Source organism: Papilio xuthus, unplaced genomic scaffold (genome assembly GCF_000836235.2).
Source record: "Papilio xuthus unplaced genomic scaffold, Pxut_1.1 DF825946.1, whole genome shotgun sequence".
NCBI lineage: Eukaryota > Metazoa > Arthropoda > Insecta > Lepidoptera > Papilionidae > Papilio > Papilio xuthus.
The window spans coordinates 11288034-11358872 of record NW_013532703.1 but is presented as its reverse complement, the minus strand read 5'-3'; the positions used below and the strand labels follow the sequence as shown (position 1 = coordinate 11358872).

The following is a 70839-nucleotide window of genomic DNA, read 5'->3' as shown; positions in this document are numbered from 1 at the left end:
GTTGAAATCTTAAAATTAATAAAAAAAGTAAATTGAAATATGTAACGCACATGTAATATTTTAAAACTTTCTTTTTTGATTATAAAGTTTTCCAATTTATTAAACTTTCAAGCCGAAATTGTAATTGGAATGTTGTAAGAGAGCGCGGCATGTAGCACTTGACGGCTATCTGACCAAACAGTCGTTACGCGCGCACCACGTTTTTCAAACGGCTACCAACATTCCACAGATCCCCTCAAACTTCAACAAAGCCCCGCTACAATATTGTTTGGCAAAATTAAGATAATGTGTTCCGCGGAGGATACAGCTTGTTGCTAAAAACAAAACTCGTACGTCGTCGCTCGCTGCAACATTAATTATTCTCCCCCTACCTCTACGTCGGTCCGTGACTACCGTCGTGATTTTGCATATAATTTTCTACTCAATAAAAGCTACGTGCCGTGTTGATACGAAAAAAGGGTCGTTCTCTTTTTATGACTGACAAATTGTGGTTAATTTCCATTGAAAATATCGCACGAATAAATGATACGCTTAAAATTGTTTTATATCGTTTTGCATTTACATTAAATATGTTTATTTTTGTAGTCTCGTACTTTAAATTGTAGCTATTTCACATGATTGTTAAAGGGCCAAGTAAATATTTTTTGATATACAGGCATAAAATCACATTACCCTGTTACTTTTAATCTTTTAAATCGCAAAATTTTATTAAAACAAATTATGAATCGACTATGTATATTCCATATAGCAGTTATATAATATAGATACATTTATATCCCTGTATTATTTAATTATTTAGTTTGTGAAATAAATGTCACATGCTCACATGATTTTTAGTAGACATATTTTAGTGCGAAATTCTAGAATTCTACAATGAAATATCAAATGTAGCGGAGACAAATCGTCTGGAGCGACATCGGATAGCGCCCCCTATCGGAGGGCGGCAATAAACCGCGCATTTTACTTGCAAGTCACGGACTAGATTACCGCGGCGGCTGCCACGGCCTTTCGCTCGAGACACCGGACATATGTTTGATTACCCGTTCCTACCCAATGCCCGATATTAATTGTGTTTTTGTTACTGAAATTTCACATTTTTTATAATTCTGTATACGTTTTATTAATATCAATAACAATATGTAAATTAAGTTGAGATGTCGTGATAAGACCAAAGGATTTATACAAGCAAGTTGGTGACAACTTTTAAGTTAAAACGTAAAAAATAGTATAACCTAATCATTGAAATTTATAAAAATATCTTATGTAACTCGAAGACAGAACATTCTACACAACATATTGTATGTAGCTAGTTTTATAAATAAATTATTACGAAAGCATACCTCTTTATTCAAAAGATTTCCGAATTGAATAGGCCCAAACAACTAAACCTTCATAACGATTCATTTTTATTTCATTGCTATGTTAATGTTTGCAACCCTCCTACCCATAGGAATATCAATTAAACGAACACACAACCTGTAACAACCAACAATAAACACACACATTTGTGAGTGTTCCTTTATATTCGAAAGATTACTTGAACGCAAACAATCGAGATGATAAATTAAATAATATGAAATCTGACCTATAAGGTTTTTTTTTAAAATAAATATCACGAATTCCAATTCTCATACCTAGAGGCGCGTGTCTAATATTGTTAACCCATAAATTAATTGACCATTCTAATTCTAAACTATACGTCCGTGTTATTCTGTACAAAAAATTTACTTTATTTGGGTTACTCTTGTAACTACCAGTGTAAAAATAATGCTACAATATGCTTTAATTGTCCCGGTTTACAATGAGCCTATTTGTGTTAATGAACTAAAAGTAGGATGTCCTATCAATAAGCAGCAATAAAGTTGGTAAATTGAATTGAATAAAACACACAAGTCCGCTAACGAGCCGGTGTTTACCCAAGTGGACACTAATTGGCTTAGCCAGCGGTCGCCGTCGCCGGAACTTCGCCCACAAAAACTGAAACTAACAAATGGAGCTGGCAATTCTAATTTTTAATATCATTATTTACTAAACAAATTTATTTAGCTCATAATAAATAAATCGATTGTTGTTGTTAGACGGATGGATGGATATAAATAAAAATTGCTTCTCTAATTATAAAAATTCAATGGTAAATCGTGATTGCATTGTAACGCAAACTTAACTTTTCCTTCGGGTTAAATGAATTTTATTTATCGGTTTGTGTAACATTATTTTAAAATTCGTAGTTATTTTATGCCGCATCCATTGACAATCCTAATCAAATGAACTACATCGAAAAGCATTTGGTCAAAGCGACTTCAGAATGAAAATGCAATCACTGTAACTAGACGCGTGTCTTATGTAACCGTTCTTTTGTTTCATCATTGTTAATAAACTAAATTAGCCAAAATATCACTTATATTCTTCTGCATTACATAAGTAATTACATAAACCACCAATATTTAAAAAAAATGGTAGCATTAAATATATTGTTACATCAAACAACCTTCTAACAAAATATTTAATTTATAAAAAAAGTAATACATACTTCAATTCGTGGCAAGTAATTTTGAAAACGCCGCAAGGTAAAAGCTAACACAGTCATACTTCTATTATTTACCCTCCGCAGCGAAGAACGCAAAGGAAAAATTTAAATAAACAGCAGGTGGTTTACAGTTTTGCAATTGCCTGTAAAATAAAGATGTTAGCTATTTTACAAAGACATACTCTGTGTTGTTATTAACATTTAATATATCTATATGAGGAGAGTTTATGCGTTTTTAATATATTTTTTTTATAAATTCATCATCCAAGTCAAATCCTCAAATTAGGGACATATTCAAAATATATACTCTACAGCAAAGAACTTTGTGTATTTGAAAAGAACAAAAGAATGTAATATTGTGTTACGCCAATTTATTTCACGTCAACTAGATCAAGAGATATTCCACATTTAGCTCGGCGTCGTCACGTTGAAGTCAAAGAAACAACGACAAACAATATGTACGGTATTCAGTGTGCGAAAGTAATTTTAGAAGTGTTAATACAAACAGGGTGCGTCGCTCTCCGGCGGCAACGGCGGCGGTATCATTGGCTTGTATCTTGTGTTCAATTTGCATATAAATTGTGTCTTCCGGACAAGCCGTCAAGACACGCGTCGCCGATGTGTCCACCGACTCTCCATTATTGCATACTTTGACTTGGGTTGCTTCAAAGGTGCTTTATTATTTTGTTTATCATATTGTGTCATGTTTATCATATGTTCATTTTTTGCAAAACAAATAAAATAAGGAAGTGAATTTTGAAATAAAGTCCTTGGTTTAGATTTTTTCGAAAGGCTCACTACATCCAGACTAATGGTGACTGGTACTTTAAACTCTAAATTGAAATTAAGATAACTTATACGTACTATTTTGGGTTCACTTGACCGTATGAAAACGTAACAGCTGCATGTAGGTCAATTATGACATATTTACTCCGTCGTACCAAAATAACACTCCAATATTATGTTTTAATTGATCACAAAATTTAATAGCCGTAATAAATCTATCCTTTTATCGTCACAAAGTATAATTAACGTAAATATTAGTCTTCATCAGGAGCGCTTCCACTGCGTACGTCACGGAGCAATAAAATGATGAAAAGAAGCTAATTTTTTAGCGAATCATCTCCGGCCCCCATAAAGTCATCAATATTCATTTTGCGGCGCGCCTCCGAAACAAACACCTTTCCGAAGTAGCAGCTCGGGGCCTTTGAAGGGAACTATGAAGCGGCTGACGGTGCCCACCGCCACTCGCTAACTCAATTTGTTTGGATAATTGCTTTGTTTCACGAACGTGCTCCATGCCAATAAATTGTTTCGCTTTAACGAATAAATTACCAAAATATCATAACTAGTTTACTACTTTGTTTTATCATAGAAATGAAGATTTACCGATGAACGTATTATTTCTGTTTTGGCCTTTGATATTTTTTTTAAATTACTTACTTGTGTTTTATTTATTTAATCTTCCTTTCTGCTACACGAAACAAAAATCAAAACTTTCTAATGTCGTTTTTTCTAAACATTTTACTTAAACTAGTAAACTGTAGGCAATTACATTTAGAAGTTATCGTCAATAAGGTTGCTGGTGCCGTATAATTTGCGGAAGGTCCGGTCGCCGCGCGGTCCGCACTCCGCCTCTCTACAAGCTACGAGTACTTTCCGTAGCACTTCATAGTGCCGTCGTAGCAACTCTTGTATTTACATATAAATTGTGTACCACATATTGAAAGTTACTGTATATTCATATAAATTTAGAAAGACAGATAACATTATTACTTTATGATGTAAAACGTTATAATATTTATACACCTGTATGTACATACCTGTCGACACGAAACTTTTTTAAAGTGAACCAAAGAAATCGTTCGAAAAGTAACTATTTGTGATTGTTAGTAATTATGATGGTGTACAGATTCCTAGGATGGAAAATATTAACTCGTAGCCTTGTAATCTGACATATAATCAGATTTTAAATTTTGGAGTTATTGCTAGATGATACATCTTGTCTGTTTCTTTACCTTTAGTATGAATTCACAACTATAAATATTCATGAGCTAGTTTAATTATTACACAAGTTTTTATTCTTTAACGACAAGTTTGATATTAAGAAAAAGTAACAAAATGACATAGTAATATTGAACACATTTTTAATTAAAAAAAGAGTTCGGCAGATGAGGGTGGTCGTCGCCAATGCACGTACGCGCTGTCCAGCCGCCACCGCCGCGACCCACCGTCGACGTCATTACTGCGGCTTGGCGCCAAATTGCGACATCCGCAGCGAGTTTTCAGACTACTTCCTACCTTGTTAAATTAAGCCAATTTCATTTATCTTTTACTTGTTGTATTTAAATAACATTGCCGAGTAATTTGTCACCGCAATGTTGGTACCCACGTTAAAATACGTTTTTAAACTTTTCTGAGAATGTATTTTGATAACCAGCAAATTTGTATAATTATTATTATACAAATTTGCTGGTTGGTGATTCGTTTCACACGATTACGCAGGCTCAGCTGCGTCTCGTCGGTCCCGGCGCGCTCGCTGTCCACAGTAACAAGCTACTCCTGTTTACTTTACCGCAATGAATTCCTTGCAATATTTTCTTCGTTTATTTTTCTTTAAAAATTTTTTGAATACATCGAGTACAATTCTCGGTGGCGGTTGCGCGCCCCTGGCAATCTCCAAATTGCCTCTTTATGTGCAGATGTTCCGACCCTCGGTTTTTCCGTCTTTTGAATGTCATTTTGTTGTTAAATAACGTGCTCTCCTATTGTAATTTGAATTTTAAAGTTCATATCCTGTCAACATCAGATTTTATACTTTTTTAATAAGTAAAATATTTAGTGTTAAAATTAAACTTTGTTTGACTTACGACTTAAGTTATAAATATATTCGAGCCTCTGAAATTGAAAATACTTAAAACCTCACCAAGTACGTTATTGTAGTAGCTATATCAAAAATTTAATATTCTCAAAGAAAGACAATAAGAATTAGGACAATATTAAAATTGCTATTAAATTAGTAAACCCTTAGAAAAAACCATTATGACTCGGAAACGTACCTGAAATAATGTATATTAATTTCATACTTCAATATTGTAGCTCTCCTAAGTACCCACTCAAGTTACAAAAGCAAACAAAAACGGGATTTTTAAAATTACTTCTCGTAGAACGATTTTCTTTGAATTTCATTTCACTAAAAGATCACAATTACACGTTTTACAACATTCGAACTCATTTATTTTTCCCAAAGAAATTATTTTCGTCAAGAAAATTAATTCCTTAGTATTTTGCTTCTTTCAAAATCTGTATAAACTCGAGAAAGATTTCATAAAAAATTAGAAGAGCCCAAGGCCCGCGGCTACCGCCAAATTACGTTTTTATTTACAAGTACTTAATGTTTTTAAAGTAACCTACGCAAAGTGATTTCTTGATTTAGCACTGTAAAAACACTTAGGTAAATAAAATGTAACTTAAACATTAAAAAAAACATTATTGTTTTACTTTTTAATGTACTAACTGACGAAAATATGAAGATTCTATTAATCCTAATCCTCCTCACGTCGGTTCGGCTACAACATTTTATAAACTTTAATTTTTTGTCTTATTTTTACGCCTTTCGGCAACTTTACATAACATGAAATTGTTAATAAATTATTAATTCAAATAATCCTTTAATTGTACATTATTATCGACAGACGCCGTATCAACGTCTGGTGAACTATCACCTCACCATAGAATATTGCTACCAGACCATAATCGTCATCTTTCATTGACTTTCTACGATATTGACTATGTACTTAATTAAATAAAAAGAACTCATACTAAAATAACACACAAATACTTTATTAAAAATATTACTTATCTCCCCCCGTCAGCAAATTTCCAGTCTCAAAATAAGAAATAAAACTGAAACAAGATTATACAAAATATAAAAAGTACTTTAGGCACAATAAATTGCAATAAGCAATTAAAACGTAAAAAGTTATTTAAATTATAATTTTCTATCGTTCCTATAAACATTCTTGTCAAATGTAATTTTTGTGTTGTTTTAATATTTTAACAACTATTTGTCACAAGTATTTTAATTTTTTCTCGTCGTGTTTGGTTCAGTCACAAGATAAAAAGAATACTTACATTGGGATCCTTTTCATATGAACATTTATGAACGTCAAAAACCCTTTGATACTTGTCCTTGTCGGGTGTGTCTAAGAAATAAAATTTATTATAAAAAAAAATATATATGAAATATAAAAATAAATAATTGGTTTATTTACCCAAATGTTTACAGGAAAATATCATTTTATGAACTCGGTCGTAATACTGTTCAGGTATGAGACTAACCATCATGTCATAATCAACGTTGCCTTCGTCATCTATCTAATGAAACATTAAAGTTATTACATATACAAATTATAATAAGATAATCAAATCATATCAAATAATAAAGACTTACTAGGCTAGCTTCCTCTAACAAACAGTACATATATCTCTTCAATTTCGTGTCCTCCTTAAATATGCCGTTTTCGCAATTCGTTATATCCTCTGGGGGCAAGTAGAATAAAGACTCTTTAATGTACGCAAATATGAGACATGTTTTCACAAGTAAAGGTTATATAAAATATGTAGAGGTGACATAATTCTTATTTTATCAAACGTAACATGAAATGTATGACGTGATATATTTAATAAAAATATATTCATATAAAATGTGAGACAGCTAAATTATAAAATAAGTTAACATGTAGATTTTCTTTCTCAATCGACAATATTTATTATTAAATTTAGATCTAAAAAGATATAAAAATATGTGTAGCAATACAAGTTATAGATCTTTTAGTTAAATAGTTGTAGTATTTAAGGACATCAAAACTCAAAATTATATAAAAATGGGCTTTCTAAGACAATTGTAGCACTATAACGCGCAGCTTAGCCGCGGCGAATGTTTCACGTCATTCGCATGCGAGCGCAAAACAAAGGTAAACGGAAATAAAATTTTCTTTAGTGAACTCACCCTCGGCGACCCCGGTCTTAGCGACGCACTCGTTGTGAACATGCTGGATTATTTCTTTGATTTCATCACTTAGCTCCTGCAAATATATTTGAATAATACATCTGTATATCCATTACATATAATATTTAAAGTATCTTTATTTATTGTGATACGAACCTAGATCGAGTAAACAGCTATTTTTGTGATATAAGGTACATTTAAAAGTTTTTATTTTAATTAACTAAATCAATTTAATTTTAAAATAAATAAATTAACCAAATATTCAATCTCAATATGTATTTTCCAGTCATTTTATATTAGTAATTCAAAGCCTGCTTCTAAACTAGACTTTAGCAATATATTTCCGACTAATTAATACACTCCATAATTCACTTGAATATTTAAAGTTTGTGATTCAAATATGGCGGCTGATAGAAATATATGGAAGAGTATTACACATATTAAAAATCTCTACCTTGTTACTAAAAATTTAAAAAGAATGAAGCACCGAGATTAATCCCGCTTAGAACCCCCAAAAATGATTCATACACGTATTCAATGTAGTTTCATTATTCAGTGCCATAGTGAGCCTAACCGTGATCTACATATTCGTACGTTACCTTTGTGAGGAGCGCGAGGGAAAGCAGTCGCTTCAATATTAAAAATGAGATAACATTCTCAAAGAAAAATTATTAAGTCGAGATTCCATGGGGACCAACCCAATGCGCATCAACTTGTATCATAACGTTAAATATTAATTTAAACGTCGCGAGCATGTTTCCATTGTAGTTTCGGTATATTTCTTCCACATTTGCAGACATATTAAAGTTGCTAGAGTATTAAGCATAATAATACGAGTATTAAGATTAACACATTTTTAAAAGTATATTAAGCGAAAAGATACATATAAGATACGTAACAAATCAATTTTTATACATAATTATCATTTCTCTGACATCACCAAGTAACCATGGCAATGGACAAGAGATCCAACATTGGAACTAATGTAGACTTACTTATGTGAGTTTACTGGATTACAACTTTTTAATACTTGACTTCATCATGTTCCTGTTTTTATACAAAGATCTGCAGATGAAGTTAACGAGTCGTGTTTAAAGTCCTATTGTGTCATTGGGACCGCATATCAATGTCAACGGGCCCGCCGGCGAAGGCCGCGCCCTCTACATTTAGTATTCGGAGACGACGTTGAGCAATAATGTCTCGCTTGTATTCCCATACTGTCACTCATCCATCATACCACATCCATCCGACGCGACACACTAAAATGTTTCATAGACTACGCGGCACGTTTGCTTCACGTGAAAAATTGACTTTGTTACAATCGCGCCTCTAAACGCCTTTGGAGGTTTCCTTCGTGCTGTCAAAACGAATTTTTACTCTCGCTCTTTACTTTAACATATAGCGTGATTTGACAAAAGGAAAACGATGAAATAATTCAGCAATAGGAGATAAAATATATTAGGAAGAGGACGGAACATGTGATAATTTACTTGTAGAGAGAAGCTATTAAGTATCGCTATTCGCTAACTATTGCAATAACACTTCCCTCTTCTATTTTTCTGGCGTCCAAAACTAAGAACATTTAAATTATAACACAAGCTAGTGTAGGATTACTATTAGCATATTACAGTTACAGTAGAAATAAATATAAAGGAACATCTTACAGGTTTTTCCTTCTCGGTACGGCCAAAGACAATCAAAGTGAAGAAGACCGGCAGCGATGCCGTCCACATGGCGACAAGCTGCCAAAACAATGATAAGCAGCGTGTTGCTAAGCTTATATTACCTGACGCAACTCGATACGGGCTGTTAATTGGTGTAGTTGGCGGTAGGTGACAATTAACACATTAACAAGACGCAGCGGTTTAGTCGCAACACAAGCTGTAATCACGGCCTGGCGAAGCGGCGACTGGCAAGTTTCCGGCGCATGAATTACCACGAAGCTGAACACCAGACTGCAATTAGTCGTCACGCCTTACAGACAATAACTTACTCAAATTGCCTCCTAGTATTCTTGACATTATTATATTAATTACATAACTGTGCACCTTAGACATATATGTAACATCTGTAAACTAAATGTAATCGGTTAACACTCAGGCAACTTATTCTGTATCGACACCGACTAGTTTCGAGCCTATCGGGGGCTGGTGTTATTCCGCGGTCGAGGCTTGTCTTCTACTAAGAGTGAATGTTAGCCATTTATATTTAGACTATTATAATAGAGCGTCGGTGGCTCAGTGGTCAAGCACTTGACTTGAAATCTGCAGGTCCTGGGTTCGAATCCCGCCATGTACCATGTGTTTTTCGATTTCCGATTTACATTTGTACGATGTACATTTATCAGACGTTCTTACGGCGAAGGAAAACATTGTGATGCAAACTGCACATATCTGAGAAGAAATTCAAAAAATATGTGTGAAGTCAACCAACCCGCACTTGGTCAGCTTGGTTGATTATGGCCTAATCACCCTTAACTTAGGGTAGGCTCTCGTATAATATAATAATAACTCCCCTCGGTGGGGACGGATAGTGAGGTTATGATGATTATTATAACGTCTTACGAAAATTTAAAAAAATTAATAAAACATCTGTGTTTTAAGAACATATTAGTGACAGTTAGAACATAAATATGTAGTTCTAGAAACTTGAAGTAAACTACGTAGCTGACTTTTCCGATTCCGTTATTGTCTGACTGAAAATAATAAAGTAAGTTCAATAAATTTAAACATTCGTAGATTTTACTAATATATTTTACTAAGTTGTAAAAATCTCGCTGCTAAGGGCTTGAGATCAAACTCGAAAAGCTTAACTTAGTTTATTATACTACTTACTAAACGGTATTCAAATATAGCACTAGATCATTTTATTACAATGTTTTTGTAATTTAACATGACCATTTAATTTTGTAACAATACTATTGTTACCTAAAATATCATAAGTTATTTCATTTATGTCAAAATTTTACGTACGCGCCCTAATGGTTTACAATACGTCAGGAACCCACATCAGCTTTAACGATAATTAATAGGTAGTTAACTGACAGCTTACAAAATAATTCACCCTTTTAGCAATTTCATACCATCAGACATTCAACATCGATATGTTAAAATATAAGTATTCAGTTTGTTAACCTACAAAAATTAATCTATTTCCTGAAAAAAAGTATAGAACCGTTTGTACAAACTGATGATAACGACCGGATTGGGATTTATATTGATGAAATATGTATTAAACGTTTTAGTAATCTCGCACGCATATACCTATGCCGTGTTCAATCGACATGAAAAATCCATTAGGGTGTTTTGCGTCGGCGATCGGTTCGCTACGGCGGCGCACTGACCGTGCTAAGCGGATTGCCCGCTCACTCTGATGCAGCGCAGTCCCGGCTCCCGGCCGACAGTCATGTCTGCATGTTGTTGTTTTATACGCTAAAGATACGATACAAAAACATTGTTTTTTTTTCAGTTATTTTGAGGGTGGCCAGCTCACAAATACGGCAACATCGAATCGATAGTTGTGCCTATTTTTAGGTTTACTATTTTTTAAGACCGAGTTTTCGAATTCGCTTTAGGTAATAAAATGGAGGATGTATGGAGGAGTAGTACATACTGTGCCCACCCTCGATAAGGATAAGGGCAGGTTGATGATAATGTAATAAAACGTCGACACTTATTTGTGTCAAAGTGTCTATAGCTCTATAGCTTATCAAATCACTTAAATGCTGCTTTTGGCAGGTATAAGTACCTAATTAGTTTTAAATAAAATTTGATTTAACTAGTATAACTTGGGTGTTGAAAAATGTTAAGTGCAACAAAGTTGCAAGATTCTGGCTCCACGTTGAGTTTGAATTAGAAAGCTAGCTTTAACTAGTTTCACGTGACGAGTGTCTTATAAAAAGCGGGACATGAAGTCGAGTAATTAAAAAGATACGCATTAATTTGTAAAGAAATAATTATTCGAAGATACCGAGTAGGAACGAGTGGAGAGACGTCATTACCGCAATCAAAGTACCCAAAGCCGCAGCGGTCGCACCCCGCTCTCCTCGCGCCGCACACCGCGCCCCACAACCCGCAGCGCCCGCTAACGACGAGTGCTCTCGATAAAAATTAAAAACACGTGCAAGCCCAGCCTGAGGAAAGTTTTAATGAGAGTACACGGCCCGTGCTACACCGACAGACAGTCTACCTACTTGTATATACAGTCGAACCTGAATAAGCGCGAGACCAAGGGACTGCGATATTCTCCCTGGCACGAATTTCTCGCTTATGGAGATCACCCATCAGGATCGTACAATAACTGTCGCTTACAGAGGTTTCTCTCTTATTCAAGTTTGACTGTAGTGTTGTATGCAAACACTTTTGCCAAACTATATATATCAAAGCTATTATCCTTCTTTACCCTTACATCGATTATTATCTTTGTGGCTGCAGACGTAACATGAGGAAAGACAACATAATTAATATACCTATTAAAGAATTCCATATAATATGACGTAGTAAGGTTGACAAAAGAATGTTGCTAAAATAGAAACCATATCTTACTTTATTGAGATAAAGCGATCAAAGCTAAAACGTTTGTTAAAAATATTATTATAATATAAAATTTTGTTTATGATTGAAGGAAAGAAAACCAAAATTAAATGAATAGCTATGCTGTCGCTAGTATATATTATGAGATATATATCTCATAATGTGACGCAAGCTTTATGCTCTCGGAGAGTAAAGGACGAAACAAGTGTGATACTGTAGGTGAGGACTCTCCTCTATAGAAAAAACTTGCTTAACGACCATCAGCCACATTTGATTTTATGTAATCCTCGTAACATGTTTTATATAAAGGTAAAAATTAAATATACTGAAGAAACTGACTACATAAATATATTTATTTATTGTAGTTAATACGAGAAATCTGGAAAAAATATGTTAATAAATCTTTATTTATATATAGTATATGTTTTATCAGTGTTAAAGATATTTATGTTACATTTCTTACTCGTATTATGATTACACACAATTAATCCTGCATAAGAGGATTTATTTTATTTGATTATCATAAAATATTATGTTATAAATAACTGCAAAATTTTAATTACTAAAATTATATACCATACACAGACAGACACAATTTTACTTGGTGGACATTTCAATTATGTTCATCTAATGTTGATTTTTTTCGAGTAAATTGTCATCTTTTATTTATTAAGCGTTGCAAAAGCAATCAGAAAATATAACACAGTCGGTGTGTAAAATTACCTATTGTAAATTAATAAAATCTTTGTAACGTTTCATAAATTGTTCTTTGTGTAATAATTACCTTCAGGAGCTATTTAAATGTCGGAAGTAATAACTGTTACGCAAGCCAAATTATGGTGAAATTTTGTAATAACAGTGAACAAACACCCCAATTCTTCTGCCTCAGAATTCTAAAGAACACAAAAGCCTTTCATTTCGTCGTAACCAAAAAAGCAGATGTTTTATTATTCTCAATAACCTTCCCGGCGAGATGCAGTCGAGTAAAAATAGGAATAAATTGTGAGGATCTTTGCAAAACAATAGTTGGAAATGGTATGCGCGAGAAAAAGCCGGATGCAAATGCCATTCATATTAATTAGCAAAGCGAGAGCTTTTACGAAATTAGACCGTGATTTCAGTGAAGATTTATTGCTGTGTTTGAAACGGTTTTTAGAGCAAAGGTAGCCATTTAGGCGGGAGTAAATTGGTGTTGTCAAACTGGGCAACAAATTGAATTGACTGAAGTCTCGTGTTTACTTTGTCCCATTGCGCTGGAAAGAGACAGGTGCTAATTTCGGTTCTTATTTACGACGCGTAGATTGGGGGGCGATGGTCGTGGTGATTAATGTGCCACTTAGCGAGCGCAATCGCCTAATAATAATATGTTACGGGAATATTCTAAGTAATGATGTCAAATGTTTGTATACTATTGAATTAGTTTTTTTTTACTTACTTTGTATAATCAACCCATCACGATTTAACAAGATTTATCAATCAAAGTTTAAGAAGATAAACAAAACGTTAAGTAAGATTATCCTTGTAAGCTACTAATTATAAACGAAGGCGAATCACTACCGACAGCGCCGGACGGACGGTTGCTCAAAACTAAAATTAATACAAATTAATTTTATATTTTTTTACTACTTTAGAATCCACAAAGGGCCTCATAAGCTTAGTATTACCTCCCATAATAATAAATTGACAAACTATTAAGGTAATTCTTGACGTCAAATAAAAAAATATTTAAAAAAAACACGTATTGTCAAGTGCCGTCATACTGAATTAAATGTTTAAATTCTAAAGGAAACGATATAAAATAAGTAATATTGTTCATAAATACATTTATTTATATTTGTAAAAATGACATGTCATTCGTGTTTAACTTTCTGAAGTAGATAACTCCAACTAAACATTAAAATAATGTGGCAAGATATGCAAAAGGCATTACTTTTGTGTCAAGTATGTATCATGCATATTTCATACAATTGTGAGTTCGTTAGAAACACCATGATATAATAACATGTTTAATGTTAATGTTTAAACTATACAAACTCAAATACAATATTATCCATACCGACCTGTATGAAATTTTACAATCACTTAAAAAAGCCTTGTTTTAATTTAATAGTAATTTCTAATAGGATTGTTAAATGTCTTATCTTACTTTTCAACAAGGAACTGTTTTTTTTTAATAAACAGAAAAACATTTTAAAAAAATTGTTTTTTAATTTAATTTAATTAATGGACAATCATAGAACTTTTGCAACTAGTTTCAGTTTTACATCATCATTTAAAATTTTACTTCTTATTTATAGTATCACACAAGTTTTTCTCTACAAATAATTATTTTAATTATAAATGCAGCACAAAAAAAGTTAAAAATGTATTAAGACAATTGCTTATAAAATAATCACAACAAAGCACAACATTAGTGAAATAAGTAGACAATAAACTATGAAGTTAGTTTAAAGCAATCTCTTTAAAATCTCAAAAAATCTTTAAAAAATAATAAAAAATCAATGACTTAAAAATTACACTTAAAAAAACAATGCAATAAAATGCATATGCGGCTATTACCTCTGTTTTACATTACAGTATAAGTACAGATTTAAATAAAAAGTTATTTAATTTAAGGCCCAGCTCTCACTTGCGTCTTGTCGCTACATAAGCACAAATGAGCGATGGCCTTAAGTAACATATCCAAAACTCATAAATTTTATTAGAAAATCAGTCTCTACTTAATAGGAAGACTTCTTGACTTGAAATCAATACTGTATACATTTGAAAAAAAAATATTCTATGAAAACATTAGGTTTTTGTCAAAATGTCTAAGACAAACATTAATAAAAAACAATCATGGAAATGCTAATAAGGATATGTATTTCATTTATGTACTAGGGCGCCATAGAATATTTTTATTATTATTATTAAAAATATGTATAACATGCACAGAATAATGTGACAAGAGTACTCTGCATTTTTAAACATCAAATCCAAAGTACAAAGTTATTTTGTGACTAATTTTAGAATTTTAATCAATAAATATATAACAAAAATTTACTAATACTCAAAAATAGCCCCATAAGTTACAAGCAGACTATACAAATAAACGCAAATATTATTTTTTAAAGTTATATAATTTATGACACATTTTATTTACAGTTCGTAACACAGTCATCACTCATGATAACTATGTTAACCTTCATGATAAGATAACAAAATCATGCGAAGGGAATTTAGGCATATATTTGAGCATCTCTTAAAATGAATAAATGCCAAAAGAACTTGTATATTAATTACTATTAATAAATATAAAAATCATCGGCCCTCACATGGACCTTTATTATGCTAAATTTAAGTATCAACATTCGCAATTCACACAAGTTAAAGTTCATCGTTATAGACAAGGTGGAGGCAAGGGCATATCAATTAATTTACACACTTCTAAAAGGAAGTTCTTTAAAATTGCACCTTGATTACCTCTTGAACCATTTAATGTAATAGTAGGTATAAATGTTGGTTTAATTATGTCCGTGTCATCACCATGTTTCTTAAGTAAAGCCGCACCATGTTCACTTGAGGCACATTTAATTATTGGTTCAGGATCAATATTCATTTGTTGAGAACACTGAAACAAAGATTAAATATTTAAAAACAAAATCCTTATATTTACATTCCATAACAAGGATTGTTCTTAAAAGAGAATTATTTTAAACTATAAAGAAAATGGAATTATGTTATATAAAATTTCAGTTGAGTATGCATGAATAACATTCTGCAAGGATTTTATAAATACGTATTATATAAAAACCATTATTAAGTGCAAATAACATTCTATTAGAACAAATACTCTAGATAGATATTTCCCTTACCCTTTCAAGAGCCTTATCTGCATCCATATTATCTGTGATCATGCATTCAGTGAACCTAACAGACAAGGTCATGTTGGCCAGAATATCAATTGAACAAGAATGGATTGTATTTGCATAGCATTCTTCTTCCCCATGTTGACACATAAAGTAATATTTACCATTTTCTTCTTTGGTCTGTAAAATCAGAAGTACACTAAGAGAGTATAATCAATTATTAGATTATTACTTACTTTTCTTATGACTACCCTAAATGCGAAAAAAAGAGGGAAACCTTTCTAAAAGGCAGTATTATTTGGGAGATAAAATCCTTGCGACAAGAACTCATAATTGAATGATTTTTAAAACCATAATTAACTTGTATTAGTACATTTTAGTGTTATGCTTTTCAAAAGTATGCACTAAGACTTACACTCGCTTTTCCATAAGGAACTAATGCCACATCCAAAAAATCTGATAATTTATCTGTTACTGGCCACAAATGTTTGATAAAGAAATGTTTAGAATCTGGACATAATGCTTCATAATACACACGAACTTTGACTTTGTCTTGCTTGTGCTTATTAAAGTTACCATCTTCCAATGCCACTATATCAGACTGTAAAAAATAATGTTTTATTAATATTTATCACAATGCATTGACTATCAAATGAAGATTTAAAGTAATATTCTGTACTTTACCCCGGTCAGTTGCGGTGTTGGTTTTTCAGTAGGTATTAACCTCATAATTTGCCACATAATTAAAATAAGCATTAACAATACAACTAATCTGTATCTAGTACAAGGATAAAAAACCATTTTTAGTGTTGTAATAAAAGCCAATTTTTTACAAAACGTTAAAAGCCAATGAGATCGACTAGATCATAGTGATCCAAAACTTATATTTAAATAATTCTAATTTAAAAAACAACTAAAATGAAATCCGAACACTGATAATGACATTATTTGATGTCTAAAAATGTCATTATTCATAATCATTACAATCTGTCATTATTATATCGATGTGACAGATGTCATATTAAAACTTGTTACCAGTTAAATCTAAAAGTTTTTAATATCTGATTCAGTGATCTCTTACATAGTTTGTTTTTTCCTGCTATATTACTATTTACATTGTATTGAAAAATGTAATAACTTAAAAATATATACATAAACTTATTATTGAATTACTAAACTCTATATTAATTATTAAGTCACTAATTAAATTAAAATTAATCTACCAAAATAATACTATAAACTAAAACTAAAACAAACTAAATAATATAAAAAATCGATCCCAAATCGCTGCGGTCGCACGGTAGGGTTCCCAAGAGGCTGGCGGCATTTCCCCGTTGGATGGCCAGGCTCAATCTTTGCCCGAAATGCGCGCCAGCCCTTGGATCCCCTGAGGCGTCGATGAGGCGTGCGGAAATCTCCTTAAACAGGCCACGGCCTTCCGCACCCCAAGGCCCCAAGGTCTCCACGGCAAAAGGCGCAAATATATACGGATCTGCCAACGCCGCATATTTTCGCCTTTTATTTGATTGATCTGAAAGTTAAATGTATGCCCCCGATGGAATAAATGTTTTTTGAAATGTCCATGCCGAAATTGATGACACTGATAATATCAGTGTTATAACAAATCTATTTTTTTAATGCCAATTATTTTAAGATGAATTTTTATGAGGAACGGTATAAGGTAACATACATTTTGGGTCAATTTTCAGAAATTTCATGACGTGATATAGCATTGGAATAAAAGGTCGAAATTAAATATAAAATTAAAGATCAAAGTTTTTTTATAACTTATATTTAGTTATGTTACATCTTAGTTATTCAGTAAGCAGTAAAGCACTGAACTTCTCCATGTCATAGAATCCCGCTTTGACTTGTCTTCCACCGAAGAATCGTCCGTTTAGGTCTACTACTGCTTTAATAGCGCTCTCGATTCTTTTAAATTCAACAAATATTCTCACTGCCTCATCATTAGGTGCGTTGGGCATTTCGAAAATAACCACTTTTATGACATCACCATACTTTGTGTTGCATTCATCTTTTACTTCCGGTTCAAGTTCTTCGTCGACATCACCAGGTCCAACCATATTCTGAAAAAATATAAGTATAGTTGCAGAACATCATTAACACCATAATCTGCAAAACCCTTAATAAAATAAACTAAGCCACTTACTCTTAATAGTACAACTTTACTTGGTGACTTCATTATTTCTGTAATTGATGGCTCTGATTTTAACATTTGAGGTGAATTTGATGATGCATTAGGTGAATCTGTAAATATTTGTTTTTATTTAGTAGTAACAACAATAAAATTCCCAACGGAGCATATTTTAAATTTCATAGTATTCAAACCTGGGCCTGGTGGTGGCGGCATAGTAAAGCCAGGCGGAGGCATAGTATTTCCATCTTTCTCATGGATAATACGCCCACCTCTTTTAGAAGTCTTCTCAACTTGCAAAGCAACAGACATTCCCTGTTCCTTCTTTCCTAAACCTTGACCCTCCTGTAATTTATAGACTCAAAGTATAATAAAGTGTATAGCATAATTGAGGAATCTTGCAGGAAAAATGAATATTTTTCAACAACTCCTAAAACTATGAATAACGATGTACTCCTAGAAGGCTAAAAATACACCAACAATTTTTTTGTAGTTATTCATCAATACTGCTGATTTCTATTCCCTTGTTGTTCGAGGAATACTTACCTTAAACCCATATTTAGCCATTATTTTGGCAGCAACAGAGCTGGCACCATAGCCACCAATAGAGAAGCCACCTGCAGGAGCATTGGTGGGTGCAGAGGGAGAGGGTGGAGAGAGTGCTGCAGCTTCTACTGTCAGCGATGGCGGGGGCGCTATTGCTGCACCCACTGCCCTTTTAGTTTTCTCCACAGCCTCCTCTTCTTCAGGTTGCTGAAAATATAGATATTTTGTTGCATTTTTACTATCCAAACATAACTATATTCAACATATTTAAATATGTTAACCATATACATACCATGGGAATTAAAGTCTTCTCTGGAATTGTGTCTTCATCATCCCCAAATCTTGATTTACGTTTTCTATCTGTTCTGTCGATTCTGTCACTTCCATCAAGTTGTAGTCTTTTGTTCTGCATCTCTATTAACAAAAACATTTAGAAAATATTTTTCACTGTTACAACTATTAGTACCTACCACTAGAAATCATTAAGTAATTATTAATCATTTCTAGTGGTGGTGCTGGAATAAAAGAATAGGTAAAATTTATTCAATATTCATAAGTAGTAGAAAAAACATCTTACCCTTTGCCACTTTTTCGTAATCATTCGGCCACATGGGATCATACTCATTTGCAACATTCCAATCAAAATCAGTGACATTTAAAGAAGGTGTGTAAGTCTTTGGTTGCAAATTTGGATTGTTTGATATAGAATCATCTTGACTGGACTCATCTTTTTGTTTACTTTTTAAGTCAATTACTGGAGTTAGAACCTAATCACATTAAGTAACAAAATTTAATAGAAAAAAATAGGTGATTACGCAAATATAAAAATTTAATTTAAATACTTGAGTGGAACGCCGTAAAGCTTCTCTTTTCGGCTGAGTAACGGCAGCTTTTTTCAATTGTAATTGTGATTGCAACAATTTAATACCAGATGACCATCCCGCTACTTTTTCTGTAGTTCGGGTTTTTATAGTATCTAAGTCATCGTATAAAGACATCTTGACTGAAACAAGAAATTTATTAAGTTAATAGAAACTATATCGATGCTGTTCGACTCAGATTGATGATTTAACTTTTGTACTATTTACTTAATTTATTTTATGATGATTTGGAAAACATATCTTCTAAGAAATTTGTAATTACTAAATTATTTTGTAATATTCACAAAATAAACGCAAATTTCAAATCACAAATGAAAAATCAATCGATTGATAATGAGTGACATATATATGACATTGACACTGACATCTTAGATTGATGAAAGACGTGTGGTCAAAGAGCTTCAGGTGACTTGACAAATGAACTGGACGATGATTTTTTTGGAAAATGAAAAAATGATGAATGACCGATGATCGATATTTTTTAATTTCGCTAACGGTAAATTAAAACGGTATAAAATGACCTAAACTTGGTTACTTATAAATATAATTTCCAACAACGATGAGAAAAAAATGAAGTAAACATTTGACACTGACAAATAAATGAATAACTTTAAATTATAAATGTTTTCGTAAATTTCAATAATTATCTTCCCTTTAATAAAATAATGGGTATTTTGATAACTAAAGATACAAGAAGAATAAGTTTCGTCAATACTATTGAAATTAATCCCGCAATATTAGTTGAAAAATCAATTGAAGACCAAAATACTTTTGTACAGAATAATTTAGAAGCTGTAAGTTTAAGGCTTTCCAGTAATTTCATCTTTCTATAGGAAGCCTTAAAACCAGACAATATTATAACTACGCAAAGGTATCGGGTCGACAGAGCTGTACTCTTGTCGTTCTCTCATTAAACAAATTTCAATTACAAACTGTGTACTATTAATATTATTGTCACAATTTACTTAGCAATTAATTATTCTATTATATTAAATGTGTATTTTATGTAATTGTTTTATAGGAATGCGCTGATGAACTTATATTTGATGAAACCATTCCATTTAAAGAAATTCAAGATGAAGAACAAAAATATTGGTCAGGAAGAATTGAAAGCTTAAAGAATGAACACCAAGTGATTACTAAAATCATAGAGACCGAATATGAAAAGACAATTGAAAATACGAACAAGTTATACGAAGAACCTATTATAACAGAAGAGAAAATAGAAAAGGTTAAACCATGCTATAATTGGCGCACAAAGGTATTAGACTTTTTGAATGCTACCTTATTCAAATATAAGTTGAAAACAATTATTATTATATTGTAATTGCTATTATAACGGTTTGAAGGTGTACTAAGCATATTTTAATTGTTTAGATGTTGCAATGCTACGAAAGCAACCCTCATCAACCCCTGGTATGTTCTCCGGTTGTGAAAGCTTTTAACGATTATATAGAGACATGCAGAATATCAGAATGAATTGTTATGTTTTAAAAACAATAAAATAATTTAAAAATCACATTTTTGTCTGAAGGTTATTTGGCTAATTAAACTAATAATGTTATATTTGAGAACAATAAAGCATTTTCTTTCGTTGTTGGTGCGAAAACCAGTCTCTTTTTGACAATAAGATGTTGTCAAAATATGTGGCAGTTTGCTTTTTACTTATCATCTCCCTGGTCTACTCACAAGTGTTTGGAGCGCAAGGTTTTACAACCCTTTATGTTTATGTCCGTCCGCCTGCCTCTCGCCAACTCAGCTTGTTATTTGTTTTTTTTTAATCTTAAAACTAAGAAAAGTATTCTTTGACAGCAAAATGTCAGTGTCAAGTTCTTGACAGCATTCAGAATCCGACAGGCAAACTGTCAAATCGATTTGTATTGTAACTGCCAAGTGCTTTTAAAATCTTTTGTAGTTTCAAAAATATATTTTAAATGCTCCTTTTAAAATTTTAAGATAAAGTTTCGATTATGACTTCAAACGATTCCAAAGATAATGATTCTTTTCGACACACAATTTTAGAAAAGATTAATGCAAATAGTGAAGATGTAAATACAAACAAGGTAATTTCTCGTAATAAAAACGTGATTAAATCATATTATTATGGGTCTTAAAAATCACCTCTTAATAAATTATATTGCCTTTTTCCGACTACGCCAAGTTACAAGACTACACACAGAAAGGAGTTGAATGATGAACATATTCGCTCAAAATAATATAAACTAACTTTTGTCCGCGACGTCTTCCTCCAGGAATTAAAAATGAAGACGGGATAAATGCATCATATGGTCGTCTCCTGGTTCTAAGTTACCTCCACCCGCCAATTTTTAGCTAATTTTGCCGTTCTTGAGTTACAAGTAGTTTAACCTACTGTTTTCTTTTTATATATAGATTAAAATTACATTCCTACCTATACAATCTTTTCAAAGGCATTCAATCTACAACAGTCTTATTTTTTTATCTTATGTATTGACAGAGTATGTTGGAATTTATAGTTTTGTTTATTTATGTAGGCACCTGATATAAATGACTTCACTATAATTAAACCAATTAGTCGTGGGGCATTTGGAAAAGTGTTTCTTGCACACAAGAAGAATAATGCTGAACAAATGTTTGCAATAAAAGTAATGAAGAAATCGGACATGATAAATAAAAATATGGTCACACAAGTTGTTACTGAGAGAAATGCTTTAGCTTTATCTAGGAGTCCATTTTGTGTCCATTTATTTTATTCATTACAATCAGCATCATCTGTTTATTTGGTAAGTATTATAGTATATCTAGTACTTTGAAATTACCTTTTTCAAATTAAAACTTTTTTACAATTGCTATTAATGAATATTTGAACTTTATTTGTGTAATTATTTCAATAAATCTTCCGTCATTTATAAATAAGAATGTTTTTAAGATATTGTTTTAGTTAAATTCACAATGTTTAATTAAAAACTTAATATGTAATTTTTTTAAGGTGATGGAATATATGATTGGAGGTGATTTGAAATCACTTTTAGGTGTTTATGGCTTTCTAGAGGAATCAATGGCAGTCTTTTATATAGCTGAAGTAACATTAGCACTGGACTATTTACATAAACATAACATAGTCCATAGAGATTTAAAACCAGATAATATGTTGATATCCAAGTCGGGTCATGTGAAGTTGACAGACTTTGGTTTATCCAAGATTGAAATACACAGAGGTATTTAAATACACTACATATTTATAAAGTTATTACTATGAATTTCCACTGCTGAAACACAAGTACAAAAATTGCTTTGAAAGAGGAAAAATTTTGAAGTATGTTTGGGTAATGGAAACTAACAGATTATAATATTAAAATCCAATAATTTCTTGTAATGTGCTTTTAGATTTGGAGATATCTGATTTTGTTAATCATACACCAAGTTTGAACATGAGAACTCCCGGACAACTGCTCTCACTAACATCTCATCTCTCATTTGGTTCCGGAGGTGGAGATAGCACCCACAACTCTGTAGCAGACGCTTGTGAGAACCTTCTTGATGCACTTAAAGAGACTAGTATGAATTAATTTTGTTTGATTATGTAACAAAACTATGTGAAAATTATATGCTTTATTTATCTCTTCTTTCATAGGTAAATTAAAGGATATATGTGAAGTGAATGGATTGGATAATTCACCATTAGTTGATAATTCACAGTTGTCAGGAATCCATCCATTTATGAGTGCTGAGAGTATTCATTTGGATGAAATAGCTGTAAGTTTTTATTACTGTAGTTTGGATGGATGTATATTCCACATAACTCCACAAGTGCTAAATAGTGAAATTTAAGACATAGATTACAGTACTGAATACCGTGGAGGCTACATAAACTATACTAGAGCTAATTCTATACAAACAAAGTTATGGGCGACAGTTAGTTTGATATCTGTTTACAGATATTTGTACTTATATTTATAATGTTGTTCTTCAGTTTCCAGATTCAGGTTCAGAGTCTGTAAGTTCTTATCACACTTGTGAAAGTTCTAGAAACAGCACCAACTCTAGAAGTAACAAGTCAACAGATATAAGTAGTAACAATGCCTCTTCAGTGACTGACTCACAACATGATGAATCTACTTCCCCACTTTGCAGAGGACAATCGTTGAAGAGGATACCAAGGTATATACATCCCGATTGCATAACTATGTCTTTTTGTTTTGATAAAAACTACTATAAATTTTTAAGAAAACATAATGAAAATGTTTGAATTATCTAGTGAGAGACAAAGTATTACAGGCAGTTTGGAAAATAATTAAAAAAACTTTCTTGCTTTTATTATATTCTTTGGGATGTGCAATAATTTTTTACTTATTTTTAAGTTTCCGTGCAAAGAAGAGAAAGAGGATACTAGACTGCGATGGCGACACACCAACTGGTGTGACAAGTCTTTTGGAATGTAAAGAGAACTGCAGCGGGCTTACTCAAGAGATTATGGCACTAGAACTCAGCCAAAATACGCCGAAACGGATGGCAATACATCCTACACCAGAAAGACGGAAAAATCCTATTAAAGGTGTTTTAAAGAAAAGGTCAGTGTCTAAAAAAGTAGCTTAAGTTTACTCGTTTTATTATTTTAAATTAATTAAAAAAAATGTTACAGATGGGTGTCACAAGATGATTGTCATCATTATAACGTAGGCGTGATATTTTCGACGCCAGTATCAAACAGTAAGATGGCCGACCGTAAAAAGATGCAAAAGGCGACTCGGTTCAATTTACCCACAGATGAACCTATGTCCAGTACAAAGGACAAATCTTTTACATTTAGCAAACATGTATCGACAAGTCTGGAGATATTTCCTTTAAGAAGATTGAGTAAGGTAAATTATGTATTTGTTAATACCAAATATGAACTAAAATCTTCAAAGATTTTTGAATAACTTATTAATCGAAATAATATAACATTGCAGGAGGATGGAGACAGATCGCCGACAGATTTATGCAAGACCCCCATAGCGACAGCGCACACGCCGTACCGGACCCCGAAGAGCGTGCGGCGCGGCAACCAGTCCGACCAAGTCATATTGGGCACACCCGATTATTTGGCACCTGAATTACTTCTAAGGTAATTCAAATCATTTCCTGTCTTTAGAAATTGCTTATTTTACCTTCATTTTCTGTATGTTATATAATACTAGTGTTTGCCGGCAACTTCATCCGTGTGGAATTTAAAGAAACTTAGTACTTAGCTTATGTGATCTTCCATCTGTGCCAAATTTCATCGAAATTCGTAATGTCATTTTGGAGATACACAGTAACAACCTATCTATCTATTCAAACTTTCGTATTTAAAATATTAGAATGATTTGGTATCTCCAGGGAAATATAGCCAAATCCATGAAAATTTGTTAATTATAAATTTATATTGAATTAGTTTTTCTCGTTGATGAGATTTTTCCATTTTTTATACTATTATCGTAAAATCAGATGTTTATGTTTCAGACAGGGTCACGGATGTCCTGTAGACTGGTGGGCTCTCGGTGTGTGTCTCTATGAATTCATGACGGGCGTGCCGCCATTTAACGATGAAACCCCTCAAGCAGTATTTAACAACATATTATCTAGAAGTAAGTTATATAATACACACACTGATTTGCCGTTATTTCGCCATTATTTTTGCTAAACCAGAGATGACAATATGTTAAAAAACGGGGATTTTGATCCTAGAAACGCACAGGTACTGACATGTGCCTACCGTTTTCTAATAGTTTCTCTATAGTTTCAAGTATCTTCTAACTTGTTTCATATTGATAATACACTGTATTGAAAATAAACATAGTATTTTAAAGTGTTTAACTTTTATTACTACAGACATAGAATGGCCTGAAGCAGACGAGGCGCTGTCTACTGAAGCGGTGGGGGCTATAGAAGCGCTCCTCACTATGGAGCCATCGGAACGACCGGCGGCCAAAGAAGTGCGTGCCATGCCACTCTTTAGGCACGTCGATTGGGACCACCAGCTCGAGACGCAGCCACCGTTCGTACCCAACCCTGATGATATACAGGATACAGGATATTTCCAAGGTACATGTGATGCTTTGTTAAATCGAAGTCTGATTGCTTTGAAGATCTCTATTCTGAAGCACTCCATAACCAAAAATGGTTGACAAATTTGTTTGTTTACGTATCAAATGTGAACAAAGGCTCTAAACAAAGGCATATACTATCAATGTAAACGTGTATAATTTTTTTTTCGATTTTCAGCGCGCAACATTTTGCAACAGCTGCAAGTATCCAATTTCGATATGTGAGGATATTGTGGCGGATCTCAAAAACATTTTTATATTAAATGTGATAATTATTACTAGATAAGTTTTGTTTTCAACTGTAATATCACAGCATATTTCCTATAATTTATAACAACTAGAAATAATATGTATTGCGCCTTTAATCGTTGTCATATAAATGAATTGAGGCTATTATATTTTGAATTGTAAATAAAATGCAGTATTTGTGTTAATTATTTATTTATAAATCTTATGTACTATTTGGCACATATTCAGGAATTTCGATTGGCATGCCTGAGTACAGATCGAGACCAATTTATTGAGAAAGACAAGATACCAGTATTGTTTTTCTCAAAGTAATTGATAATTGAAAAGTATACATATAATGGAATATGGAAGATATGCTTTATATGCTTACGATTCTGTTTTAATTTTTCGAATTCTTTTGTATCCACGGTAGGAAAGCAGTGACGCGAGTGTACACTCCGGGATATTGTCCCTTCCCGCAGCCGATACCCCACGATACCACCCCCACTTGAGTCCAACGACCGCCTTCGTTTACCATCAGGGGGCCGCCACTGTCACCCTGAAATTCAACGTTAATCAAATAACATGAGATGTAGACTTGACAGTTTTAGGGCCAACCAGAACACTTGGCCATATAAGCGAAATGACCATTTGAGGCCACAAACCCTACAGCTCCTTTTCCTGACGAACTTTTTACTAATTTAAATCAATGGCTTTAAAAGTGGATAAATCTAGTGTATCTAGCCGATATATATATGCAATAAGCAAGAATCTCGACTGTATTATATAAAATTCTCATGAACTAAAAAATACACCAAAAATACTAACGCTACAAGAGTCCATGCTAGCCTTGCCGGCGCAGATCATGTGGTCAACGATACCGCCAGGTGCCGCAGAGCCGTACTTGAGGCGACACTCCCCGTTTTGCCATATCGGAATAGAAACTTCTTGTAGCACCGATGGCTGTGGTCCACCTGGAAAACAATTTTTTTTTATTTCGACCAATATTTGCTAAACAGCAGTCTCGCTTGTCAGACTCGTGAAGTCTTTCCTTTTAAAGATATTCAAAATTAAATTCTATTTTAGGTTATTATTGCGACTATATTACTTGCGTATGTACTTACTTTCCCGCAAGCTGCCCCAGCCAATAACGGTGGCAACTTGACCCGCGTACGCCCTGTTGCCGCTCGGCAGACATATCGGCCGGATAGTCTTTGAGAACTTTACCGGTTTGTCCAAAGTCAGGATTGCTACATCGTTGTACTGGAAACAACAGATTTTTGACTGACAAAATCACTTAAGGAATACTATGTTTTATACAAAACATCACGTCTTCATAAGATTACCAGGGTCTGCATGTTGAAGCCGCGATGTCTCACCACTCTCTTGATTTTCCTCTCCTCGTGCTGGGTTTCGGTGTTTGTGCGGATGTTATGGTCGCCGAGACGGGCAGTCAGTCTAGCTACGTCCCATGACGTCATGCTGGAAATCAGAAAAAGTTAAAGATGTGTATTTATATCTTAAATACGCGATTTAACTTTTAATCTAATTCAAGATGATGCGAGATAGGATATTAGACGATATACAAATGAAATTGTGTTCACTCTACTATGTTCACTTACTGTGCAACACAATGTGCCGCTGAAAGAATGTGAATGTCATCGATTAGAGAGCCTCCGCAGAACTGCCGGCCGCCGTTGAAAAGCGCCGCAATCCAGGGCCACTCATTCAGGTCCGCGTTGTGACCGCCCACGATTCTTTCTTCATCTTGTAACTCGTATGCGGTTCCGTAAGTCTAAATGTAATTGAAAATTTTAATTGAACACTAAAACCATACTACACTTTAACGGTTAAAATGTTAACAGGAAAAGGTTAAATAGTTGAGAGATCAAGGTAATAAAATAAAAAATATTTACCTGTGGTCCATTCTTGATGCCACAAGAACTGTCCACAGCAGGCTGGCCTGTAGGCTTAGTCGGCTGAGTTGGGTATGCAGGCGGCCATGTCTAAAAGAAATAGCAACATAGAAAAATCTTTTGCAGGTAAAGAAATTTGAACAAATACTAACATCCTACGTAATATTTAACTTAATAATAAGCTAATTATTTTAGTGAAATTTTACGCTATGTCATTCACCAGAATTTTTGCCTACCTGTTTTGTAGTACTCGGAGGCTTCGTACCCCAGGTTGTGGAAGCAGTGCTCGGAGGCCTACTGGTCGTAGGTCGAGTTGGCTCCACATTACCTGCGACTGTAAAGTGATCATTTACCTAAATATAGGGGGCAAGACTAACAACGGATTTGCTTTACTCATTCTTCAACAGATGTTACCTATGGAGGGCGGATGCGTAGGCGCGGTGTGGTCCGGCGGGTGCGTAGGCAGAGGCGGGATAGTGGGAGGCCAGTTGGCGGGGATTTGTCGCTCTCGGTTCGCTTCTCCAAATGTCCACTGCTGTGTCAGTGAAGACGCGATTCGCCCCGGAAAGCTAATAGCAACATTTTAGATACTATTATTTGTTATTTATGTTACAAGTTTTGACATCACAATATTGTTGATGAAAAGGTATGTATGTACAAAAGCAGTAAATCAAAATCACCGTAAATTACATTTAGTTTGTATTGCATTTTATTGTTACCTGAGAAATTGAGTAGGGGGCGCCTGAGCGGGCAGGACGGGCGGCAACGCGCCGAGCCGCTGCACGTCGGGCTCCTGCTGGGGCGGCGTGCCCACCGGTGCCGTGCAGCACACGCCGAACACCTGTATAATTTACTATGTTAGTATTGTATCTTGCCTATGTACTTACAGTCCCAATTATATTTACGTAAAGTATTTTCTGTAAAATTTACCATAACATAAATAAAATCTAAAATATTTGCAAACAGGAATTATCCGTCCGTATTGCGACTCTATTTTATTTCACAATTTCTACAAAACATTTTATATTTTCACTGTAAATATTTTAAAATACTGAACTGCCCCACTTATAGTAATCAACGTTTGTTTGTTTACAAAATATAGTTTTTTTAGAACAGTGTATACAATATTATTGGTTTGTATTAATGCGTTGCGTGCGTCGGACAGATTGTTGTTTTAATTTTAAGATGTCCACACAAGGCTAGCGACTTGTCATGTAAGCTCGCAAGTACATTATTTATCATTTAGAGGTTTATTTGTAAGTACAGATTAATTTTGCAAAATCTTACTTTTCCAATGTTGATGCAAATGTTAAAAGTCAAAGAAGTGAATCATAAAATGGCATCGTAAATTGAAAAAAGTATAAAAACACTTTCATTCTTGTATGGTCTCTCCAGAACGGCTGTATGGATTTGGATGAAATTTATATACTACCACAGACTACTATAGGTTACTTAAAAGGTTTTTTTAATTACGCGCGGTTAAGTCGCGGGCAAAAAGTAGTGTAGAAATAATTCCGTAACTAAATATATATTCATATTTTTAATTTACTTATAATTAAGTTACAGGTATAAAAGTTATTGGTAAATATTTTTTTATTTTATATATCGACTACTTACCTCCATATTGTTAGAGTTGATAAAACTGCAGGTATCATAGTGTCCCATCACCCACCCGTCCCAACCAGACAAATCCACAACCTTGAAAAGTGGGTAACAATCGCGAAAACTCTTACATGTTCCCTTTTTTCCCAAAGTCGTTTCACAATCCGTCCCGAAAGCTCCATCATCCGTTGTTTGCGCCTGACGTTTTAATTGGGTTAAGTAATTAACAATTGCAAAAAAAAAAAAATAATATCGAAAGTATATGTGACAAGGACAATGATAATCTTGACAATAAGACCTTCAAAGATTACAAAACAGAAAAATTAAGTTTGTCTTCCTGCATCAATAAATCTAGGTATTACCTTGTCAAGAAATGAATAGCATCGTACATAACTACATAAGTAGTACTTTTATAAAGAGGCCTGCTTTGCAAATTTAATTAAAATTTAAATTGATAAAAGTAAATTCGAAATTCTGATGAACAAACACTCATCTTATTAATTATGCGATGCCAAGGAGTAGACTTGAAAAAGTACTACATATATTAATCACAATGTGGTAGAGATGAAGCACGATCGAAATTAAAGATCATTTGTATAGTGTAGTGTAAACGCACAAAGACGACGTCTATGCCCAGCTAAAGCTTGTTAAGTTTATTTTATTTTGAAAATTAATATATGTTTCATAATATTTATTCCATAACGAGGACAATTTCTTTTGATTTTTGTCTAGATGACAGCAATTAATCATATCTCCAGTTAATTATAGCATTAATTGATTATTTTTTTTTAAATTGTCAAATCTTAATGCAAAGTGAGTATAACATGCCTTTTGGGAAAATAAATAAAAATATTTGTAGTATAAAGCATTAGAGATTATAAAATACAAGTATTGGAACTTACCATTCGTGGGCCCATCAGGAAAAGTTGCCTTACAGTTCTTGTATTGTTAACAACCTCACGTCGTACGCGCGGTACTGGTGCTGAAATTGAATGTTAAATTCATATTTAATCCTCACAAGGATCGGAACCGTCTCATCTTGGATTCATAAATAAAGTATTAAGAAGTATTATAATAGCTGTACTATTTATTTTTATTTAATTACATTATACTTTCGATATTGAATGACATTAAGCACAATTCAACAGTTCATACCTACAACATGAATCATCACATACAATACAAAATTAAGTCTATAGCGATATTTAAGGATGTACCTTGTTTTTAATTTAGGGTGTCAGTGACCCATCGAATTTGGGTGATTGTTATTCACGATACGATTGTCCGTTTATCTTTTATCATTAAAATCGAAGACGCATAATAATAGCTTTGTTAGAAAACATTTAGACGAATACAATATTTCAAGAGTTCACAGCTATACAGCAGCCTAACTTGTTTGCATTTGCGAGGAATTCCTGCATGCATTTACTTTGCTTTTTCTAAACGGGCGTATCTGATACAAGGGACAGTGTGAAGTATTTACACATATAGACGTAATCTTATTGTATATTCAAAAGGCGTCCAAAAAGCAATGGTCCCAACGCGTTTAAGTTATTTTGATCGCTGGGTAACGGTTACCGTTTTGTACAATATCAACGCATCGGCATGATGCCGATTTAAATTGTTATTACGGTCTATGTTAATGTCACATACAATTGACATAAATTACTCAGCTATAAACGCCGAGCTTGTAAGGCGCTGGGGACGTTAACATCGCCTGTGGGTGTTAAAGCACCACTTATTATTATTTCTTAAAACAATTTCATATTGAATAATTTCTTTGAAATTATTTAAATTTGAGTGCGTTTTGGTACCTGCACGTTGTGATTTCATGTGGGACACTTCAAATTTATACTTTACTAATAATCATTTTAATTTTAGCTTAAGTGCAGAGTTATCCTGTCAGTCTAAATTATAATATATCAAGGATTATCTACGATTTAATGGTCATTAAAATTCCGCTCTTCGATAAAAAAGACACTTATTTTGTTCTACTAAAAGAAGAGGAATGTTCGATATTAGGACGGCGACTACCTTTATTGCATTTATCTTGCGCATTAATGTTTTCTTATGATGTTTTCCTCCACCTACAAGCAAAAAAAAACTCCGAGGTATCCAAGTCAGCTCCGATGAGATCGTAGCTCTCGGACACTGACCTACCCTGATTACTTACTATTCATAGTGTTGCTTTTGTTTACAATATATTATTTTTTCTATTTATATATTTATTTACATTTTTTAATTTTAATAGGAGTAGTATATTTTAATATGCGTGGAGAAGAAATAGTTGCAAGATGATTTTTTTATCGAATTCGAAATGGTACACACTTTCTTGTAGAATTTATACCACTATTTGGTAATCATCGAACGTACGAATTAGTTACGTACATATGGATATCGTAGTTTAATAACACAAATTATGCCTGATTATGATGTTAAGAAAAATAAATTATCCACGCGCCTTATATCTAGAATGAGCAATAAATAAAAATAACATTATATTCAAATAGGCATTCATGCCATCAGAAAATTGCTCTACAAAAATAACTCAGAAAATAAAAAAAAGTTATTAAGTGTAAATAACCGGCCTTGGAGATGAAGCTCATTGTAAACGAGTTGCGACCGAAACTTCTTAGATATTGAATCCTATTTCCGACGACACTAAAGAAAATGCACAGCTTATAAACATTACTAAGAGCAATATTTATAAAAAAAAATCTAAATATCAATGGGTGGGACACTGTTGAAAAATTCAGAGGAATATGATCTTAAACTCTAGACTTTACAGTGCGTTATTGTATAACATAGAAATATTCAAAATGTGTCGAAGAAAATGCCATGCCAGTGATAAGTAGGCAGGACTAGTTTTTGCAAATATGAAGCTCGATACTATCTTGTATTGGAGCTTATCTAGTAAAAAATAAATTATTCATGTATTCTGTCACATTGTACTGTTTGGTAAATAAGAGATGTCAATTAAAATGCTATACTTTGTTGCTTGTGAATACATTAAAATTAATACCGTGTACCCAACATTGATTGATTTGAGGGTAGGCTCCGAGCCCCTCGGTGGGCACGTATAGTGAGCTGATGATGATGACCCAACATTGTTACCAAATCCCATCTATCATTAGAAAAGTATGTTTATCTCATATGGGAAACGCCATTCGTAAAGTCTTTGATTAAATCTTGACATTAGGTAGAATCGTGGTGCTAGATTATTGGAAGAAAAAAATACGGATTCGACTATCATCTACACCTAGGTCCTGGACCTAGGTGTAGATGATAGTCGAATAAGTGTTTCACTATCTTTTAGATTAGCTAGCATTTTTAGGTTCAAAGTATCATCCTTGATAATCGATACTAGGCAAGTGGTTTAAGTTGAAGGTGTAATCTGTGTTTAAAATGAATAACAATAAAATATTCGTGGACACTGAACAGTTATACAAAATATAAAAATAGTCATATAAAACATAGTTTTCAAACATAACTTTATTCGAAGGAACGTAAACATTGTAAATAAAGCGTCACTAAAAGGCGACAATTACGCATTTCCGCAGATATTTTACAAGTAAAATTGTATACGAATAATTATAATTTTTATATCATAGATCTCCACTTGGCGCAACGTATTTTATGGATGTTTTCATAAGCAATTTGTTTTTATATTAAACTACTGCTATAATTTACATTAGACTAGCTGTCGCACGCTGCTCTGTCCGCACGGTATAAAAAAAATCTTAATTAATAGCCTATGTGTTCTTCCAGACTCTGTTCTTGTTGTTTACAATCGACGAAAAATTTAGAGAAATTTAAATATACATTTAATTAGTCTAGTTTCTTAACCCATAACCTAGATAAGACAGCTAGCATTTATTCTGTCGGTCGTAAACAAGTCAGATATATATACACAATTATATATGTTCTGGATTCCGGGTTCAGACTTCAATGCAAGGAAATGTCATCGCAGTCGAGTGCTCCTTCGCTTCGATCTAATTAATGCCTTCACTGCGGGCCACAAAAAATATAACAAGTGTATACTGTTAGAAACATGTCGGTGCCTAAAGGACAATGCTTGATTGATTTGGTTTGCGGTGGCGCGTGGGCGTTTGGACATTTGCATTGAATCAATCTTGTCGACATCATCCGAAAAACACGGGCCGGGTTGACGACCACTATTGCCGAAAATATATTATTATGGATCGAATTCTTTTGAGTGGAAAATGTTTAAATATTCATAAAAGTGAATCTGTTTTCAACGCAGACTTAATAGATAACAATAAAATGTATTTCGGATATTTGTCATTCCTTTTTCGGACATCTTAATGCAAAATTGTTACTTTCTCTAGCCTCAAAACCTCATATTCACATGTCACGCATTGTTTTGAGACAGCGCTGTGGGAATACTTGATGTTTATATACTATGTTTGTTTAGACTAAACATTTTAACGAATGTTATGAAAAAGAAATTAAGAAATGAAATTTTAAAATGATTGTAAAAAGTGCTACTTATATTCTAAGTTAATAAAATGATACGATGAACGTTAGTTATTTAATATTTAGATAAGCACCAAATAAAATTATCAAAATGACTGCCCAAATATTATATAATATAACTGTATAAAAATTATCAGTTATTACTACCAAAAACAATTGCAAAAAGCTTATTATTGCCTTAATCTTTAATGGGAAGAACTCGTACGTCTACAGTTCCACAAAGTTAACTTTTAATCTCTTACCGTGGACAATGACCGCATCTTCAGTATATCGCGCACCATTTCCTTCGGAAAATTCATTTACATTTTTAAAATCACTGCCGCAAACCATGGCCGTAAACGCCAACCAGATTAAAATTAATTTATCCTTTGTTAACATTGTCGCTTTAAAAAAAGAGAATCATTCACAGTTAAAAAACGAGTATGAAATTAAAAATAAAGAAACGAGAAGCGACAGCGCGCGGCGCAAGGATGTACGTCCTGCAAGGAGTCTCTTCGCAAAATGCTTCGGAAACTTGATTTCGCGCCTTTATAATATTTTTACAGAGACGCTCTACATAAGGTTTAAAAGATAACAGAGCTTTTTCTTCTTTTGTATGAACCTGACATTTGCTGTCCATTATAATCGAGACTGTAAAATATTAGATTCGGCTTAGAGTCTGGCCCCAAAAAAAGTTGATCACGGATTGATAGCATTTAGTTGTACTCACGAGACCAACGTTCACACGAGAACCATTGTCGAAAAGCAACGACATTACTCATTTTAGAGATCAATGAACGAAATTATGTAAAACAAAAATTGCCTCCCGATGCAATTAATAATCTGAATATAGCCCTAAATAATATATGTTGCGAACCTTTATCAAATGAAGCGCAACATAACCAGTCTCTCGAACCCGTAGGCTATTATTGAAAACATCAAAACATCAAGATTTATATCAATTAATTTTAAGACGTAAAGGACAAAAAAGTCGTTCCTAAAAGCGATTTTATTCAGGATTTTCACCTTACACGAATAACTGCTTATTATATAATACACGCCCTAACGTAAAAATTGTATTTAAGGTTATATAAAGCATTATAACGTATGTAATATGGTTTTAAAATAAAGTCAAAAGCTTTCATTGACATTTATTTGTACATAAACTAGCGATCGTTCGCGGCTTGGTTAGTGCGTACTTAAAAAATAGCTTATAATATTCCCGCATACATTACCTACCTTCTTTAAAGGCCTGTCAAAATCGGCCAGCCGTTTCGGAGATTCCAGGAACACGGCCTTGCGGACAGACGTCCAAAAGTTATAAAAATTGGTTATAAGCTTATAAGCAACGCAAATACATCATGTTTGTATCATACAAAACACTTTTTTATTCGATATTACCTATAGACAGTCTCTTTTATTAATTGTATAGATAGTCGAATGTTACCGTGAAATTAAACTGCCAAAAAACAACTAGTTAAAATGTAAGCAGTAATATTTTTTCATACAAATGTTTTCACACTAGAAAGCAACAGTTTAGATCAAGAAGATATAATTTAATTGTGGTCGTGACTTTCGCCTATGTTCACCCTTAACTTTGCTTAGGTTTAAATAATTGTCATACTCATAATCGACCTAAATGTGTCGTCAAATGCCTTACTTTATTTTGAAAGATTTTTAAGAATTAAAGTAAATAATAAATGTATATTTTTAAACTGATATGTATTCAAGACCTTTAATTCGACCCTTCATTATAATTTTATTACCTAAATTCGGTAAGATACACATGCACATATTGGGCACTACTCCCACAGTCATAAAAAAGGGACGAAAAGATTAAACTTGCAAATGTTAAGATTACATTTTTACGATATATTAAAATTACAGACTTTGATTTTTAATTTATCTATGTTATGTGGTATATATTCAAAAATGCATTACTCAATAAAAATTTAAAGTTGTGCAATGATTTTGACATTTACGTTTGATGTACCTTTAATCCTTATAAAAAATGTAGAATGAATAATAAGATTGTCGACTTATAAATATAATACATTGTAGTAAGTATACCCATACTTAATTTCCAATCACGAAACTTTTATAAAGCTATATAAAATTATAATCAAATTCCTTTCTTTTGCGGGACAATTAAATAATAAACGTTTACTTCTTATTTTTAGTATGTCCATTTACAAAAATCAACATTTTCGTTTTATATACGAAATCTATAGAGACTCATCTATTCTTACTATTACGACAGATATAATATAGAATCTTGGTCCATAAATTTATTCGTGTCTTAAGGAACCCTAAATTAATTGTTTGGCGTGAAGAATAAATATAATTTGGGTTTTTCACAGTGTGCAATTAAAATATTAAGGCCTCGAGATAATATGGTACAAAAATTAGAAATCGATTAGGAAGCGTTTCCACTCAGTTAAAGTAAATAAAAATATAAACGTATTGCAAATGCTTAAGATTAAATTAACATGCGTTCAAACATACGTAACAATATTGATGACTTACTACTACACTCCGAATCTTTACTTGGTACTGGTTTAAGGCCCTAGTAATAAACAATGTAAATTTCTTATCATAAATTCCTTCCCAAATATTTAAATACATGCTGTCGCCTGAGACACCGTCCGCGCGAAATAAAAAAAATCTTAATTTGTAGCCTCTGTGCTCTTCCAAACTATGTTCTACATCTATGCAAAATTTTAGGGAGATCAAGGTAGCCGTTCTGGAGATACCTTCTAACAAACATTCGCTATTCAGATTTCAGTCTAAATCTTCTTATCGACGCTGGTAATCACTTTACATTAATATTGAAAGTGTTGCATAAGTGAATGGATATGAACATATTAAATGAATGTCACTAATGTAATTAAAAAGCTAAAGCCAAATATTTGATCGGCGTTGAATTACTCGTCAAACTTGATATTTGTTAATGTGACTAGAACCATAACTGTTAACATTACTTGTACTAATTCGGAAATTAAATTCGTACGTAAATTATTATTTTTAAATGTATTATTACTAATGTTACTTGTCAATTGCATTCGACATTTGACTGTTAATAATCCATAGTATATCCTACCTTTATGAAATGATTGAATGAGATTCCCATTAGCTCGTGTGACAGAATGACAACTCAATAATAAATTAAGAATATAATAGACAGTTCATATATTTAAAAAATAAGAAGAATGTTTATATTAACTCTATCCGAGTAACGCACTTGCGAAAAGTTAAAAGTTTGGTATAAAGGTCTTAAATAACTGCAGTAGTGAGGGTGTGCGTCGCAGGAAACCTGCTGTTGTCGTCAGACTTAATAACAGAATCCAATATAACAAGTTAAGTATAAAAACTTCCAAGCATGCTACGCCTTAATGCCAGTGAGGCAAATAAAAAATGTCACGCACTCAATGTTTTTTTTTTATAAAAGTTAATGGCTTCTAAGAATGATTTAGATTTGCCTGATATTTATTCCCGACATATCGATGAACATGATTATAAATCAGCTATGTAATTTTGCCGAACCTTTGCGATAAGTTCAGCAGGAAGCTAAGTTGAAAGGCATTAAAACTTATAAATCTCATATACTGTTGTGCAAGAGAAATCTAAAATGTTTTAATTAACATTTAGAATTTAAAATCTTATTATTACGTACTTCTTCTTCTTCTGCTAGCTCTACAGCCCTTTGTGGGCCTTGGCTTGGTCCAGCAACTTTTTCCACCTCGGTCTTTATACGTACTTCACTTTTACAAATTTTAAATTTTTGACAAGAATTATCCGTAACCTCTTATCATAATATAACATGTAATTATCGATTTGACAAACATCACGCTTGTCACTTCGAAATGGATGCCTACAAGGGCTTGTACACCAAACTGCGAATGAGCGCAGAACTAACTCCCAACGCAAAAAATAACTCTGAAATGCTTTGATTCGATCCTGAAAGATTTTAAGCTAGAGCTCCCTTACCTGGTTTAAAAGATCATTCCTTTGACGATTATTAACCATACCAAACATAGTAGTACCATGTGTTTGTTTATATATAAAATCGATACGTTTTACTAAGAATCTTGTGATAAAACAAAATAAAGGGTATTATTTCCTTTGAGCAAATTATTGTAGCTTATCAGTTGTTTTTTCCTTAAACTCAATATTTCCAGTCATCCCTTTAGTTTGCATGTTTTAGTTTTATTGGGTAGTTGCGGTCGCAGGAGATACGAATGCGTTTGATAGAGTACCGTAATCACAGTCAAACTGAATACGAAACCGCAGAGCGAAGTCCATTGACCTTACGAAGTAAATACACTCATTAATCTTAATAGTTAACGCAGCTTATAATACGACGCTATGATTAATGGAACTGGAAGAAAATCATTCCAAATCAAAGTTGAAGTATTAGGTTAAAATCGTACAAAGCCTCTTAGTTCTATACTACCAATAAATAGCTTAAGTGTAAATGTTAAATAGAATATAAAGAATTTGATAGACACAACTTTTAAAATTTTGGTTCAAATTTATGTTTGTTTTCTCAATTCTCAAATATCTATTCTTTCATTACACACATTATTAATCGAACATAATTTTGGTTAACAATAATTATGTATATTGACAGGTTGATAACTTGTCAATAATTAAATTAATTATTTAAATTCATAAATGATATTGATTTAATTATGTCTCTCATCTCTGTCTCTCATGTCTGTCATCACTCTAATTATAAATTGGTATGTTAATAGCGATCAATCTAAAGCATTTTAATTATAAACTTTGAGATAAGATGTCAAATGTTTTTACCAAATTATTAAGCGATAATTTTCATCAGCCAATTTTTTGTACAATTATTATTATGAAAATTAATTAATAGCCAAAAAGAACGCCATTCAAGACTCCTAAGACGGATAGAGTTGTAATGTCTTTCCGCTTTTCTTTATGACTATACGATACAGATTATCTACCATCGATCAAACTGTAAGTCTATATTGTCTATAGGTCCAGATAAAGGCATAGTCAGATAGTTTGTGCTTAATATCAAGACCATACAAAGCTATTGTATGATGCTATTCTGAGATGACAAATGAATACCATCTTCGTGACCCAATAAATTACAATTGTCTTATTTGTCTATTTTTATTAAATTAATGTTCATAAAAAGTCCACTACGAGTCACGACTTGCATCCCCCGCGAATACCCATATATTAGATTTCAACGCGCGTTATGATAATTAATCTTCATCTTCCAACGTCCCGTTATGTCGAACTAATGATCATTTGAACCGCTTCAATAGAAAATACAAGTTTTACTTGTACTATAGAGAGTAATAACCGAATTGCTTTAATATGTATCTACATAGTGAAACAAAAAGCAATGTTTCTAAGTTTGTCTACGCCTTCTTAACCAGTTTTTGTGACTTGAAACTATGGTAACATATTGTTTCATTAGTTGCACCTTTTTATCTACCATTGTTATTAATATCATCATAACTGTTCCACAGATTGAATATTTTTACCAAATCTACTTCAACAACATGTAAGATAAAAAATAAATAAAAGTTTAACTAAGTTAAAAACGCTGGTCAAATGTAGAAGTGCGTGATCTTGAAGTGGGTTAAGTTGAAGTTGCAACATTCCATTATATACATAGACAAATATGATATATCAGCATATATTTAAATGTTTCAAGTTGATAAGCATATCTTAATTTGTAAATTGTTGTCATTTTATTTGAGTGTGCGCTCCGCGACTTATATGGCTAAGTTAATTGTTTCAACTAATCTTGCAGAGAGCGCTGCTTACGGTAAAATAATAGTCATAGTTAGTTTCAATTTAGTATATTTAGCAAACGTTTGAGAATTTCTACTGCGTTTTATATTTTTCTCTTAATAAAATAAATAGGATGTTGGCATAATAATTAACTGTAAACAACAATTCCTTAAAAAAGTTTATCGTTCGAAAAAAGTTTCATTTTTAAATGCGATAATAATAAAATGAATAGTTACCGCCATGTGGCGTATGAAATCGACTACCATTATTCCGATAGTCGTATCGGTAAATGGACTGATAGCGAAGAGCTTCGACCAACATCTCAAGAAGCTCTCGCTAAACAGTTGGATTAAGGGCTCGATACAAAAGGCAGTTATCCTAGAAACCGCGCGCATCGTGAGAAGGTTCCTGTCTCTGCAGCCCTGACCACTGGTTGTTTGAGTCATGGGATTCCGCAGCCGGTGGTGTTCTCTTTTTAATATAATACATTTCTATTATGAATTCTATTCTATTTCATTATGAATATATATATATATGAAATGTATTATATTAGAAATGTGATAAATAAATGTATATGGATTATAAAAATGAATAGTTAAAAAGTAAGTATTAAATATTCTTAATTGGTAAACTTTTAGTTCTTTGAACTTAAAAAGTATTAAGACTATGCTAACAACGCCATCTATTAGTTAAAGTAAAGTTTAAATATTTCTTAAATATTTCTTCATTAAACTGTATAATTTATGTAGATGTGTGTAATAATTTATGAAATAATTTGTAAAACTTTGATAAAGTAATAATTTCTCTTGTACGAATTTGACGCCTATCATTTCTTTTATTTCTCTTTCTTGTTTTTAAAATAAGTATTTTTTCACAGGCGTTTTTATTAAATAAAAGAAAAAAAGAAGTTATAGGAATTTTATTTTAAGATTAAAACATATGCGAATTATAATTAAAAAATGTATAATATTAAAAAATAAAAAATCAAAATGAAATAAGGTTTTCTTATACGCATTTAATAAGAATATATATTATACAACGTGCTCTATCACTGAGTATTCTTAACAATAACAATTTAGTATAATTTTAGTACGCGTCCTTACATTATTGTAACATATTAAAAATTTTAATGTCTTATAAATATAAGAATAGATATTAAATATTTTGACTAATGAGCAGATATTTAAAGAAAATTGATACTGCAGTACATATAAAGTCATGTCTTTAATTCTTTTTATTAATACTTTAAATAAGTAATAGTGTTTGGATTTTACCTTCCTGACATAATTGATAATAGATAATAGATACGTAATGAGCGACAGAATTATTTTATAAATCTTATTGGTAGAAATGTTGTATAATTGGTGTGGTACTTGAACCAATGTCTGATTGACTGATTTGACCAAAGCACTATAGAAGCTGATGCAGCATTAAACCGATTCAACCGGAGTAATCATACTTCTTTGAATAAAGGGGTGAATGTAAATTGGATTTATAACTTGACATAACAAGCATTACCTCAATCCAACCAGCAAACTTAAAAATAGCTATAAATTATGTAAAAAAAGACTCTTTTTAGTTACATCGTAGATAAATTATTTTTACTTTTTTTTATTTAAAATACAGTAAAAACCAAGGCTTCTACATTATGATGGACGTAACAAAAACGTTAAATTAGTTAACGCTTATAAAGAAAATGTGTTTTTAAGTGTTCTGTAGAAAATTAAGACAATACTAAATGTGAGGTCAAAAAAAAGATTGTTTACATATTTAAAATAATAAAGATAATGGGCCTGAGTATTCCATATAACCAGTGGATGACATTGAGAGCGAGGTGTTTGTGCAATATCAGCTACGTCGCTCCCACACCTCCGCAGACCGAGCGCCTCTTGCAATATATCCAAAGACATTGCGACGCACCGGTCGCTTCTACATATATTTTAAATTGTACCAATCTCGTAAAAATGTTGAACTTATTTGTAGTTTGTTTATTCGTAGTTTTAGGAAATTGTTTTGCAGCTATTGATATCGGTGAGTACATTTTTTCTGATTTAATTGGTTTATTATTATTATTTTAATTATAATTGAATTAATAAAGAATTGAATTTTCAAATTAATTACGAAAGTATAAAAAATTACATGGACAATATTCTATTTTTTATTCATTTGTCTGTATTTTTTGCGCATAAAAAATAACTTGTCCCAGCCAACTGTACATAATGGTAAGGATAATATGTATTTTATATTCTCTTTGAAGAAAAGTTCTTGGATAATATAAAAATCATGTTAACCTTAACCTACTTTTCCTTATTTCCGTTTAATTGGACTTGACACTAGATTAAACTTGACCTGCTAGGATTAGCTACAACAAGCAATAATAATTCCTTGACTTTGTTTTAATGGTTGTCCAGTTTGCCATTTTTAGTCAATAGTTTATAGCCAAAATGTACTCTTTCCTTCTTGTTGTGTTCTAATTATATCCTATTCATTGAAAAGTTTAACAAAGCGCTTGACAACCCATCTTTTGTTTGGTTTAAAATTAAATTGTCTATTTCAATTTTTATCACAACTCCACATAGATTACTAAATTATTGTATTTAAGAGTCATAGTATAGATGAGTAGATACTACTGTAATATGTCGAAAGGAACAAACTAGTTATATAAATAAAATATACCTAGCTAGATTAGCCAATATGAATTGTTTTGGTGCTAAAAAGCAAGGTGAGAAAAATGTGTGAAAATAAATTAATCTTGAAGAAGTTTGTAGTTACCATTGAAAACAATGATTGATTTTCTATTCAATATTCCTATTGATGTGAACAAATACATTATTAGGTATATTATTATAACCTATTGGTTAAATATTGAATGTATTTTTTACGATGCAATAACTATTCAATTCTTATAAATAATCATAAAATAACTTCACATTTATTACTATTATGTCTGGAAACTATAATTGAAACTATAAATTTTATTATACCGTTTATTATCTTAAATTATACGTTTTCTGTTCCGAGTCATAGAACAATTATTAAAACTTAAAGTTTGTAAAGTTTTAATTTCCGTACTCGATGGGATTGTGTTGTATTTAGTCAACCAATCCCTAACTGTTTAACTAAGCCCTAGTCTTCCTTAACTTAGGGTACGCTTAAGCCACTCGTTAGAGACATATATGAATTAACAACGATAAAGTAACATTCCATTTTTTCTTCTTTTCAGCGCAATATGTGCCAGTTTGCGATAGAACTTCACCCGATGTCAACGATTGTCTAATAGATGCCGTTAAAAAGGGTATTGTAGCTATGAAGAGTGGAATCAAGGATTTAGGTGTGCCAGCTATTGATCCATATCATCAAAAAGAATTGAAAATGGAATACACTAATAATCAGGCAAGTGATAATTCCACTAAAATAACTCGCTTTTGCACGATTTTAAAAAAGTTATTGTAGTTAATATAGATATTTGTAAACAGATATGCTATACAAATAAATTTCTTAACGCTATTGTCTTTTCTAGAAAGTTATTGGAAACATTTGATATTTTATTTACAAAAATCTTTGTTGTGTATAATTATAAACATTTTTTCATTTGTACAGAACAATGATAACCATTGATCATTATGACATTACCCGTATTTGGTACATAAATATTGATGTATTAAAAATATTGAAGAATTTCTGAAGACCGTATTGTGGCAGAGCTTCAGACTTGAGATGATTTTAAAGAACGATTTCGTAAGACTTAAACACATACTTTATTTGTGTTTTTTAAAGTTACCAGTATAAACCACAATAAAATTAAAATTGATAATTGCTGAAGCAATTTTCTAAGCTATTATTTGTCAAGGCTAATGTTTTGATGAAAGGATGGCAAGTTATAATTAAATTGTTAGATGAACATATACGTGCGCATGCGCAGTTAGGGTCATTACTTTTATCATAATCTATAATCTAACCAGGTAATGCATCGTCATCCTTAATACAAGATGTTGGAACGTGAAGGAAAAATGTAGATTTTTTCGCATACCAATTAAGTTAATGTTAATATAAATATAATTGTACATTGTTAATTTAAATAATAACACTTTTTTGTACTGATTGCGTATAAAGATAAAAAGTTAGAGTATAAAACATTAATACCAAACCAGAAAACAAAGCAGACCTTTTTAGAGGTCATAATTTTGCATATCTTTTTATTGTATGATAAAGCAATTTAAATATTTATGAGTAAAATAGTAAAACTCTTTTATTTTACTATTATTATACATACTCTTAAATCGTACTAATATTATAAATGCAAACGTGGATGGTTGGATGTTTGTAACAAGGTATCTCTAGAACGGGATCACGCTGAATTTTGCATAGATGTAGACCATATCCTGGAAGAACACATAGGCTTATTAAAGCCCGCACGGCCAAAGTCGCGGGTAACAGCTAGTTGAATATAAATAAAGCAACTATGATATGATGAGATCACATCAAGTCTCGTATCATCGAATTGCGTTGTGTTACGTCTTTCATGTAGGAAAAGGCCTTTTAATTACAAAAAGTCAAGGCTTCTCAACATGTATCACGCTTCTGAAATTATACAAGAATAAAACAATTAAACTAGGAACACGTTTATATTACATTGATTATTTTAATTTAGAAAGGTCAAAATGACCACTTTTGTTGTATTTTATTCAATACACTCTAACTTTATTAATATGTATAGATTGATAATTTATGATAATTTCCTTGCCGATATTATTCTTAATTGAATCAATTTTATCAGTGGTATAACTTTATGTATTATAATTTTCATAATCAACAGATCTCGGGTAAGGTTTTAGTGTCCGACACATACGTTGAAGGCGTCACAGAATCCACGGTCAAAGATGTGAGGTTCGTATTAATTGATTATAATACCTTTATAGCAATAATGCAAGTGTATAGCTACATTTGCTTCGAATAACCAGATCGATCTCTATTGAAGTGAATAAAGTTTTGAAAGACCAATCGTAGACGATTATAAAGTCTATAGAGGCGATAGCCAGTATGACAGAATCGAGTGTTTGTGATGATCTGTGCCCAGCGACAAGAGTTTGTTCTATTTATAAAGTTTCATTACTCATATATTTTTTTAGAAGTAATCAGGAAATATTTAGCTAAAATTATTTAGTTAAAAATTACGTAGTTATTTTTTTATTTATTTAATTAATTAATTAAATAGTTTTTTATTGTTTTCATAAGTAACAGCTAAGTTAAGGTGACATTGTTTCTTTACTTACAGGCTGCGCGCCGAAGATGACAGTTTTCATATGGAAATCGATATGTTTAGCCCTCAAATATTTTGCAAGGGCCGTTTTAGTGGTAGCGGAAGCTACAACGTTCTACGTGTCAACGCTTCCGGCGATTTCAACACAACGATGAGTTAGTAATCTCTATATTTTTTTAGTTACACATAAGCGAACCATATACTTATAAAGCTTTTATGACCTAAGTACTAATAGCTCTAGCCTTTAATATGATAATTTTAATTAAGAGAAAGTATTAATAAAATTCTCCTAATCTTAATTTATTTTAAATTAAAGATATGTAGTTATTTTCTTATGAATAAAGATTGTAAAATAATTTCTGACTTTCTTAAATTACACACAATACATTTTGAGCAATGTTTTTGATCTATTGTATCAGGTGACTTGACTTACACGTGGAAATTGGATGGCACCCCTGAACAAATTGACGGAGAAACTTATGTTAGAATAACATCATTCTACATGCGACCCGATGTTGGCAACATGGTAACGCATATGACCAACGAAAATCCCGATAGCAAGGAATTGAGTAAGTCATATTAAAGTTATCGTAATAAAATTCGCAGTTATTCCTAAAAAAATTATAAAAGCTATAGTGCAACCGACACAGACAACCAGGTTTACGCAAAATATCAATAAACGTTTCTCATTAATTTCTTGATTTCAGCTGATCTCGCCATACGCATTACAAATGAAAATTGGAGACTGCTCTACCGCGAAATGCTACCTTTTGCACAGAGCAACTGGAACAAAATCGGCACACGTATAGCCAATAAGATCTTCCTAAAAGTACCATACAACCAGTTATTTCCCGTTAAATCTTAAATTGAGAAATTAGAACTTAAAAATAATTTATAATTGTGAAAGGTTACCAATTGTGATAATATTTTAATGGTTTTAGGGTATGATTTATATCTCCATAAATTTTTAATTCTTTTTTAAATTTAACAATAAAAGATCAAAGGACTATTCTGTAGTGTGATTATTATGCATTAAATGAAGAATTGTAATTCAGACATCACGACATATTATATCAAAATGTTTTTAAATATTGTACAACAACTACCTACAGCTTATTTTATTTTTGTAATTAAGTTAATTTTAGCGGATAAGTATTTATAAGTTAAAAATGAATTACGGTATTCACATAATAAAAGATGGAGGTTTGTTTTATTTTAGTTTATTACTCATTCCTTGCCTATTATAAGTGATTAGATTCCAACAGTTCGTTTGTTCCTTCTTTGACTTCTACTCTTAACTCGCCACTATGCTCGATAAAACTTTATACTGTTCGATGAAAAAAGTCTAAAATGTTCGATTTTATTGTAATACGCAATTCAAGATAGCCTTTACAAATTCTCTAATACACCTGAAAACAGAGCAATCGGAGTTAAAGAGATACGAAAATTGAACACACTGATTTGAAAAGAAATAGAATATTACTATAATTATAATTTGCGGTGGTAAATTTTAAAGTTTTAAAAGGCCAATAAACTTTTTATATTATTTTATTTGAAATATTTTAAGACGAATCGATTTTAGTTTTATCAAATATCGAATAAGTTATGTGTAGTTTATCTGTGTTTCTAAAGTTTGGATTTGACATTTGGTTGGTGTTGATTTGATTTTGATTGGATTGGATTGGATTGGGAAAATAATTTTGAATTTTAATATGCTTTTGTGATGTGATTTGTGTGAACCTCAAAAGTATTTAGTATTAATAATGGGTCTAATGCTAAAATATGTTATTGCCGGCTTAGCAAGATACTGGCTAATTCACATGGATTATTGGCAGATAATAGCTAATAGGGTAGAAATTGCTACACCTTTAAACTCCTGGAAGAGGTTAATCGAGGGTGTTTATCTTTATGATAATAATATAAATCCATATGAAGGCGACTCGTTCCACGAATCTCCATTGATGCTGATTTTCTTTCATTTTTTCATGAAGAAATTTCCTTACATTTTGCCCCTTCTGTTTACAATTTTTGACCTGATCACAGCTCATCTTTTATACAAGACTTCAAAATCATTCGCAGCGTTGTTTAAGAATGCACAGGACAAAATGAAAGATGAAGTTAACGAAGATTCGAAAACAATGCTTTTAAGTAATTCGCGATTAGATGAAGCTCCTGACTATGTTTTGTCAGTTTACCTTTTTAACCCTTACTCTGTTCTGAACTGTGCTGGAATGACGACCACGGTTATTCAGAATTTGTTGGTAGCGGCATCACTATGGAGTGCTACAAGTGGGCATAGAATCTTGGCTTGTACTTTCATCGCTCTTGCCACTCATCAAGCATTGTACCCTGTTCTGCTGATAGTTCCTATAGCCATACTATTGGCGGATATCAACAAAGGATGTAATAAATGCTCATACATTAGAACCTTGTTGGTGTTTGTACTTTGTTGGGGCTTTTTAATCTTCATATCTGCATTCATAATGGATGGATCCTATAAATATGTCTATAATACCTATGGATTCATGTAAGATTCATTTTATTTTTAATAAACTAAATTTAGAACCAATACAAACAATACTAAAATTCTACAGTGAGCTACTTTTAACACCTAACAATTGTTATGTTATTAACAAATTGTTTTCCTTTTCAGATTGTCAGTGCCGGATTTAAAGCCTAATATTGGCTTGTTTTGGTATTTCTTCACTGAGATGTTTGAACACTTTAGACTCCTGTTTGTTTGTGCATTCCAAATAAACGCACTGGCTTTATACATTGTACCACTAACTCTCAGATTTAAGAGAGAACCGGTACTATTAGCAACTGTGTTGATAGCTTTATCAGCTATATTTCGGTCTTACCCATGTGTAGGTGATGTTGGATTCTACTTGGCTTTATTACCAATGTGGAAACATCTATTTACATGTAAGTATATCTTGTTTCATTATGTTAGTAAAATAATCCATCGTTTAAAATCTAAATTGAAAAGTGGGAAGATCTATATCAATTTGTGGACTAACATGTTATGTTGGTACTTCTACTAATGACAGATCCTAACTATGCTGTTACTACTAAATTCGAACATATTAGTCACCTCTACTCAAACGTGGAAATACCAAGGTTTGCTGCTGACAGACACATCATAGATGACAATATTATGTTATGAAAGATTAATAACTTATATATCTTTATATCTATACTAAAATATCAATTTAATTTGTTTTTTATCAGACAAATATGATGAAAGTTCCTTGCATAGATATAATTAAGGTTTTGATAATGTGTAGTTTTAATTTAATTTTATCCTTTTCAGTTATGCAACAGAAGTTTATAGTTGCCTGTGCTTTCATCATTACGTCAGCACTAGGACCCACCGTCTGGCATCTGTGGATTTACTCCGGCTCGGCAAATGCAAACTTTTTCTTTGGAGTTACACTGTCATTTGCAACTGCACAAATTTTTCTTATAACTGATCTATTGTTTGCATACATTAAACGAGAATTTACATTGAAGAATGGCACATCTAGACAGATAGACGGGAAACCTGCCAAATTAGTTCTACGATAAATTACTTATTTGCATTTATTACAGAACAAAAGTTTTTATTCCATTAACTAAAAGCATTTATATGAATATAGTATAGGAAAATATCCCGGAACCGGGTACATAGTTAAGCCCTCTAAACATATTAAATTTGAACCGTAGAATTGACTGTTAAATTGTGTATGACAAGTATATTTAGGCACAAAGTAAATTAACTTAAAAGTTAATGATTAATGCAGGTTAAATGTAAGAATGTCAAATGAATGAGACAATCATCATGTGTGGGTGATTTTTTTTTTTGTATACTACTATATTTATTTGTGGTGACTGCATATAGCTTGAAGAAACTAAGTTCTCGTATAATTTTAAATATAAAATAGCTATAAAAACTTTTTACGCAATTTTTTTTTTAAATAAATGATTTTTACAGAATATATAATTATTTTAGAATGCTAGATTACCAATATCACAAATATAATTTTGCTAAATGTACCTGCTCATTTCGTTTTGCTATTAAAAAATAAATATGCAGTCGAAAACTTAAACTGCTGTATGAAATTAAGTTTCACGTTTTTTTTATGTTAAAATGAAAAATTACTGCTTTGTGTTTAATGTAAATAAAAATATGTTTCATTCTTGGTAACTTAGATAAAATTAATTGTAATATATTTATACCACTAGGTTTAATATAAATTTTCACATAAACTTTAATAAAACTCCAAAGTTCCAAATTGTTAAATGTTTTAGGACATAATTTAATTTATAGTTTTTTATAAAGTATCACACAATAACTATAAGAACTCCAATAAAACTTGTTATGTACACAATAATTACATTATTTAGATATTCTCAATCTAAATCGCTATCACAGAATACCAGTTGAACCTTATGTAGTAAAAATAACTAACGTGTGTTAGAAATATTATTAAGTTGTGTCTAGTGTTGTGAATTTTAATTTAATTCAACAATAAATATGATTTAATTTCTAACTCTCTTTGTTTAATTGTAGGTAATTTCCATACCAAATACTTCAGTAAAACATCCATTGTGTGTATCCATATTTCTAACGATTTAATAAAACGACATCAACATTTATTACTCGTCTGCCGTTGTTATCTATCCACCTCTATGAGATTAAAAATCAATGCGTTTGCGTTCCTAAATCCCTATCCAAAACTATTTTCTGATTTATTTTTTTAACTCCAACGTAACCGAATAATCTTATTTACTTTAAGTTACAATAACAACTTATAGTATTAACAATATATTCAAAATGACTCAGTTGTTATTCCTTATCTTATCTATCTATCATTATGTAGGCTATCAGGCACTCCCACACGCACAACATAAGCCGCGTTGTTTTACACCGCTAGTCTAAGTTAGATTAATTACAAAAATGAAGTCACTAATATTTATTGTTTTAATAGTGTATTGTGAGTATTTGCCGTTAAATAGATCCTTTTTTACATTGTGAAAGTAATGTGCAGACAATTCCTGTTGCTTTTAATGTTTTTAACTGTCCTGTATAAAAACTTATTGTCTGTTTTTTTCCAAAAACAACGAGAGGGACGGCATTTGTTTTACGTCTTTAATGAAACTACTTTTTAGTAGCATTAAAACATTATTGTGATTATTTATTTTCACTTTAGCGTCGCAACGAATGCCAGACTTATAGTATTATATTTGTTAAAAATAAACGCCTACCCGTTTTTAAGAGCAATTTTATTTTTAAGTGTTTTGGGTCAAAAATATTATAAGGATTTTAATTGACTATACTTACAGTAGACTGTGTTAAACCTAATGAGTTAATGGAAAAAAGACATTGACAATCAAACATAACGTATTGTAAACTTTATTGCATGAAGCTTCCAAAGCCGAAGTGTTATCAAGTATACCAGGGCACTTGGTGGATTGCTACCGCAGTGGCGGCCCTCTGCTGAACTCTCCGCGCCGTCTCGACGTGTTCCTGTCTCTTGTGAGGAAATTAGAACATTCCGCAAAACTTGATATGAGATTGTTCAGCACTTCGTTATTGAGAAGGTAGATGGATTTAAATATTCATTTGTTCCATTAGTGCCTACTGTATCATCTATAACTACTGTTTATAATAATGGGTATTTTAAACGATCCTCTATGGTAAATAGTATTGAAAGGTTTCTACTCATACTGATTTAGTTATAACTCAGAACAATATTTATTATAAAATAATATGTTTATTATGTTTGTAGGTTTCGATTAGATGGTATAGAGCAAGCCAGTAATCCCATTGAAACGGAGTTTGTGCTGCCATACCGAGCGTCTGCCTTCCAATTCCACAAATACAAGCTGCTCATGGATCTATTTCTACCTAGTCAGAATCTTCTAGAGATGGATGAGAGTCTTACATTAGTGGAAAGATGTTTGCTGCACAAGTTGTTGAGTTCTACGGTGCAGCCTTGGGAGAGAGGAGACGAGAACCTCACGTGCCCACTGTCTGCGCAACAGAGGGAAAATATGTCGACGGATAGCTCTGGCAGGTTAGTATAACTAATATTTATGAAAGATACGCAGCAGCGTTTTTACTTATTAATAACACTACAAAACAAAGATCTTTATCTTTGTATTTCAGAATTCACAGCCGCTGTCCGATAGAAGACGGGGTAATTCAAACTGACTGGGGGCCAGTGGCTGTGGGTACAATCATAGCCGCAATTGCTGCGTCTTTGGAGTCGCAACGAGTATCATTAACTGATATATTTAGCGCTAACATTTATAAATCGGAAGTATCACAGCCGATGATCGATCGAGCCTTGGCGGACTGGGAAAAGCAAGTTGAAAATCCCAATGATAATAATAATATTGCCAATTTCGAAATGCTGGCATCAGCAACAGATGAACTAAATATTAGCAATATATTAGTGGCAACTATCGTCGGTACGGATTTTTGTTTTGAACTACGAAATTTATTTGTTTATTTTATCGACAGATGCATAAAAATAGGAATGGGCGTTCCCCACACGTAGTGTTGTGATTATTATCAATATAATGCGATTGGCTTATTATTTGTAGGAGATTTAGCAGAAGTAGTCGTAAACCAGGGGCCTCGTGTAGGAGCGTCCGCGCAGCTTATGACAGTGGGCAGCAACAACCGGTGGAACGACACGCTCCTGCCGCGCGACTTTTACCTGCTGCCGCAAAATAGCAACGACTGGCAGTTTACTGACGCTGAAATTTTAGCAGGCGTCGACGGTATTTCGAAATCTATTTTTAATTACTTTTTTTTAGACGGTAGAAAAGCAGTATGGAACCAAAAACGTAAAAATGAGGATCATACATATGTCTAGAACGATTTCATGCATTTACGTGGAACAAGAGGTCCATTGTCTTGTCGCTCGGAGATCCTTAGGGCAATAATTACATCGTTTCTCATATGATCTAACCATGTAAAATATTTTTTTTTATGTTTTAGGATTAATTCTAGCCAGTTATGTACCTTCATGGATAGAATTGCGACGTTCGTTTAGGTTATCCCAAGTATTAGACAGTTACTACTCGAACGACGGCGTGTCTTTCGGGCCGGAAGTGCGCGCTTGCAATCGACTTGCACTGTACAACAGGGTGTTAAATAATACGATACTGGCCTCAGAGACCCTAAGGTTCGCGCAGGTCTTGTCTCTTACGCAGAATACTGTGTACATACCATTAGAAGAAATGCAAAGGATGAGCGATGCAGCCGTGACTGCGTTTATAGAGTATGTTCGTAAGTGTACTGTACTTTGAAAAAAGGCAAAAGATGACTCTTCTTCTTAGTCTAGCAAGATATTGTAAAATTATAATATTAAGCTTACTGTTCTCAGCGTCAGTATTAAGGAAATATCAACGCAACTGCGTGTCAGTCGACAGCGTGCCCGTGGTGGACCTTATAGTGGCTACAGACAGCTCCTGGCGAGAATATGATGTTGAACAATTCCTATCGTGAGTATTTTTGGCAGATAATTAATTTATGAAACAATTCTTGTTATTTTTATGAAGATGGGTCTACAGTAGATGATTATGTAGATATTTTAAGCAAGAAAGTTTATTTGTGCAGTTGGATGAGTGGTGCGCTGGAGTTGGACGCGTCACGGAGCACGCTGGGTGTGGTGCACGGTAACACTGGCCGCTGGGTGGCGCCGCCTGCCCACAACATCACCGCTCTCTTCACACACATTGCTAACTATACTGACCCATGTGAGTCAGACCTTTTTAACAACCCTCTCAATATTGGTATCAAACGACAGTGTTTAACTAATAAAAAACCAGAATACACTATGATTAAACCCAAGATGGCTGCTGCCAGATGTAGGTGACATTTTTATAAATCCAAATCGAAACTAAAAAAGTAAGAAATTGCTATTTTGAGAATTCCTATAATATAGTCGTTTAGTACACATGTATTTCAACGTGTGAGGTTTGCATTTGAACAATTTGTTTTTTTTTTCTAAGGGCCCAATCGTCTAAATGTACCGAACGTATTAACAACTGTGAATCAACATTTGCGAAATCAAACTCTACAAGATATAAACGCCAAAGCTAGCGCTGGGCGTAGTACTGTGATTCTAATACTGAGTCCCACGGACCAGCCCTCCGGTAATGAAATAGAACGTTCTAGAACTATAATGCATTCCATCAGATCTTCCTTTTTCGATGCGTATTTCGCCTACGCCGCCCAAGACTTGACCAATTTCCAGAACATCAACAATGAATATTTGGATTATTCGGAAATGTTTATTACGGTATGTTTGTATTATATTAAAAATGATAGCGAAAATCATCTTATAGGGGAATAAAAGCCATAGGTGTAAATATTTATTATAGATGAAATAACAGAAATGTGTCAAAGCTGTTCAGAAATTCAGATTTATACCCAATACCGAATTTTGACTAAACTCTTCTAAAAACCTGTACTAAATTCTGTTCTATGTTTCTCTCTTCTTCCCGCTTTTTAAATAAAATTGGAAAATGAGTTATGAATTGAACAATTCTGTTTAGTTACCCTCGACATGCGTACAAGATGTTGCTTCTGCCATTAATACTTTTATGATCAAAAATGATATCCCGAAGAGGATATTTGGTGCTGCATGTCCGAGTAATGGCACGACTTTTTATCAAATTGAGTATGAAGACTCAGTCATGGCAAAAACGAAGCGAGGATATCGAATTCATCCGTTTTACTTGAGACAACAACCACTTATAAGAGTACAGGTAACAGCGCCATCTTTGATCATCAATTAGAAATAAACACGCATATAACGAAAGAAAAATATTTTATTCTACTTCAAATAAATATTATCGTATTCAACAAAAAATGTTAAAATTATAGAACTATTGTTTACATATAATACTTTTGTTATGAATAACATAATTATTACACATTTCTTCAAAATTTAATTTAACTTGTCGTAGTGTCATAATAATTGTATTTTTTTTTTAGTTTCGCAACTCAAACTATGGGACGATATTGGTGTGCATGTTCCGAGGCGCGGAGGCGACACAAAGCTGTCAATTGATTGGTGAACGTAATATACACACATTTAACCTCACCGCTCCCTGCCCTTCACCGGACTTCTGCCCGCCTGCACATTTTGTTGTAACTGCAACAACCACATTGAATGCTTGTGCGCGTAAGTTTATTGCATATGTGTTTGTTAATTATAATCAAACGATGAGATTCCTTTGCATATAAAATCGAGGACGTTTATTTAGGTCTAATGTCTTGACGCACAGTGTAAAAATTGCCATACGAAGCGAATTTAATTCCTAGATAAAATTTTTGATAAAAAAATCTTTGTTTAGTTATATTGAATTTGTGAAATTATGTACTTGCACATTTGGAATTCAATTTCTCAATTTGTATGTTTCAGATGCGGACTGCCGTACCCCAAATCAAGTGGATTACTACATCCAACATTCAGGTCTCCGCTGTCTGCCTCTACTTGGGTCTGGCGCGGCGCCCTCGAACCATTGGAAGGTTAATTTAGGACTTTCTCTCGTTATATTAATATTGTATTTGAATTAAATGCAATTATAATAAAAAATTAATCTGCCTTATAGTTGTTTACAATAAAATGTACTTTGCGAAATCAGTATTAAATTCTATTAAAAAGAAATAGCAACAATGTCCTGCTGTGCTGTTGCCATGATAACTATGTTACTACAGATCACTAGAACTATTAATTAATCCAAGATTTCACTACAAAATTTTAATGTATCGTACTTATTAAAAAAAAATTCTCCCAACACAACCACCAATGATTTCAAAAAGGGCGCAGTGTAATTTGCTCCGATAAATCATAAAGAGAAACCCTGCACTTCAATGGATACAAAGTTAAAAAAAATGTAAAAAACTTAATGGAATCAACCTAGGCCCCGGGGGGATTCGAACCCCCGATCTCCTGTTTACTAGACAGGCGCTTTAACCAACTAAGCCACGGCGCCGTTGACGACAGTGCTGAAATTAAGAAATATATAACATAGCACATTAAAACTATATTAAAGCAGTTATTAGTCATTATTCTATTTAAGGTTAATACGTAAGGGCGCTCTTTGTATAGAGTCGCGTGTTCTATTTACATCAGTCTACTAGTACAAGAATGCCACGAGCAAGTCTCGAAAGTCTAGAAAATAGGATTTATAGTCAACTCAAAGTTTATATTATTCGTAACATCAATAAATATTTTCAGTTGAGTACATTGATAACTTGCAAACAATTTAATAATTAAACAAAACAAACAATCAATTTGATTATATTTCAATTGGCTGTGTCCAACCAACCAACCAAGTGGATTATGTCGAATATTCAGGTCTCAGCTGCCTGCCTTAACTCAGGCTCGGCGCCGGCGCCACATTTTGAAAACCCATTAACTTTCTCTTGTGATCCCAATATTGAATTTGAATCAATAAATGCAATTATAAATAATCCGACTTTTTTGTTTATCAGTAAAATGTACTTTCCGACAAGATAAAATGCGAAAAAATAAGAAAGGCTTTTAAAAAAGTATAGCAGTCTTCAATAATATGTAGGTCAAAGATTTCATGTTTTTTTTTGCGGCCTTTATACAAACGATAATGTTATCGAAATGGTGTAATGATTGCCCGTCCAAAACGAATTTGCGATAAACAAACTCTTTAAGTAAGACAATGTAGATCATTGAATGAAAAACTAATATTCCGAGATAACATTACACCAATTGCAGATGAGCAAAGTAAGAAATATGTTGATATTGAATGTCCCTATATGTTTTTGTATTATAGAGAACTATTGATACTAATTTCTGACGTTCTATAGCAGTAGCTACTGCTTTTTTCTATATATAAAATGACGACCATATTAATTTTTACTCTAATGACACAAATTTTGTTCATTTTAAATAATTATTTGTTTATAGTGTGCTTTAGTTAGGGAGGTTTGGATCCTTCTCTTCCCTGATATTTTATTGTATTTTGTTTTAAAAATATTTGAACAAAATATAAATAAAAGCGAAAAGAACCATCCAAGTCCAAGAAAAAAATAACTTTAATGTACCCCTGGTGGGACTCGAACCCACAATCCCCGGCTTAGGAGGCCGATGCCTTATCCATTAGGCCACAGGGGCTGTGACGACTTTTTTATTTTTGCTGTTATTCTTTTTCTTAAAATATTTTTAGAAAATCAAATTTAAATTTTATTATAATATAATCTAATCATTACATACGAATAACAATTCAAAAAGTAAAAATGCTATCTAAAGATATATTTCCGACATTCATAATAAATTCACTGATAACATAAATTGTAATATTTTTTTTTAATTTGTAAAATTCATTTTCATTTGATAATTTTTTGCAAAAGTTATCAAAACAATTAGAATTATTTCCATAGCAAATAATCCATAAAAATTATTCAATATGCCATCTATGTTAAAAATTGTTTGACTTACTACAGCTTAGTTTTTCTTTCTAATCTTAGAGGGCGCTGAATTATATATGTGTTATAAAATATGAAGTAACAGAGAATATTATTTCAGTGTAAATTTTCATTTCTTTATGTTATATGTATTTATTATTTATCTTCAAAAATATGTACTTAAATTTTGTAATTTGTATTCGTAGCTAAAATTAGAGCTACTTCAACAACGACTCCGTGGCGCAACGGTAGCGCGTCTGACTCCAGATCAGAAGGTTGCGTGTTCAAATCACGTCGGGGTCAAAGAAATTTATTTTTCTCCTTTCTGCTTATCTCTGTATTTTCCTCAATACAGTAATACTTTTCGTTTAAAATTAAGTTGTCATTTTTGAAAAATTATATTTTGGTATATAAAAATGGTCCTAGGTTTTTATTGTTAGAAACTGGATTCAAATAGGGTTGACCTTGGAAATGTGTACGAAAGGTATTGATTTTCCTTGCCCCTCTAAATATTAATTGAAACCCTCCCTCCTTGCCGTGCCGCCCTGTCATTCTATAATAGTTATATTCTATAAACTATAAAAGGCGAATTCGTAGATGGTTCGCTTATAAAAATTGAGTGTTTGCATCCATGGAACACTTACTTTGCGTATCTTCTCTTCACAGACTTTTCAATTTGATGCTATGTCAACAAACCCAATTCTTCATTTCTGACCGAGAACTAAATTAGCTAAAATTAATATATCATTTTTTAATTTAGTCTTAAAACCTTAACAATAAGGTTCATTTAACGACAGCTGAAAGTAATAACGTTTCGTTTTCAAGAATCAAGTCGAGACGGTCAGGTGACCGGGTACGTGTGCACCGCTGGCGCCTTTTCATATGAATCGCATTCTTGCACGCACACATGTGTAATTTGTGTATGTGTTGCTTTTACTGTATTTACAACCAGTTCTGTGCACGTACAAGAACACGCCTTCGTTCTTTGTATGTGTGAGTATATGCTTGTTAGTGTGGTACTTGGAGGTCATATGGCGACTGGAGTTCGTAGTAAAAAACATTTTTTTCATTAGTACCATCCAAACGTGTAGACTTGGTTAGCACCGATTAGGGTTTTCAGAACCTAACGTCATTGTCATAATTTATTTTAAAAGATTTTGTCATCGACAATTTTTTAAAAGAAAAATTCCATTTTGTTAATTTTAGAACAACGATAAAGAAATAAGAAAGATGATATAGGAATATGTTTATGTTACAATCCTTTCAGCGTAGTCCTTTCATTTGTAATTATACTTCATAAATAAATTTTATCAGTACTGAGAACATTACTTTGAACACTTTTTTAATTTATTTGCCAGAAGATGCTTACACAATAAAATAATTGTGCAATGTTAGGTATGCAAGGATACAATATTAATGGTGTTCTTATGGAAAATATATGAAAATACATAACACGCGTTGAAATAAAATGAATTGCTAATACTTTGTTAAATCAGTGGAATACTCGAGAATATAGTAATCTAATATATTTTGTAATCTTACTAATCTTACAATATAAATGCGAATGTTTAGATGGATAGATGGTTGTTTGAAGGTATCTCCAGAACGGCTGAACGGATCTCGATGAAATTTGGTATGCAGAATAATGCATTGGACGGAGTCGCGGGCGAGAGTTAGTAACTGCGTCTTTATAAGATTTTTTTACCATAACTTTTCTCCTGGAATCATTTGAAATATGGACTTTCGCTTAAGTTCTTCGTTAAGTGAAAAATTAATCTTTCTTATGTAAATCTCAATATTTTATTCAGAAATTATTTCTAGGGACATAAAAATATGTTTGGAATAAGGCATAGCTGAACGGAGGCATTCTAATTTTCCTATAACTTGCTGTTGTGTACGTCATTGGGTATTTAGTATTTACTGTATGCCTTATTTGAGAGGTTATTTCCCTCGTTTAGCGGAAATCTCAAGGTTTACCGAGCATTCCATTCAGTCGCCTCTTGCAACCAGTAATTATGTAATTTTTTTTTTCAAAACATTTTTATAGCAAGGCAAAACCACCCGGATGAATTTCTACAGAATTTATTTTTATTGCATGAAAGAAACAAAGGAGCAAATTGTCGGAAAATACTTATTAATTACTTTAACTTTACTTAATTGCAATAATTTAATGAGAAAATTACATTGTTACGTTGACTTTTAGAAAATAAATACTTAAATAGACGATACAAGATAAATATTTTTTGAATTCTTGTAACAAAGACATAGCCTGCACGAAAAATGGGCGCGGTGTTTTATAAAAGTGAATGGAAATTCCTCATCAATCACTTCCAAATAAATGACATTGAGTGCGAAAACTAAGACTTCAACTTGAGGTCAAGTTGCCCCCGCAAAAATAGAAATGCGGAACATGTACTGAGTCTATCTCGCCTTAGTTATACAGCTTGTTATCCTATATACTCGTACCTACGCAGTTGATTTATTTTTGACCTTCATAGACTTGCACAATTAGGTAGCAACTAACGAGTCCAATGACGTTAATACAAATGTTGACGCAAATCGTCAAACATCCACCCAATACATCTTGATTATTGTCAATTAAGTTTTTTGTGAACTTTTCGGTCCAATTGACCCCCATTCTAGCGGCTTGCGTGCGTCGCGGCACACAATAAGATAACGTCCCTGCCACACAACGTTCATATAAACGTTATATAAATATTGCTACACGATTTTTCGTGATTTTTGCATTAGAACGTTTCGGCGGTATGCCTCTTGTACAAAACCAGTGCCAACTGATTCCTCGAAACTTATTTGTTATTCGTTCATGTTAAATATTAATATTTTTTATTAACGTCTCGCCGGATAAGACCGGCTAATTCTAACAACCAAATAAAATATGATATGTACGTTCAGTTGAAGGTGTTCTCCGTCAGCCAGTTATAGCTAGAATTTTATAAAAGTATCGTCTGTAAGCAAATAGGTGGAATCGCTAAATTGTAAATTAGTTCACAGTAAAAGAGCTTGCGGTTGTGGGGTTTTTAAAAGGTACTATCGTTGGTGTTTTCTATAAGTTATGGAGCATATTTTAAAAGTCACTTTTGAATTATAAATTCAAATGCAAAAACGACAAGCCACCTGATTGGGTTAAAACTGAATTTAAATTCTTGGATTCTGAAGATTATTAATTACTATTAGTGTTTTAGGTTTTATTTCTTGTAATAAATAGATGCACGAAAAACTAAGTTAATATTTTGCTACACGCTTACTCTACCTACGCAGTTATCTTCTAGATAACATCTTATATTGATTAAAACAAATATTTACAATTGTCGCTATACTGCGCAGATGCACAGAAGCTAGATTTACTTAATAACGTGGTGTTGTTTTGTATTTATAATGGGATATGTTTTCCACATAAACGACTCATGTTATCATAATTTTCTTATTAATTTTTATGACATTGAAAATATTTCCAATAAACAAAATTAAATACAATTATCCCGTATTCCATTACATTACATTATTTGTATAATTACAATTCTTCTGAATAATAACACATTAAAATGATGATACTTTGTCTGTTTTAATTATAGTAAGTATAATAAATATTTGTTTTAAATAATAATAAAATTATTCATTGATATTATTTATTTAATTGTCCTCTAAATCAACTGTGTCTCGGGCAGTGTATTCTGATTGTTACCAGATTCAATAAACTGCACGCAATAAAATTACACAGCCATTGCCGCAGAAAACACGCTCCAAAGCACCCATCTTTATTAAAATGCATTTTAATAGACAGTTATTTGAATAATACAAGAATACAAATGTAGATGGCAGCTAATAAAATAATCTTTAAAGAAATCTTAAAAGAAAAGAAAAAAAAGGTAATACGTGATTAAAAGGATCATTGGTCATTATGCCCATCTGGCATTACCGCGGTGTTACCCTAGGACAACGAGATGAAGATGCAGACATTGCTCCGCTGGAATTGGTGATGACTTCAAGAACAAGCGGGTTTAATTGATTTACTAGCAAATAATTAATGTTGGTAATAAATCAAGGAACACGCCTCCAATTACATTGAATTATGAGCATAACAGAATGACGATTGCCATCACGTGTAAGCTACAATCTAACGAGCTGCCAATCGTCGCAATTGAATACACATGCGATTGATGTGCCTCTGTTTACTAATTCTAAACGTCCTTCGACAAGCATTAAGATTAATAGGACCAGGAACGATATTAATCTTTAAGTTAGCGAAGATACATAATATTTTTGTTTTTAGTCAACTAAGAATTTGTTCGCCATCGATTTAGGTGAGCATTTTAAATGAAATTGCGAAATGAAATATTTTAAATTGTAGAAACTTTTAAATTGCATCCGGCCAATGTGCAGTTTGCGAACTACGTGCGTGAATTTTATGTGCGCATTCACCAGATTTGGGCGCACCCTAAAGTTAGATATGATCATTTAGATTTGTCTATTGAAGCTGCAGATTGTACGTAAAACCTATTCATTAACAAAGTGATAATTTATTTATCATTGACCATTAGGTATTTGGTATTATGTATGTGACATTGCAAATTTAATAGCAAGATTTTTAACAGAAAAAAAAATTACAATGTCGTAATCAATACAATTTAATTTCGTAATATACCTAACTTATTGCTAATGTGTGTTGCTACGGCGATATTGCTGATTATGAGGAAAAAACAAGTCAAAAAAACCTGATTCATCACTTCGTGTCATCTGGTGGGTGTGTCTGTATATTATTTTCCTCAAATACTTAGCAACAAGACCAAAATCACGTGCTTTAAATGTCAATATAAATATTGAAATGTAAACCTGTGACATTAAAAAAATCAGTAAACCGGATAGTAGACTAGATTCTTGAAAAGTCGAGTATTAGCAGTAATGGCAGGGACCTGTATATATCTAAAATACTTGGAGAAAAATGATAGATCAAAAATGAAAAAATCTTGTTCCCACCCTAGCTAGCATTCCAGTTGGTATTTGGGTCTGTCCTTATTAGTCCTTCCATCTGTCATATGTAAATATTTCATATTTTGAGACTTGTTTCCATTTTATGATAGAAATACTAACATTAAAAACAGTTAGCCCTCTGATCGCTACTCTGGCTCGCTTACAGTTGCGTAATAACGATCAATAATTTTAATTCTCTTTCTAATTAACATTTGTCGTCGAAATTCAAGATAATATTACGTGTGGCACCAAACGTGTACGTGCCATACTTTGGTTTCATCTTTTGTGATAATAACGCGTAGGAACATCGAAGAGAAAATAGAAGAGAATATGCAAACGGAGGCAAAATTCTCCGAATATTACGTGGAACTCCAACTGAAGTACGCTTTGACGTTACATAAATTTATAAAAAAAAATGGCAACAATAAAAGAAATTTAAATGCCGTTTTATAACTATGGGTATATTGATTTTTGTATTACTAATGATCTGAATAAAACCTAACATTTGCTTCGGTCACAAGTTTTTCTTTAAAATATTTTATTACAAACGTACCTTATCTATTGAGGTGTTACGGTTTTACCGACGACAAAAAGGAAAAACGGGTCTTAAAATTTATTCATCATTGTCATTTAGGTGGGTGTGTCCGTAATAATAGGAATTGTTTTGTAAGACGAATGTGACCGCAGTCACGAGTGCGGGCGCGCGCTATCGTGTGACGCGCGGGGGCTCGCTGCCGCCGGCCAATGAGAGCCTGCCAGCTGCCTGCCTGTTGCGTCACAAACGTAGAAGTATTGCAAATGAATAACATGTGCCAAAAGTGTATTATTAACAAAACGGGAATATCTTGTCCGTCACGTGCCGATATCCACGAGGAAAAACGCACAGAAATGTTTTTTTCTGTGCGTTTTTACGTAAACTGTGGCCGTATAGCCTAAACGACTAAACTGATTTTGACGATTTAGGTTTCATTCGATTTGTATGAGGTTGAGGTGTCATAAATAACACAATTTGATAATAAGAAACATGAAACATAAAGGCACAACTATACCACATCACTAAATGTATTGCATGTATGTTTCGTGTCAAGACGTAAACTCATGAAAGTGTAATTAGAAAGGATTATGCATGCTTTATTCACAATATTTTCAAAACATTAAAATAACTTTGCAGTCGAGTAAATACGATAATCATGTTTATTTTTGGATGAACATTCCCGTGTTGATTCATAATTAGTGGAAAGATAAGGAATTTATAGCTCAAACATTCTGATGCAACGTTGGTTAGAGGTTGCCAACTGGCGTGACGAAGTTAGACGTCGTCGTGTTAGTGGTGTGCGTGCGATTGTACCGGTGGGGCCACACCCCCGCCGGCGGTACTGCGACGTGACTTTCTAATCGTCTGACGTCACTGACCTCCAGACTTGTACATACAACCCTTTATAATATATATCTGTTGTGTAGTCTGTGACTAAACCCAGCTACAAAATGTTTCGTCACAATAAAATGTTTTCTTGTACGATGTGATGCAATTTGAAAATGTTCTGTTTTAATAATGAAAAAATACATATCTAAATTACAATAGAAACACTTGGAATGTGGCAATAATAATTGATAGGAAGTAGGAGCACTTGGAAAAAATCTAGGAAATCTTTTTTCGTAGTCTTTTTTTTTGTAGCGCTTATTACCATTCGGAACAAATATTAAAAGAGTTGAGAAATTGGTATATACTTTATACGATTAGTAAGTTATAATTGTCATAGTTGCAGTTGGAACGATAGTCTTTCATCGTTTTGCGAGTCTTTAAAAAATTAGTAAAATTGTAAAAAAAATATATTCAACCGCACTAAATACCGAGGCCTTTTACCGAAACAAATACATATCTACAAATACATTTATATTCAGTTACCACGAAACGCTCAAGTTAACATTTCTTATCGTTCGAATTAAAAACTCATGAACAAACACGTGCTCGTTACGACGACGCGACGTATTGAAAGTGTGTAAAGGCTCACGATATTCCACTGATAAATATTTTACTGTAACGCACACATTTAGGTCGTACCATATTTCTTTTATAAACGTACTCAATCAACATGACAATAATTAAAAACGTTTCTATTGTTTAATCTACGACACCATATTTGTTGATCAGAATTAGTGTACGCATGTTACTTACCGGTGTTACTTACTGTTTCAACGTAGGGATATAAGATCAAGAAAAAATAAGGTTATTTTCAAGAAAAATTTCTTTTTCGATAACAAATAATTAATCACTCCACGATACATTAATCTAAATTGACTGTATTACCTTTGTTTTACTGTTTACTATCAAAGTATTAAAAAAGGAGACAAGGACATACTGTTATCTAGAAGTAGGGCATTGGATTACTGCATAGATGGCAGCCATCATGTTGATCTTTTATCATAATACTATTATCATTAGTAATGAATTGTATTTTTTTTCCTGAGAGATGCAGGTCAGGTCGTCTGGATAATTGTATTTGATGAAGCAGTTCATAAAATAGTATAAGTATTAATTAGTCTGTATTTTCGTGATATTAATTCTACACCATAAAGCTGGCAAGAAATACCAGTCATACTGCAACGATATGTCGATAACGTTTTCGCAACATGCTCCTTAAAATCTATAATATGAAATTATATCAACATTAACATCGACATTAATAGCCAGTAATATTTTTCACATGTTTACGCAAATCCATAAACAGCGCGTTTAAATGTTGGCAAATACCATAGAGTAATTTATTGCCTTTACATATCAATATGTTGCACGTAGCATAATCTATATTAGACTTACGATAATTTATGAAGTATTTTGCAACACATAAACAAAAACTATGCTCTAACGAAAATAAATATATTTTGAATACATATTTATACGGTAATTCTTTTAACTTTGTATTTGGATTACCTATTATCTCTTAATGTATCCTCCGCTTTTAAGAAGACGAAGACAATAATCGTTTTCTATAATTTATAATGATACTTATTACTTTCAATGGCATTTTTTTTCTTAACTATACAAAACGGGAGGAAACCTTAATTGGTGTCATTATTAAAGGTTTCAGTGCAACCTAGTATTCTTGGACAGAAGAGGGGAACTGAAAAAGGATACTTCCTTTTCTTGTCCATTTTCTCCTCCGTCTTTTCCACCCCTGTTCACTTTTCAGATTCTTTAGAAAAACTTAGCGACTGTCTTCACATTGAAACAATATTTTCCACCAGAAATTCTTAATCTTATTTTTGTGGTGTTGTGACGCAAATGCGTATTTGTCAATTACATTATTTGTGCGGATTATATAATATCCAAATGCGTTAGCTTTGAAACTCGTGCGTCACATAGTTACCGTAAACCGGCAGAGGATGTTTACTGTAGACATAAGTCATAAAGACAACTATTAAATACTGTACCGCAAAAATAAATTCATCTGACGTAAGAACGAAGGTTATCAAAAATTTCGAATGAATTCGACAATTCCAGTCAGTTCAAAGGGGCTCAAACATCGATAGCTATATCCATCATCATCAGCTCACTATACGTCCCCACCGAGGGGCTCGGAGCCTACCCTAAGTTAATGGTGATTAGGCCATAGTCAACCACGCTGGCCAAGTGCGGGTTGGTTGACTTCACGATGTTTTCCTTCACCGTAAAAACGTCGGATAAATGTACATATGTAAATCGAAAAACACATTGGTACATGGCGGGATTCGAACCCAGGACCTGCAGATTGCTAGTCAAGTGCTTGACCCCTGAGCCACCGACGCTCGAGCTATATCCATGTGTATTATGAAATATAAAATTTGATTTTAGAAACATTTTTCTAACTGCATAAGATCTTTTTATTACTTTTTGTGTAAGCCTAAGTAATTGTAAATGTAGGCTTAATTTACACATGATTAATATCAGCGGTGATAAGGTTTGTTGTGTCTATCAGTCGTAAACTGATTTGGTATGATAAAAATATACGCGAAAAACATTTTAAGGTGTGATAGTGTTAAGCGATAAAGTTACGTTGCTTGCGATATTTTAACATAAATGAAACGTTGATAATGTCTATGTATCTTTTAGATTCAAGAAAGATAACTCAACACCATCGCTAATCTGTGACATTCTTTTACTTACAATTAATAGATGTTGTTTTAGAGAATTTAAGGCGTTGTATTGCGTCATTGCTGCAATGGCTACCAGTGTAATGTTACATAAACATGCTTTTGTTTTAGGTAGAGCAACAATCACTTCGCAGAATGATCCGCGTGTAATTTGAGTATGGAAACTTTAACGGCTCTGTAAGGGATACAAGCATGGTACATGATACGTAATTAACAAATGCAATAACAACCCGCCTCTTATCTGTAATAGAGTAAAGATAGATTTCAATAGCGGCCCCTCGCGATATTCCCTTAATTTTTTTTTAGTTTTATGTAATTCTGAAATAAAACTTTATAACTTTTTCATGATGTTTTTCGATCTATAGTCAAAACGTAGTAACACAGATATACAAGTAGCAGTGGTATACCTAGAATAATTTGTTTATTTCACATTTCTGTTTAATGTGTAAAATAAATATGAAGTAAGCAAAATTAAAGTCGATTAATCATCTGGAATCTTCTAATTGCGATTCAATTACGGTAATAATACTGTTGACAACACCGCATATAATGCTAAATATCATTGTTTATCCATCGGTTATTACGCGTTAGTTTGTGTTGCATAGTAATGACCTTTAATAATATATAATAAGCAAGTACAGCAAATTATAACATCATTTTATGGCGCCGTATCTTTAATACTTATCATTGTAGGTAAAACTTTGATTTAATTAGTATTATAGTTAGGTTCAGATAAATAGAAATATCTACGGTAAAAGAAAAACAACAACTTTTTTTTATATCATAAGGTGGTAAACGAGTGAACGGCCAACTGAAATTGCTGAAATAGCGAAATGACCGTTGCCCATAGACCTAAGCAATTTCATATGCGTAGCCTATCTTTAATCCGGAAAGCACATTGCATTGGTAAAATTCTACAAATTTCGACAAAATCTATGGTATCTCGTTATTCATTTGTACAGCATCCTTAGTAAGGAGGCTTGTTATCCCAGGGACCTAACTATCAAGGTTTAAACCATGTGAAACTTTTCTTACGTATTATATGTTGAAACTAGAACTAGTCATTACAAGAATTATCTAGCGTGTAACAATTTTGTTTATTACAAAATGTATGATATCATACGTAAAATTAGTGTTTGATGATTAGCAAAAATCATTGTTGGCTGACGCAATGATTGTTTCATCCAAGGCTGTGCAAAGGCCAATGCATTGAAAGTACTGATTACAGGCGGCGGCTTGCGATTGGCCGACGGCGGAGGCCTGGCCGGGTGTGGCGGAACGTGTCTCGTTTCATTCCGTTGAAATGCCACTCGTATTTCAAGATATCGAACAAAAAATAGTCCACCAGGAAACAAATCGACACCAACTAAAAAACCTAAAATCGAAGTCGAAATGTAACTGGAATTAAACTGGAATTGTGTACACGTTCCGTAAATTTGATTGTTGTTATTTCTGATAATTGTTGGATATCGTTTATGTCAGGCAAAATAATAAATGCAATTTTATGGTTGTAGGTATATTACGTATCTTCTTCTCAGCTTAGACCTGATTATTTTCTGGAACCTAAAGTTGCGTCGTATACGTGGACTTAATTCTAGAACTTTCGATCACATAAGTCATCCGTTTTGCGAACAACATGTAGCTATTTGACAATTAAAAAAAATATTCTATACTAACTATGGTAATTTGTGACTTGTTACATCACTTAAACCAAATCTACAAACATTTTTAATTATTATATTTAACAATTCCTACACTGTGATTGATTCATAAGTATCATGCTATATTAACACCTTAGGCGCCATGTGTATATTTTTGTCACACAGTGTGCAGAACACTGTGTATTCAAAAGTATACACATTTTTGTATTTAAATACATCCCAACAAAAAAAATGTTTTTTTTTATACGGTCACTTAGGGTTTGGCGCTGCGGGTGTTAAAAATTTAGTAAACATTGCACTTAAAATTCTGAACAACTTTTATTCTTGGATCACACTAATTTTTCAACACACGTTATAGTTAAGCGTACGTGGTATATTCAACGTAGGCAAGTATTGCGAAATAATTGAAAATCAACAGAACTATTGATGTCATATTTTCAACATTCGTGTTTTCCTTTGGCCTCTATTAATAGCTAGCTAACCTTTGATTCAAACTAATAAGTCTGTCGTCGCGATCTGCAGATATGGCCTAGATCCTTAACATTCATTGTCTATTTATGTAGACCTACATCTTGTCCATATTTGTTGTGCCCATTTTATGCTATGGAAACAAACCAAGAATAACGTTTGGCGTATGGAAAATGAAAAGCAAACTAAAAACGAGGTTAGACGTAAAATAATATGTTCGTTGCTTGAGCTATCTCATAAATCGATATAGATAAGTGGATAATATACCTAATAATCGTTTTATATTGCGCAATAAAACATGATACCTTACATTAGTTCAATGCGTTACATTATCGTAGAAATTGCATTGTAATCAAAACTCTTAATGCGCGCCTTTTCTTAAAAAAATTAAGGCTAAAGACCTTTAAAGTAGAACTCATTTCATTTTCTTTCATCTATTTATCAGAGTACAATAAATTTCATATTACAATAAGTCCTGGCATCAAATAATAATTTGAACTGAATGCATTGCTAAATCGTCTTTACATGTACAATATACATTTTAAAACCAACAAACTGATTTTAACTCGATGATATATCATAGAGAAAGTTTGTGTTTAAGTTCGTAGCAATAAACATATAAATGAAAATATCATAGTTTATTGCCTAGCTCTAAGACGGCATTCAGCTTCGGTGTTCATATTTTCATATTGAGTTCATAGGAACTCGCCGACGTGTAACCAAAATGGTTTAACATAACAACTATTAATTATATGCGTGTATCTTTTTTCTTAGTTTAACATAACTACTATGGATATTTACTCTTACGATTGTATAACTTTAGCGTAGTACTCACTAATGAGGCAATTAGTTCTAAACGAATACTAATGAGAGAAAAAGTGCTAAATATAGAGCAAAGTAATGATGATTGGTTATAATTTTAGCTCTAAGATATTTCTTGAAATATTTTGGACAAAAGCCAGCGGTTTATATGTAATAATTAGTTGTTTGACCTGTTTTAAGCGATTCAAATGTCAAACAAGATTTATTTTCCTCTAACCTATTTTTTAAATTTTAAACTTGTACTATAATTATAAATTAATTCATCGATGAAAATGTCAATCAACAAACTAAGTATTTACTTTAAGAATTTATTTTTAAATGTTAATGTTTATTTTGACTAAACGTGTTACACGTGTGAATAGACGATTTGAATTTCGCGTAAAAATATCTTGTAATTAAGATAATTATCACTTCATTAGATGTAATGTAGCTATATTACATCTAGTGAGTGTAGCTACACTCACTATATTAATTTCGCGATTGAATCATGTATAAGTGGTTTGTAAAAATATTTCTTCGAAATTTATTGTAACTTGTTTACAGATGTATCGGAAAAAAAACTTTAGTATGTTATGTTATGTCCCCTTGCAATAAAACATTTTTTTTAAAAGAGTTTTAAAAATTTTTAGAATTCAGTATTTGAATTTAATACGAATAAAAATGATGCAATTCTTCTGTCTCCATTAAAAGGCCATTTGAAAAAACCAATTGTTTGGCTGTAAATCCTGATGTGCAGTTGTTTTCTTGCACGTATGCGTGTTTGTTTACTTCCAAGTTATATAATAACTATTTTACTACTCTTAAATATTGATTTGCATAGCTTTAAATATGTAGAGAAGTACCACATTGCATCGCCTATGTTTGCACATAGTTTATTTTGCGCAGTATTGTATTGCGCAGTTAGAATCGTCTTTATTAAAGTTAAATTGAATCAATTTTTCTGTCTGTGCATCTTTTATTTGTGTATAATGAAATTTTCAGTTTCAGAACTAAAATGTAAAAGATATAAATCTGCTGAATAGTTTACTAACAGTAGTCTGATTAAAAGAACTTTTTCTTTACTATTTACACTTTTAGAAAAATGGTTTATATCATTTAAATAGTTGCCCAGTACCCTATAGATTATAGCTATCGAGATTATCAGGTTAATTAGCTAGTGTACACCAATAATAGGAGCAAAGTTTTGAATTTTTGTAACAGATTAAGTCAAAAATTACTAGATCGATTTAAAAAAAATCTTCAACATTACAACGCTAATAATCCTCGAGTTACATAGGCTATGTTTAATATTTTGTACTAGAATGTTTAAAATAAACGTCAACTCGTGAGAAGCCGGGAGAGGTCGCTAGTGGTAAATAAAACTGATCACTATAAATATTTAATATGCAAATGCTGGTAGTAAACATAAGAATAGATGTCAAGTGACACCATGCATGCATGCTTTGTACATGTTCCATGCATTGTCGCACCGTGTGAATAATTCATAACTAAATATACGCATTATGATATTAATTGTATCTTATGTTTGTAGAGTATATTAAAATATGTATATAATTTCATAGATTTATCATAAATATGTATTTATCTTATGAATTATGTCTTTATGGTGTTATTTTCCATTTAGAATAGACACATTGTAAATAAGTTTAAGTTTTCAATGCAACACGTATTCCATACTAGCTGTTGCCCCCGACTTTGTCAACAGGTAATTAAAAAAGAAAAAAAATGGCCTATGTTACACATATACAATATAAGCTACTTTCCAGTAAAAGTCCCGTAAGATCGTTCAAGCCCTTTTGGAGATTACCCGGAACAGGGGATTTGCGGACAGACAGACAAAATTTTACAAACTGTTTTTTGTTATAAGCATCGAAAGTACATCGCGTTTACCATTTTTTTTTATATTATATATTTTATATATATATTTATGCAATTTTGAGTGTTAGCAGTTTTAAAACAGACCATTTTTTAGTTAGCCCATCGTGACAGGGTTAATAGAAGTGCTTTGAATATTATTTTCGTATCACTTGTAATAACAACCAAAATTTAAACGACAAATTTTAGTAAAATAACCCACTACTGGACAATATTGTAGAAATCTGACTCCTATTTCCAATATTGTTTTATACACCTGTTAATGTTGATAAATAAAACAGAACAATATAGAAGTTATGGTAAATACATAGAAAACATTATGACGTAGGTCTGATAAAAGTCTGCGCATTTCATTATCACGATTTGTTTACCCTTTACTTCAACATTATCTTATTTTCTTTGTTTGATGTAAATTTATTGCCATATTTATTGCAAACAAAATGGGATATGACAAAGGGCTTCCATTTCGTACAAGGGACTTACGAAATAAAAAAAAAACTACTTGAGGAGAAAAGACCACAGAGAACAGGAATTTATTAATAAACCATCGTTTCCAAAATAGCAGCGAACGTTGACAAAAGAATTTGGGAAGAGCTCTCCAAACTTCAAGCAATTAATATATATTTTTTATATTTTTAAG

The 70839-nt window shown here is 32.4% G+C and overlaps 8 protein-coding genes and 3 non-coding genes across 15 annotated transcripts; 5 read left to right on the top strand and 6 right to left on the bottom strand.

Annotated features, from left to right (window-relative positions):
* Positions 1–6360: 6360 nt before the first annotated feature.
* Positions 6361–9277, bottom strand: LOC106124209 (general odorant-binding protein 83a). Its single transcript, XM_013320679.1, has 6 exons — positions 9203–9277; positions 7539–7614; positions 6981–7069; positions 6802–6904; positions 6662–6732; positions 6361–6433 (listed from the first exon to the last, which is right to left on the bottom strand). The coding sequence occupies exons 1-6, from the start codon at positions 9269–9271 to the stop codon at positions 6416–6418; spliced, it is 426 nt and encodes a 141-aa protein (XP_013176133.1). The 5' UTR covers positions 9272–9277; the 3' UTR covers positions 6361–6415.
* A 4599-nt stretch (positions 9278–13876) lies between these two features.
* On the bottom strand, positions 13877–16862 carry LOC106123958 (gamma-interferon-inducible lysosomal thiol reductase). Its single transcript, XM_013320374.1, has 4 exons — positions 16603–16862; positions 16334–16519; positions 15925–16098; positions 13877–15680 (listed from the first exon to the last, which is right to left on the bottom strand). The coding sequence occupies exons 1-4, from the start codon at positions 16717–16719 to the stop codon at positions 15450–15452; spliced, it is 708 nt and encodes a 235-aa protein (XP_013175828.1). The 5' UTR covers positions 16720–16862; the 3' UTR covers positions 13877–15449.
* Positions 16863–17681: 819 nt separating this feature from the next.
* Spf45 (splicing factor 45) lies at positions 17682–19830 on the bottom strand. Its single transcript, XM_013320433.1, has 8 exons — positions 19708–19830; positions 19462–19622; positions 19197–19386; positions 18912–19033; positions 18620–18826; positions 18268–18418; positions 18089–18186; positions 17682–18005 (listed from the first exon to the last, which is right to left on the bottom strand). The coding sequence occupies exons 2-8, from the start codon at positions 19615–19617 to the stop codon at positions 17733–17735; spliced, it is 1197 nt and encodes a 398-aa protein (XP_013175887.1). The 5' UTR covers positions 19618–19622; positions 19708–19830; the 3' UTR covers positions 17682–17732.
* Positions 19831–20100: 270 nt separating this feature from the next.
* gwl (serine/threonine-protein kinase greatwall) lies at positions 20101–25958 on the top strand. 3 transcript variants are annotated; one of them, XM_013321454.1, is made up of 13 exons: positions 20101–20294; positions 20522–20761; positions 22014–22262; positions 22469–22697; positions 22867–23004; positions 23114–23235; positions 23453–23640; positions 23841–24050; positions 24122–24341; positions 24432–24586; positions 24964–25088; positions 25333–25545; positions 25726–25956. In XM_013321454.1, exons 1-13 carry the CDS (start codon positions 20166–20168, stop codon positions 25770–25772), a joined length of 2265 nt encoding a protein of 754 aa, XP_013176908.1. In that variant the 5' UTR covers positions 20101–20165; the 3' UTR covers positions 25773–25956. The 3 variants fall into 3 exon arrangements, with proteins under 3 accessions (XP_013176908.1, XP_013176907.1, XP_013176909.1); XM_013321453.1 differs by having other exon boundaries at positions 22867–23037; XM_013321455.1 differs by lacking the exons at positions 20101–20294; positions 20522–20761 and adding an exon at positions 21329–21563 and having other exon boundaries at positions 22867–23037; positions 25726–25958.
* Positions 25959–25971: 13 nt separating this feature from the next.
* Positions 25972–34302, bottom strand: LOC106124609 (transmembrane protease serine 9). Of its 3 annotated transcripts, none has more exons than XM_013321459.1 (12): positions 34033–34302; positions 30196–30275; positions 29309–29491; positions 28411–28532; positions 28106–28260; positions 27928–28019; positions 27692–27781; positions 27398–27570; positions 27122–27257; positions 26900–27038; positions 26604–26749; positions 25972–26334 (listed from the first exon to the last, which is right to left on the bottom strand). In XM_013321459.1, the coding sequence occupies exons 1-12, from the start codon at positions 34166–34168 to the stop codon at positions 26176–26178; spliced, it is 1611 nt and encodes a 536-aa protein (XP_013176913.1). In that variant the 5' UTR covers positions 34169–34302; the 3' UTR covers positions 25972–26175. The 3 variants fall into 3 exon arrangements, with proteins under 3 accessions (XP_013176913.1, XP_013176912.1, XP_013176914.1); XM_013321458.1 differs by having other exon boundaries at positions 27928–28025; positions 34033–34301; XM_013321460.1 differs by lacking the exon at positions 29309–29491 and having other exon boundaries at positions 27928–28025; positions 34033–34301.
* A 7017-nt stretch (positions 34303–41319) lies between these two features.
* an-0147 (juvenile hormone binding protein an-0147) lies at positions 41320–46020 on the top strand. The gene is made up of 6 exons (XM_013320528.1): positions 41320–41578; positions 42771–42940; positions 44364–44434; positions 44823–44962; positions 45227–45376; positions 45515–46020. Exons 1-6 carry the CDS (start codon positions 41335–41337, stop codon positions 45670–45672), a joined length of 933 nt encoding a protein of 310 aa, XP_013175982.1. The 5' UTR covers positions 41320–41334; the 3' UTR covers positions 45673–46020.
* A 429-nt stretch (positions 46021–46449) lies between these two features.
* Positions 46450–48778, top strand: PIG-U (phosphatidylinositol glycan anchor biosynthesis class U). The gene is made up of 3 exons (XM_013320354.1): positions 46450–47334; positions 47461–47732; positions 48121–48778. The coding sequence occupies exons 1-3, from the start codon at positions 46571–46573 to the stop codon at positions 48372–48374; spliced, it is 1290 nt and encodes a 429-aa protein (XP_013175808.1). The 5' UTR covers positions 46450–46570; the 3' UTR covers positions 48375–48778.
* Positions 48779–49701: 923 nt separating this feature from the next.
* LOC106124033 (uncharacterized) lies at positions 49702–54431 on the top strand. The gene is made up of 12 exons (XM_013320478.1): positions 49702–49783; positions 50216–50390; positions 50579–50866; positions 50959–51263; positions 51399–51578; positions 51799–52089; positions 52187–52304; positions 52420–52559; positions 52815–53104; positions 53361–53573; positions 53803–53992; positions 54233–54431. Exons 1-12 carry the CDS (start codon positions 49747–49749, stop codon positions 54385–54387), a joined length of 2382 nt encoding a protein of 793 aa, XP_013175932.1. The 5' UTR covers positions 49702–49746; the 3' UTR covers positions 54388–54431.
* A 301-nt stretch (positions 54432–54732) lies between these two features.
* On the bottom strand, positions 54733–54806 carry TRNAT-AGU (transfer RNA threonine (anticodon AGU)). The gene has a single exon. It is a non-coding gene; the product is annotated as a tRNA-Thr (tRNA).
* A 1084-nt stretch (positions 54807–55890) lies between these two features.
* On the bottom strand, positions 55891–55963 carry TRNAR-CCU (transfer RNA arginine (anticodon CCU)). Its single transcript has one exon. It is a non-coding gene; the product is annotated as a tRNA-Arg (tRNA).
* A 521-nt stretch (positions 55964–56484) lies between these two features.
* On the top strand, positions 56485–56556 carry TRNAW-CCA (transfer RNA tryptophan (anticodon CCA)). The gene has a single exon. It is a non-coding gene; the product is annotated as a tRNA-Trp (tRNA).
* Positions 56557–70839: the final 14283 nt, after the last annotated feature.

Coding starts and splice junctions, on each gene's coding strand:
- gwl (XM_013321453.1), top strand. CDS start 20,166: ATGGGTATTTTGATAACTAAAGATACAAGAAGAATAAGTTTCGTCAAT. Junction 22,263..22,468: donor CAGCATCATCTGTTTATTTG/GTAAGTATTATA, acceptor AATTTTTTTAAG/GTGATGGAATATATGATTGG. Junction 23,641..23,840: donor TCGTTGAAGAGGATACCAAG/GTATATACATCC, acceptor CTTATTTTTAAG/TTTCCGTGCAAAGAAGAGAA.
- LOC106124209 (XM_013320679.1), bottom strand. CDS start 9,271: ATGTGGACGGCATCGCTGCCGGTCTTCTTCACTTTGATTGTCTTTGGC. Junction 7,615..9,202: donor GTACCGAGAAGGAAAAACCT/GTAAGATGTTCC, acceptor ATATATTTGCAG/GAGCTAAGTGATGAAATCAA. Junction 6,905..6,980: donor TGTTAGAGGAAGCTAGCCTA/GTAAGTCTTTAT, acceptor ATGTTTCATTAG/ATAGATGACGAAGGCAACGT.
- Spf45 (XM_013320433.1), bottom strand. CDS start 19,617: ATGTCTTTATACGATGACTTAGATACTATAAAAACCCGAACTACAGAA. Junction 19,034..19,196: donor TTACGAAAAAGTGGCAAAGG/GTAAGATGTTTT, acceptor TTTTGTTAATAG/AGATGCAGAACAAAAGACTA. Junction 18,006..18,088: donor GTAAAGTTGTACTATTAAGA/GTAAGTGGCTTA, acceptor ATATTTTTTCAG/AATATGGTTGGACCTGGTGA.
- LOC106124033 (XM_013320478.1), top strand. CDS start 49,747: ATGAAGTCACTAATATTTATTGTTTTAATAGTGTATT. Junction 51,579..51,798: donor AATTTTAGCAGGCGTCGACG/GTATTTCGAAAT, acceptor TTTATGTTTTAG/GATTAATTCTAGCCAGTTAT. Junction 53,993..54,232: donor CACATTGAATGCTTGTGCGC/GTAAGTTTATTG, acceptor TGTATGTTTCAG/ATGCGGACTGCCGTACCCCA.
- LOC106123958 (XM_013320374.1), bottom strand. CDS start 16,719: ATGGTTTTTTATCCTTGTACTAGATACAGATTAGTTGTATTGTTAATG. Junction 16,099..16,333: donor TTCCTTATGGAAAAGCGAGT/GTAAGTCTTAGT, acceptor CTGATTTTACAG/ACCAAAGAAGAAAATGGTAA. Junction 15,681..15,924: donor CAGATAAGGCTCTTGAAAGG/GTAAGGGAAATA, acceptor TCTTTGTTTCAG/TGTTCTCAACAAATGAATAT.
- LOC106124609 (XM_013321458.1), bottom strand. CDS start 34,168: ATGTTAACAAAGGATAAATTAATTTTAATCTGGTTGGCGTTTACGGCC. Junction 28,533..29,308: donor TCAACTCTAACAATATGGAG/GTAAGTAGTCGA, acceptor TAAATTATACAG/GTGTTCGGCGTGTGCTGCAC. Junction 27,571..27,691: donor GCATCAAGAATGGACCACAG/GTAAATATTTTT, acceptor AATTACATTTAG/ACTTACGGAACCGCATACGA.
- an-0147 (XM_013320528.1), top strand. CDS start 41,335: ATGGGCCTGAGTATTCCATATAACCAGTGGATGACATTGAGAGCGAGG. Junction 44,963..45,226: donor CGATTTCAACACAACGATGA/GTTAGTAATCTC, acceptor CTATTGTATCAG/GTGACTTGACTTACACGTGG. Junction 45,377..45,514: donor TCCCGATAGCAAGGAATTGA/GTAAGTCATATT, acceptor TCTTGATTTCAG/CTGATCTCGCCATACGCATT.
- PIG-U (XM_013320354.1), top strand. CDS start 46,571: ATGGGTCTAATGCTAAAATATGTTATTGCCGGCTTAGCAAGATACTGG. Junction 47,335..47,460: donor TATAATACCTATGGATTCAT/GTAAGATTCATT, acceptor TTTCCTTTTCAG/ATTGTCAGTGCCGGATTTAA. Junction 47,733..48,120: donor GTGGAAACATCTATTTACAT/GTAAGTATATCT, acceptor TATCCTTTTCAG/TTATGCAACAGAAGTTTATA.